The sequence below is a fragment of the Oryctolagus cuniculus genome, chromosome 11, assembly GCF_964237555.1.
Source record: "Oryctolagus cuniculus chromosome 11, mOryCun1.1, whole genome shotgun sequence".
NCBI classification, from domain to species: domain Eukaryota; kingdom Metazoa; phylum Chordata; class Mammalia; order Lagomorpha; family Leporidae; genus Oryctolagus; species Oryctolagus cuniculus.
In genome coordinates this window covers 3,540,088-3,608,334 of record NC_091442.1, presented here as the reverse complement: position 1 = coordinate 3,608,334, position 68,247 = coordinate 3,540,088, and the positions used below count along the sequence as shown (strand labels likewise).

Here is a 68,247-nt window from a genome sequence, read left to right as displayed (position 1 = left end):
ACTCCCACCTAAGCGACTCCACCATCTCCAGCGTAAGAGACGACACGCATCGTCCGCAGAACCAAACCCAGGAGTTGTGGTCTTCGCAGGGGACTTCGGGGGAGACACTGATTCTTCTCCAGAGGTGTTCCGTGCTTACGGCTGCTCTGGGACTCACAGGAGCTGCCTTCCCAGCCGAGCTTGGCCCCTGGGCATCTGTGTGACCTTGGACAAGCAGCCTCCCTTCCCTGGGCCACCTGATCTCCCAACACCTGTACAGGAACGTCGTTATTTCTAAGTCAGTTAGACCTGGACCTGCAGTCCGGGGTCGTGGGGCCGACGGTGCATACTGGGGAAGCGGTTTTCAGAGGTCCCAGTGCTGGACTCTGACCTCCACCCCGAAACACCAGGCACCGCGCCCATCCGGATCCCACGGCCCCTCCCCTTTCGTCCTTCAGTTCCAGGCAGGGCAGGGACTTGTGTCAGACAGACTGAAGTGCTTGATGTTGCTAATGGCGTCCCAAGGAAATGAAGTGTAAAACCGCACGACTTGGTCGGCTCCACAGAACGCCTCTATCGGAGGCTAGGAAGAACCCCCCCATGGAGGAAGCCTGATTTCCTTGGGAAGATGGAGAGGTGAGAACAGCCGGGAACTGGGACACTCCTGCTCCTCGGGGGGCCGACAGGTCTGTGAGGCAAGCCAGGGCAAAAGCCAAGGCGTGAAGTCTCTCTCTCTCACACACACACACGCACACACACACGCACACACACACACACAGACAATCGTTTTATCCTGGCTTTGGATCGGCGCAGTGCACGGGCCACAACGCGCTGGCCGTAGCGGCCACTTGAGGGGTGAACCAATGGAAAAAGGAAGACCTTTCTTTCTGTCTGTCTCTCTCTCTCACTGTCTAACTCTGCCTGTCAAAAAAATAATAAATAAAAAAAATTAAAAAAGAATAAAACCCAGGCTCCCTACTGCAGCTTCCAGGCCCCACAAGGTCAGGCCTTGGCTTCCAACCTCGCCCTGCACACTCTCCCTGACTGGCTCCTTCTTGCTCCGCGGTGGAACCTTGGCCTCCGAGGCGGCTGCCCCGTGCTCTCTGCCAGGCTGTCCCTTCGGGGCTCCGCTCGGGCCTTGCTCTCAGAAATACCCCAGGTTGAGCGGGCCGCTCTGGGAACCTTCTCCTGACGCTTGCCTCTCCGGGAGCGTGTTGTGTCTGTCTGTGTGGTTGTTTCTGATTCCTCCTCCAAGAAGGGGAATGGTGGGAAAGCAAGCATTGCGCTGATGTGGTTCACCATCATCTGTGTCCTGGGGCTCGGGAACTGTGCCTGGCACAGGCTGGGCGGCTCAGCAAAGCAGAGAGCGGGGCTCCCCCGGTAAGCACACTCAGGGAGGCGTTGGGAGAGAATCGACTTGCACACTTGTGGAGCGGGTTGGGCAGTCCTCTAAGGCTGTGTCTCAACTCTGGTGCTGGGCCTGAGGTCCACCGGCCAGGCTGTGGGGGTAAGGAGGGGCAGCAGGGAGAGCAGGAGCAAACAGACTGGCACCCGGGCTCCTGCTGCCTCTGACCGCCGAGCCCGGCCTCGCCTTGCCGACGCAGCAGGTGAGCGGGAGCAGGAACACTGGAAGAGGCCGGGGGAGGCTGCGGTGTGGCTGCAGCCAGCGAGGGGCCTCAGCAGATCCTTGGCAAGGGGCCTCAGCGCCAGACGTGCGGCTGCCTTCCTTGCCTTCCAGGCCTGCAAGTCTCCCTCGTGGCCCAGCTGTGAACAGGAATTCCAGGAACTGCAGCTGAGCTGGCCGGGGAGCGTGTTCCCTGTCAGTCAGAAGTACAGGGGTCTCTGTGGGGGTCGACCTCGGCTGCCTCTCAGCTGCTGCCCCAAGTGCACCCCGCACTCACGGGCTGTCCCCTGTGCCTGGAACACTGCCCCTCTGCATCCACCCCGCTCCAGCGTCCGGAGACAGCCCCCTTAGGGTCATTTCATTGCCAAGGTCGACACCCAGGCTCCTCTGAGCTCTGCTCTCAGATCCGCTCTTGGAAACATCCGCGATCCCACGTTTCTTATTGTCTTGCAGAGATAATCCGGTCATTTACCAGCAAAATATATGTTTCTTATTTCCTCACATGAAAAAAAGGCTTCACTATATTTTATTTATTTTTTCTGGATCTTGCATTTTTTCTGTTAATACTCTATCTCAGAGGGCTTTCCAAATAAAAACATACAGAACTGACTTTTTAAAAATTTATTTATTTGAAAGGCAGAGCTACAGAGAAAGAAGGAGAAAGAGATCTTCCGTTTATCAGTTCACTCCCCAAATGGCTGCAACAGCCAAGACCAGGCCAAGGCGAAGCCAGGAGCCTAGAACTCCATCCGGGTCTCCTACATGGGTGTTAGGGCCCCAGACACCCAGGCCATCTCCCACCGCCCCCCCCCCCCCAGGCACATCAACAGGAAGCCGGATGGGAAGTGGAGCAGCCAGGACTTGAAGGCGCCCATGTGGGATGCCGGCACTGCAGGCGGTGGTTTAACCCTCTGTGCCACAGCACCAGCCCCTGAACTGCCTTCCTTTCAATGGCCGCGTCAGGCCACGGTTTCCTTGGTTGCTTTTGTGGGGCGTTTAGATTGTTGCGGGTTTTTCACTAGGATACATAGCGTGGCAGAGAACAACCTCGCGCGTGCTCCATTGCGCGTCTGCCTGCTACGCCTGGCCGACTTGCAGTGCTGTGCAGGATTCAGCATGAACGCCGCCTCCATCCAGAAGCCCACCAGATCCAACCAAGCTAGGGGCTGCCCCTGCCTGGCCTCCGGGCATGCGGTACAGCCGTCCGCTATGACACCCCCCAACAACAGATGGGCTCGGCTTGGATTCGCCGTCTCCGTTTCTGAATCTCCTGCACCACTCACGACGCCTGACACACAGAACGAACTCAACAGATGCTTGTGGATTGAAGAAGGAGCAGCTTTGAACTTGGACTTGGAGGGGCCTAAATCTTGCCCTGCTCGAGGGTCCGCAGCCCTCCTCCCCTCCCACGCCTGCCGGTGTCCAGGCAGCCGTCCCTCACCTGCCCTACCCCAAGTCCTTTACAGCAAGTTCTAACGCTCAGCTCCCGCGTGGGGCCCCTCCAGGCACGAGTCTGCCCCCACTGCCCGGCGAAGGCCGCTTTCTCTGAGCTAGCCTCTCTCCCTCCTCTGCACTGCTGTCATCTTTAGAGTCACTTCTGCAGATTCTGTCAAGCCCCATTGCTCACTAATTGTTCCCCGTCTGTTGGTTTTGTGTCCTCAGCCACGCTGAGTTCTTTGAGAGCAGGGTCTTATATAACTCCGGCGTCTCCCACAACTCTGGCCCACAGGAGCCGCTCAGTGCCTCTGCACCGGTCGGTGGATTGGTTCCTTCATTGCTGGACACGGGTCCCAATCCTGACTGCTGGGCGCTGTCCCTGACGGCGGCCCTGGTGGGACACATCCCGCGCCGAGGGAGTGGGTTCCTCTCTTGCCCTGCTACCACTCCCTCCCCCATTGTGCCCTGTCTCACTACTCTCCAGTCCTCACGGGCCGGAAAGCCGCCTCTCCTTTGACGGCACAGCTCCTGAAACCGCCGGCTCCTCGGTGGGAACGGAGCACCAGAGAAAATCAAATGGGCTTCACCCAGACCCCACGTCCAGCCACTGCTGCAGAGATAATCCCACGCCAGTGCACTCCACCAGCCGTCACGGCCACCCCAAAGGCCAGAAGCAGCTTGTCCACCCCCTCGGGGACACAGAGTGAAGTCACATGTAATAGGGCCAAAGGGAACCTTTATCTGGGCTGAGAGCCGTACTCCAGGCGGACACGCGTGTGTATCGCAGGGAGCAGGAGGCACCTGCGTGTCACAGCCAATCCAACCCTGAGGCGCAGTGACCGCGAGAGTGCCAGCCGGGGACAGCCGGTCCCTGCAAAGAGGCCCGGAGCTGCCGACTGGAGCTGTCCTCAGCTCTCAAGACCGTCTCTCTAAGCCGGATACCCCTCGGGCCATCTGCGCTTGTGGATGGCACCCGACTGAAGGGAGCGCCCTAAAGACACCCACTCCCCCACCCGTCAGGGATGTGCAGACGTCATTCATCCAGAGTGGCGGGCACTGTGCTCTGAGCGTTCCCCATCCGGCGGAGCAGGCAGACGTGCACACACACCAGCCCCAGGCAGGTGGCGCCTCCTGCAAGCCCGGGGTGAACACAGCGTTTATGCACCAAGAACCAAAAGTGGCTTCTAGCCCACCCACCCCAGCCCCAGGCAGGGGGCTCACCAGCCACAGGGGGGACCACGAAGGTGAGCGACTCCTTTTCCAGAAGGGAGTGGAGACAGAGGGAGGTGTTCGAGGTAGAGGATATCGAAGATAAAAAGGGCCAGAAGCGGCAGGCGTGGAGTGTGCAGAGAACGTTCCGTGGGGTGCAGACTCGAAGTGGACGTGGCAAGACAGACCGTGGGAGGGCAGCTGGAGCGACCTCCTCTCGTGTGCAGAAGGCAGACAGAGCAGGGGTCTAACGGGGCAGGGCGGGGGTGCAGCTCGTGGACAGACTGGCCTTTCTAGAAAGGTGAAGGTCTAGGGGTTGTCCTGCACCAGGGCCTGCACTGGACTCCTGAGGACCAGCCAGCAGGGGGCTGTGATTTTCCAGGCGATAGACGATATTGGAGACAAAGGGGCCATTGCGCTGGATGGCGCACTGGCAGGTGGCAGGCAGGGCAAAGGCTCTGCTTGGCGGGGGCCAGCGACAGCAACGGGGATGGAAGCCAGCAGCTCACGTGGGACGCACAGGACGTCCAGGTAGCTCTGCGCGGTGGGACGTTGGAGATCCACGTGCAGGGGAGAGGTGAGAGGTGAGGGTGGAGTTTGCGGAGAAGGTCCCAGGGAAGGGGTACCTGAGACCGTGGGTGGATGGAAGGCAACAGGGTAGCAAGCACAGAATATTGGGAAGAGCAAGGCCTGGGGTCTGGGCCACAGAGCTGGAGGAGGGGCAGCATCGTGACGGGGGTCCTGGCCGCCAGAGGATCGGAGTGGCCTCAGCACCGCCCCGAGGTAGGGCTGCTGCACCTGAGCAGCCGGGAGACATGGCTTTCCTGGGTCCCAGCACACCGACGGCAGAGGAGGCGAGCTTGCAGACTGCTCGCTTTGGGCGGGCTGGACTCGGCCACAGGTATACCTCTTTGGGGTACAAGGCAAGTCACATGACCTGGGCCTGCCCGAGCTCTCGCTCATGGTCACGGCTGGCTTTACACGCCAGCGGTAGCGTGGGGTTCAGGGATGAGAATGCGACCCGAGAGAAGCTGCCGAGAGTCAACTTCTGCTGCAACCGTCGGAAAGAGAAGTGTCCTTGCTGTTGGAGCTGCTGTCCTGTGAGAGCCCAGGGAAGAGCTTGCGGACCTCAGTGTGTCGCCTCCTGGGGAGAGGTGGTCCGAGAGCGAAACCAGCACAGAGCCAGGAAGGGCGTGTTGCTATAGCTTACCCGCCTGCACCAACGCATTTGCTTTTAAGCCGAAGCCAGCTTCATTTGGGTTCTGGTACTTACAGTCAAGAGTCCTGACCCGTACCCGGCCATGTGGCTAATGAGAGACTGCGGCTACGAACGTGGTGCACTTGGACATCACACAAATTACCCTAAGCAGGTCACAGTTTACGGCCCTGGGGGAAAAGCAAAACAAAACTAGAAACGGATGAGCTGGCTGCGTCTCAATCCTTGCTGGCATGAAAACACAATAATTTCCTTTATATTTTCAAGGATTGAGTCATGCAGGTCAGCCCTGGCTTGGCACGAGGACTTACTGTTCCTGCCAAGGGAGACAGTTAAGATGGGAGAGCTGATTCATTAGAGTACACACGTGTCAACATTATCCTGGAAGAGAAATGTGGAACACAGCTACGCTGGCCAGCATGTGCCGGCACCGCGGCGGCCCCCCTTCCGGGCCCCGAACACCAAGAGCCCCCATGTCAGACACGGTGGGAGCCCCGACGCTCGCCGAGCGCGGGCTGTGGTCTGACAGAACCAGGTCCCTGGAGGGGAGACCCCTCCCCACACCCTGGACACAGCAGAGGCTACTTCTCGCTGGGTGGGTTGAGACCCAGGTGTGCAAGAGCCGGAACCGGGAAGATCCCAGGAAGGAGGGAACAGCAGGTGCCGAGGCAGCGTGAGGAACAGCAAGAAGGCGGCCGTGGCTGCGGGCGGGGGTGGCGGGGAGGGGGACACAGCCACGTCTGTCCAGGCCGCCCTGCTGAGTCCTGACCGCCTGTACACGACACGGTCAACCCATCTTCCCGTGTGTCCGCTCAGCTGCGCCGCCGTTCCACAAACACTACAGAGCTCAGAGCCCAGCAGGCAGCGGAAGGCACCTGCGCCAGGCAGAGAAGCCTGCGAGCCAAGCCCTGACAAGGAGCCTGGGGCGCTCCCGGGAGGGCTTTAGAGGTCGGCCTCTGCCCCAGCCAGCACTCCACTGTGGTGGCCGCATGGGACACCCCCTTGCTGGACACCCACACATGGACACCCATACACTGCACAGCTGCACACTGGACACCCACACACTGCACACCCACATGCTGGACACCCACACACGGACACCCACACACAGGACACCCACACACGGACACCCACACACAGGATACCCACACACTGCACACACACACAGGACACCCACACACTGCACACTCACACAGGACACCCACACACTGCACACACACACAGGACACCCACACACTGCACAGCTGCACACTAGACACCCACACACTGGACACACACACAGGACACCCGCACACTGCACACTCACACACAGGACACCCACACACTGCACACACACACAGGACACCCACACACTGCACACCCACACACAGGACACCCACACACGGGACACCCACACACTGCACACCCACACACAGGACACCCACACACTGCACACACACACAGGACACCCACACACTGCACACTCACACACAGGACACCCACACACGGACACCCACATGCTGGACACCCACACACCACACACCCGCACACTAGACACCCACACACCACACACCCGCACACGGGACACCTGCACACTGCACACCCGCACACTAGACACCCGCACACTGGACACCCACACACAGGACACCCGCACACAGCACACCAGCATGGCTGGAAACACAACAACTGGTGCTTCTGGGTTTATCAGATGTAGCCTTACACTAAACTCTAATATAGCCAAGTGGTAGCCGAGAAACACTGAACCTGGAGACTATTCCATCAATTAACTTAATTTTTCTGCCAACCAAGAGAAGATGGTCATTCGTTAGCATTAGCGGCGCCCCCGGTTCTGCATGGAGAGCACCTGCTTCCTGCCGAGGGCCGGAGGGAGCTGTTTCAGGGCCTCAGTCAGCGGGCAGTGACATGATCAGATTCTCACGGTGGAAAGGTCACCACGGCCGCAGGGCAGACGTGCGCGGAGGGGACCAGACGGGGGCTGTTAGGAGGCTGCTGGAGAGCACCCCTCCCCCCGCCGTGGAAAGGGGGACGTGGGCAGCAGTCCTGCAGCTGCAGGTTTACTGGGGGCGTGCGTTCTGTCCTGTTCCAATCCTCTTAGCGGTGTCTGGCAAGAGCGAGGCACAGCCCCGGCTGGTTGTTAGCAGTGCTCCCTGAAATTGAATTATCTGGTCTGCACAGCTAATGCAGTCGGACAAAACAAAAAGACTGTGTTCTCTGCCCGGAGTCTCGAGGTTTCTGGGGTCGGAAATACTGAAGGTTTTGAGGAACGGTTTGGGGAGACGGGGTCCAGAGCTCCTGTCTTCCCGGGTCTACCTGTCCTGGCCGACAGTGCAAACGAGGCATTTATCGGGCTTGGGGGCTTCTGCCACTCATCTCGGTGGGAGGGCGGCAAACACTAGAAAGGCCAACGTGGAAAGTAGTCCATCTACTGCTGCCTGAGCCCCACTTCCTGGGACTGCGGGGACTCCCAGGCCAGGGAACGGAAGCCTCCATTTGGACAGGGCTCAGTGCCACAGCCACGCCTTCCCAGGGGCGGCAGGTCCCGTGCGGGCTGTCCCACGGCGAGACAAGCTGTGCTCCGTCCTGTTACCCACGACTCAGGCCGTGCCCCCTGCCGCATTTACACATCCTCATCACGGGTCCTCGTCACGGGCCACAAGCCTCCTGCTGCCCACCCTTCTCTGCCCCTCCCACAGCGATCAAGACGACACTGCAACACCTGTCCCCCAGAAGTGACTTCTCGGATCCACTGGCTAAAAGCTAGAAAGTGGGTACAAAGCCTGGGAAACAGGACACGGAGGCTCTTTAGGCTTGGGAGCATTGCAGAATCGAATCCCAGGCCAGGAGTGAGTCACCGAGAAAGCTTTTAAAATGTAAAACCATCAACCTAGATTTCAGTTACAAGGAAACACGTACTTGGCCATGAGGGAATGCTTTTTTTAAAAAAGAAAAGAAAGACAGAAAAAAATTCAGGCTTAAGCCATTTGACAGGAAAATAAAACAGCCAAGGAACGTTCAGATTCAATGATTTACGCACTCCCAGTGTGGGCCAGGGCGCACGTGGACGTGACCGGCGCCAGCGTCCACGCGTTCTCTGGCGCCCCTCTTTTCGCTTAACGCTGTGCCCGCACAGCGCTGCCTTGGGGCTGCGCTGCCAATCAGCCCCGCTCCGGGCTGTGGCGCTAGGGCTGCTGGGGATTACGAGAATTTTCCTGACACGATGTACGTGTGCATGCGCTGTTCTGTCTGCTCGCAGAACCTTGATTGATTTTCTAAGAGTAAGAGCGAGGAAGAAGGTGGCCCTGCAGAGAAGATTCAAGGCTAAGCAGGGAAGGTGACCGCCATCCGCGGGACCCCAAGGCCAGGCGGTCCTTGGTGACGGTTCCCAAAGGGAGTGGGGGAGTGAGCGACCACCCCGGGGGTCTGCTCAGCCCCGGACAGGTCTCACTTGTCGTGTTTGATCCTGGAGAGGCAGGCGGGCCACAGATTGCGAGGATTATGAAAACCTAGCTTTCTTTTTCTCCTGTCCTGACAGACAAAGACTAACGGCTCGCGGTCGTGGGAGGGGGGTCAGAGGGGGGACAGCAGACCTCAGGCCCCCCATTCTCTCATGCAGACATCCGGACACTCTCCCGAGCCAGAAGAGATGGCTACACACACAGAGAGACGAATAAAGCAGGCCGGTGCGGGAAGGCGACGCGGCCCTGGCCTGGGAGTGAACATGGCCCCCCGGGTGTGGTGAGCCGGCCTCTCGCCAGGGCTCTCCACCAGCCTCAGCTCCTTAAAACCTTTTAAACTATCCTGTCTCATTTTATTTGAAAGGCAGAGAGATGGAGACAGACAGCTCTTGCATCTGTTGGTGCACTCCCCTCCCAAAGCCCAGGCTGGGCCAGGCTGAGGCCAGGAGGCCGGGGCCCCCTGGACGGGGGAGGTGGGCCCCAGCCCCAGCTCACCGGCTGACCGCTGCGCCTCGGCCTGGGGAACCACACATACTTCTCGCAGCGCTTGCGCCACGCCCGGGGCTCCCCGAATTGCCTGCTCTGCCTCCGGGGACGCTGTCCCCGTGCCCGGCAACCCCCAGCCCCGCAGCCGCGGCTGCTCGGGTGGCGGCGTCCTGCCAGGGCGCACGTGGCCGGCTCCCGCGCTCGGAGCTCGCCCTGCCCGGCTCGCCGGCGCGCTCAGCTCCCTCGTTCCCGCATTGTGCAGTCAGAAACCCTTTTCGCTCTGCTTCGAGAGCCTGCGGGGCGCTTTCCCCTGCCGAGGAAACGCACGTGGGTGGGGTCCGGGGCGCCCCCTGCGTGAGCCCAGGGAACGGACACGTGTGCGCCAGGCGCGGTCCACGCGGGGCACGAGGGCACCCGGCGCGGCGAGGCTCGGGTGTGGACCCCCCTGGCGACGCCAGCCCGCAGCCCCGGGAGCCCCGCGGGCCCCAGAACGCGGGACCCCGGGCCGAGGGCGCGGGGCGCGGGGCGCGGGGCCGGGGCCCGCTCAGCGCACACGGCGGTGTTCGGGGCGGTGGGTGACAGAGTTTTCGGGTGACTCTCCCCCTGGGGAGTCCACAGCCCCGCAGTGGCCCCTGCGGAGAGCGGCGGCTGGGGAGCGCGGGCGACCCCCGCGACCCCCGCCTGCCGCTGGCGGCGCCGCCCGGGCGACCTGGACGCCCGGAGCTCCCGCTTCACAATTTTTTCCTTTTTTTTTCCCCCCCTCTCCTGGTTGTTTTTCAGATACATCTTTTTTTTTTTTTTTTTTTTTCAGAGTTGAAAAAAAAAAGCCCTCCACAACAGAACAGCGCGAGCGCGAGCCGCCGCCCGCAGCGAGCGTGCTCGGCCTGCAGAGGCCGGCGCCTCCCGCCGCCCCCGCCCCCGCGCCCGCGCCGCGCCGCGCGGCTGTGCTCTGCTGGTGCCCAAGTTCGCCTGCCCAGGAACTTGGCACTCGCCATTGCGGGGCCACGGCCCTGGGCAGCGGCCTGCAGCTCGGGGGCCACGCGCCCCGGGCTGAGCGCTGCCCCCCGGGCCCGCTCCCAGTGCCTGAGCCCCGCGGGGGCCGGGAAAACGGGGTGCCCCGGCCATGCCCCGGGAGAGGGCGGAGCGCGCCCGCGCCCGCGCCCGCGCCCGCGCCCGGGTGTGGGCAGGGAGCTCCCGCGCCCGGAACGTTGCGAGCAAGGCTTGCGAGCGTCGCAGGGGGGCACTCGCGAGGGACGGACAGGAAGAGGGCCAGGGGGGACGCCAGAGCCCGGGACCACGGCACGGAAGCGGCCCGGGGCTGAGCTCGCAGTCAGATCCGGGGATGGAGGGAGCTGGAGGAGAGGAGTGAGGAGGCCGGGGAGGGTGGCCCTGCTGTCCTCCTGGAGGCCAGCGGCCTCCTCGCGGCGGGGGAGCAGGCCGCGCAGGAAGGAGAGGGGTCAGGAGGTCGCCGAGCCGCAGCAGGCTCAGCGCAGGCCGAGAAGGGAGCTGCAGGCGCTGTGTAGCCGAGGGCTGGGGTTGGCCAAGGAGGGCCGAGGCCGGGCCTCTGGCGGGGGCAGCGAGGCAGGGCCCGGCCCCGGGGCGCGGCCTAGACGCCGGAGCGCGCGGCCAGGGGCAGCCCGGGGGTCAAAGGCCGTTGGGGGTCTCGGGGTCTCAGGGAGTCGAGGGAGGCAGGGGGCTTCAGGTGCTGCCAGTCCCGAGCCGGATTGGCGAGTTATGCGCTTGTAGATCCAGGGTTGGATTGGGGTGGGGGTCTCAGGGACGGCGGCTGGCCAGGCGAGGATTGGGGGGATTCAAGTGCTTGGAGATCGAAGCCAGGTCTTGGGTAGGGGGAGTCAGACAATTGGCAAGCCTAGGCGGTTATCTGGGGAGGGGTCTTCGCGCCTCGTCGGCTGGAGGCCTGCGGCCTGGCCCAGGGAGGCCGCTGGCGCGAGGGCGGGCCGGCTGGGCCGGGCCTGGAGGCGGGCGGGGGGCCCTGAGCGGGGTCACACAGGGTGAGCCATGGCCACCAGGCGTTTAACCGACGCTTTCTTGTTGTTGCGGAATAATTCCATCCAAAACCGGCAGCTGTTAGCCGAGCAAGTGAGTAGTCACACCACCTCCAGCCCTCTGCATTCACGTAGCATTGCTGCGGTGAGTCTCCCGGGCACGCGCGCCGCGCGCCCCCGCGCCCCGCCCGCCCGCCTGTCTGTCTCTGTCTGTCTCTCTGTCTGTCAGCCGCGCCGACCAGTCGCGAGCGGCCCCGGCCCGGCCAGGGGGCGTCGCCTTCGCCGGGCCCCGCCCCCGCCGACGGCCGGGCCCCGCCCCCGCCCGACGGCCGGGCCTGCGGGAGGCCCGCGGGGCGTGGGGAGGGGCGCGGACGGGGCTCCCCCTCGGGAAGGCCGTGGGCGTGGGCGTGCGGCTGCGAGGAGACGGCCCTGCCCTCAAGGCCCGCGGTTCCTCGGCGCCGCCGGGCTTTGTGCGGGTCGCCCCCTCCCCAGGGCTCGCGGTGCGCGGCCGGAGGCCTCGCGTGTCTCCCCGCACGTCGGAAGGAGGCCCGCCGCGGCGCTGCGTCCGCACCTCCCGCGCGAGCCCGGGCCGAGGCGTGGAGGCCGCGTGAGGAACGCGCGCCGTGGGCTTCGGCGAGGCCCCGGAGCCCGCGGGTTCAGAGCCGAGGCGCGGTGTAGACGGTGCGCCCGGGCCGCGCCGCGAGTCAGATGCTTGTTGGAAGGGATTGCGTGGGCGCATATTTAAACTGCGTGTCTGCACAACCCAGTAGAGCGGGTCGGACTCCGCGCAGCCGCGTGCACGGCCGGGAACGCTGCATCGGGAGCACGGCCCGAGCTCGCGTGGGTTCCTGAAGACTTGGAGGGTGGGCCGCCCCGCCGCTGGGGGCGCGCCCCGTGCCCCTCAGTGTGTTGCAAGCCTTCCTAGATGATCAGAGCCGTCGGATCGCCGAGAATAACCCGGTTTCAAAAGACTGTCTGCCGCCCGCAGCGTCAGTGTGCCTGGTTTTTAGAAGTTAAGTTAGCGGGCGCATTTACGTGTTTTAATATTTTAATGGTGCGCGCCGAGGCACCGCATCCCCAGACCCCAGAGCGCCCGGGGAGCCTGCGGGCGGCTTCCTGCAGAAGCCCTTCTGCCTGTGCACCCGCTGCAGGAAGATGAAAAATCACCAAATCACCGCGAGAGGCCGGAGCACTGGGGCAGAGGGCAGGGCCTGGCCGCTCCGCTCTCCCGGAGCCGGCAGGTGCACGCGTCGCGGCTGTGGAACGTTGGCTGAGTGGCTCCCAGAAGGCCCCGCCGCACTCCCGAGGTTCATCCTGCGGCAGGTCACACAGAAGTCACACCTCGAGTGTGAATGTAGAGCGGCCGTTAGGTGGTAATGCAGCAGTCAGACCAACCGCAGTTGATTACACGTGTGGGTCTTCCTAGCGATGGCACTGAAGGGCTTGGTGGTGTAGTATCAAGAAATCTGTTTCCTATTTAAGTACTTAGCCCCCCTCCAATGAAAGAAGCAAATGAAGCAAGATACTAGTAATTCTTAAGCCTAGTGACAACTATCGCTAGGACATTATATCATTTTACGTACTTTTTCTGTGTGTTTGGAAAATTATAAAAATTTATATTTTGTCACAGTAAAGTAAAACAGCACAATTTGTAAACATCCATGCTAACTTAGGTAATTAACAAGGCAGTAACTAAACTTGAGAATTTAAATTAATTTTAAAACTCATAACTTGAAATTTTAAATTTCCAATTAGAAGAAAAAGCTGTAGAAAGTTGATTTTCGTGTATTTGCTAGACATAGCTAAAAAGAAATCACACCTAAAATAATTGGAAAATTTCTGAAATTTCACATCCTTATTTGAGGAAAACACTGCAAGAATTGGCTGAAAAGTGGCGTGTGTGTCCATCAAACATCTCGGCACAAAACAGCCCTACAGCCATTGCCATTCAAAAAATGAAGGCCCGTTTCTTTTTCTTGTTTGAGGAAAAAACTTGAAATTGGCTTTAGTGATGAGGGTTAGTGTGTCGCTCCGGCCAGTGTGTCAGAAGTAAACACATTCAAGGACAGCCAGCGGAAGTGCAGGCAGCCCCGGCCCGAGGGACCCAGCGGTCACTTGGCCCCACTTTGAGGAGCCCGCACACCTGCCCTCTCCCAGGGTCGGGGCCAAGAAGAGGAAGCGCCAGCAGCAGCAGCCACCGCACTGTCCCTGTGTCTGTCCCAGCGGTGTCCCCCTGGCGCGGCTGTGCTCCTGGTTCTGCCCCAGGACCTCCCACACAGGAAGCCGCTGCTGCCCTGCCCGGCTGCCCTGCCCCCAGCTCCGTGTGACCTCTTTCCTATGAATGAGGTTTAATTCTTTTTAAAGTTTAACAGCTAGAACTGGCCACAATGCTGCTTACTTGTTTGTGTTAATGTTAGCTTTGGTGGTGTTGGTGTTGTTGTTGTTTTCAAAGACGTGAGTTTGATGTTGGACTCGGCAAAGTGCAGGTCGTTGGGGGTTGGCCTCAGTTTTGGATGCCCCTTCCCTCTGTTGCTGCAGGAAAGACTTTGGGGTGCAAGCCTGGGACTGGGGGCCATTCCCACGCGGGCTGCCTGTAGGCGAGCTGCGGATCTCTTCGGTAATGTCTAGGGGCCCTGTCAGTTCAGCAGTGCTTTCTAAGTTCCTGACCAAAGCACAGGGCCTGGGCTTTGATTTGCAAATAGGAACCCAGAGGGGGGTCCCTCCCGAGGCTGAAGTGACTCCAGCAGCCAGGCCATCCCAGGGGGAGCGGAGGTGGGGTGATGGCGTCTTGAGGAATGAAGTTGAGTTGCTGCTCTGATCCAGATGCCCTGTGACGACTTTGCTTCCCTTGCTCCCGAGTGGAGCTGCGTGGTCGGTGTCTACCGCCCGGTCTACACTCTGCTTTAAAATACAGCGTCATCGCCACCTGGGAGCCACAGCTAACGGCTCTTGGATTAGTTTGAAGCCAGCACATCATTTTTAAATAAAAATGTGAACTTTGGGGGAAAAATAAACCGGGAGTTAGCTCTACTTTCTTTAGTCTGCACTGCAGTACTAGCTGAGATTCATTGAGAGCTTGCCCGTGTCTGGCATGGGGTGTGCCCCCGTGGGGTCCTGACAGGGCCAGGCCAGGAGCTGGTGGCTGTTTTCCTCGTGACACAGATAAGGAAGCCAGCTGGAGAGGAGTCAGGGGCTGCTCCAGGATCCCCCACCTAACGGCCAGGGCCTGTGCCTGGAGCTCCCCTCCGGGCCCGCACCAGTGCTGGGAGATGGACGGCCCTGTCGTTGACAGACATTCTGCCCCTGCAGCGGGCTTCAGTCCTTCCTTATCTCTCCTCGTGACATACGTAGTCTGCCTTACCTTGTGCCTTGAAGGGTCTGCGTTTTAGCCTAGGCTGAGTTGGTTGGAAAATTAGTCCTCTCTTTAGAATCCAAGTATGAAATCATTGTATATTTCTCTTTAGATCTATTTGCTTTTCTGCTTTTACAGATTCCGTTTGCGCAGTGAGGCTTGCTTGAGAAGAAGGGTACTTTGTTGGACAAAAATGAAGCAGACTTTTATTTTGGCAGTGAGGGGAATAAAGTAAATACCACTATAGCGAGGGCCTGAGTTTCCAGCTCATCCTGCACGGCCTCTCCAGACTTCCTGAGTAAACACAGATGGGTTTCCACTTACTTCTTCAGTCTTATGCAGAAAGTTCTGTGGACTGTGAGTCCCACGTGCTCCTTGGGGTTTTCAGTGTTTGCTTGGGTGCGTGCCGTGGGCAGGTCAGAAGCCTAGATTTAGACATGATAAAGATTTAGAGGGTGATGATGTGTAGCAACGTGTTTTCACTTGGCTGTGCTTTGGTCTTTCCTGATGATAATTCCAAATATTTTAATTCAAGTCTTGACTAAATTTCCTGGTCATTTGGTAGCAAGGGAATTTTGAAAATTTTATATTTTTAAGTAGCAAAGTTGGGAGGGGGGTTTCTTTGAAAAGATGACCTTTGAATTAATTCCTGATGTGGTGTGGTAGCGGCTGCCTGTCACGAGGAGTCCCTGAGCTGTGCGTGAAGTTAGGGAAGCGGGGTGAGGCAGGGGGCCTGCGCCTGGGTCTTCCCGTCCTCCCCAGGCGCGTCGCTGGGACTGCAGGCAGCATGCATTGACACGTTTTGAAGCCTTAGTTTTCTTTTATTTATTTTCTTTTATTTATTATTTTCTTATTTGTAAGAGCAGTTGTTTCAGGTCCTAGGATCTCTGATTCCGGTTTTTACCTCTTCTCAGCTGATAACCAGCCGTGCAAATCTAAAGAGCAGGGTGTGTGTGCCTGGAAGGCCTGGAAGACAGGACCCGCGCAGGCCGGGCTGCCGACCGCGGCTTGTCGTCACTTTGTTTAGACTCAGTGCCAAGGAGCGTGAGAAGAGGCAGACGAAGTTAGGGGTTTGCCTCGTGTCTTGTTTTACTAATTACAGATTTTAGTGCCCCATTGCTGGAAATGTTAACCTTTTGAAAAAGAAAAGCATGTTTTCTTTTAAAGTAGAAGGTGTTTAGATTTCCACTGGACACCATGGTCTCCATTCATCTCGCAGTGCTACGGTCACGGGCGTGTGTGAATGCAGCCGCTCGCTCCACGCGCGTGCTGGGAGTGAGGAGGGCCTCCCGCTCTCCCTCTCTGCCACGTTACCTGCTGGACTGTCCGGGGAGAGCGCTGTCTGATCGCGTCTGCTGCTGCTCTCCTTGTCTAACAACGCTTTGGCACTGATAGACTAGCTGCATTTTGCTCTATTAATTTTTAAATAAGTTATTTTTCTGTTTTCTAAATTTACTGCTAAACGTTAAAAAATCAACACGGTTGATTACTGAAATTCGCCACTAATTATTTCACTGATCAATACTGTAAAAAAAGGACTTAGTTGTTTAGATTATCTGTCATTAGTAAATGTTCAGAAGATTTGTGTGGATCTGAAAAAGAATCTTTGGTTTTTAAATCGGAACTTAACTCTCTGGTGCCCTTTCCCACTCTCCCATTAAAAAAAACAATCTCCCCTTACCTTTGTTCCGTGTGTGTGCTTGCTTTCACAGTAGCTTTATGAATAGCTGTGTGCTCTCCAGAGTGAGAATACATGCCAAGCACATGGTCGGGGTTTTTCCTCTATTTTACCACCTGTGTCTCTCTCCCGGAAAGAGTGGTTTCCCGGCTCTGCTGTTCTCCTGTTACCACAGATAGGATGAAGCCGTGTGTGCCGCGTTTAATGTGTAGCAGCCTTACATACTGTGGTCACTCAAATATTATCTGAATACAGCCATAGGCAGGATTTGTAGCTGGTTCGTTTTTAAATTTTGAGGCACTCGCAGGGCTTGTTTACGTGCTAAAATATGCATTTATTTGACATGGTAAAATTACATTTTAGCTTTGCTCTCTTATTTCATTTTCCTAAGGGACATTTAGAATGTGTTATTGTGTATGCTATTTGATATTTGTGAAACAAGTAATTAAGTATATTTTAGTGAAATATATAAACTGAAATATATAGTGAAATAGATTTAGTATATTTAAGTGTGTTTTGTTTCCAGTGTGTCTTAATTTTACTACTGTTTATGGGTTGTTTCCTATCTCATTTACCAAAACAATAACCACAGTAAATAAAAATAAGAACATATTGATGTAGTTTTTTTTAAAAAAGGAAGAATCAGAAAGGGACATTTTTAAATGCCTTGGTTAGTGCAACTTAATATCTAGTGAACTTAGAGTTATCTAAAATCTGTGTTTTCTCAACTGACCCTGTCTTGTCTGTCTGTCTGTCCCCATGCGTCTCTTTTGCTATCCCTGACTGGATGGGACTGGTGGACGACACACCCCTGCAGGAGCTGGATGAGGTATTGTGTTTTGAAGATTTTTATATGTTAGGTGATTTTAGTTTATAAAATGCTGTTTTTCCTGAAGCTGCTGGTCACATACCCATGAAATGCGAACAGAACTTAGTTTTAGTACTTGTTTTGGTTACGACATAATCGTGTTTAACAGTGGGATGCTGGCCTTGTTTAGTGGGTTTTCACACCGTGTGGACTGATGGTTTGGAAAGCGACGTGGGAGTGTTCTCTGCCTCACTGAGGAGCAGCGCAGGGCGACTGCTTTCTTGACGTAAACCAGGTGGAATAAGGCTGTGTCTGTACAGGGGCTGAAGCCCGGCGCTGTGGACGCAGCCGCTGGCGGCAGTGAGGCCCTCGTGCGCGCCCTGGCAGCCTGCTTCTGGGCTTCTCTGTCTGTGGACGTGGAGCTGCGTCACGGGTGGAGGGGACAGGAGCCTGTGCTGCTGTCAGCGTTTGTGTGCCTGGCTGCTTCAGCGATGCAGACGGAAGACTGGTTTTCCCGAGGGCAGGCCTTCAAAAGAGTGCTTAGGATGAGGTGTCTGTCTTTGCTTTTTTGGTGTAAAATTTCCCCAAATAGGGAGTATGTCCAGAAGATGAAATTAGGACCACCACGTTCAAAATGAGTGGTGTCCTGGCTAGTAGCCTGAGATCGCTCTATAAATCTTGCAAACCTGAACTAGTTGATAATAGATATTGGGAATTGATTAAATCTCAAATATAACAGCTCAGTCCCTGGCTGTAAAGACTGCACAGCGCAAGCTTCCGGACACGTGGGCCGTGGGGAGGCAGTGGGATTTCAAAAGGGCCATGCAAATAAAATTAAAAGTTATTTTAATTTTGGTACAAATTTTTTTTTGGAATCCATGCATATGAAAAGAAACTATGCATGGATTTCAGGTTTTTTTCTGCACCACAGTAAAATCTTTTGATTACATTTTCCCACAAACTTTTTGAAGTTCCCTCATGGATAATATAATTCCATTCTTTTTTTTAAGGCAAATAACTCACATTTGTGCTTTTTTGTGTGTTGAAAAATTCTGAAAAGATACACAAGAAACTTAACAGTGATCCCTGTGGAGAAGAGCGTGGAGTGGAGGGGACTTCTTCCCATCACAGGCCTTTTCTTGTACACACACACACAGGCACATGCACACACAGGCGCACACACGCAGGTACACACACAGACGCACAGGCACACACACGCACACACACAGGCACACACACGCACACACACAGGCGCACACACGCAGGTACACACACAGGCATGCACACAGGCACACACACGCACACACACAGGCACACGCACACACAGGCACACACACACAGGCACACACACACCCCTTTTGAAGAATGACATGTGTTTACTTTTGTCAGTAAGAAACAGCGTGTATTGAAGAGCAGACCCTTAGCTGCCAGCTCATGGAGTTGGGTGTGATGGCCACTCCTGGTTAGGGCTTCCTGACCCGTTCAGGAACCTCCCCGACAGCCCCGGCTGGGCCCTGAAGGGATGAGGTCACGTCTGCTCGCACACTTGGGCGGAGTTGCTGACCACTCTCCACGGCAGCGCTGGGGGCCTGGGGGCAGGAGGTCTTGGGACAGCCTGGAGGTTGGAGCAGATGCCGCTCCATACTTACTTATACCCACCTAAAGGAGACGGGGTCGGGGCAAAGAGCAAGCCGTTGAGGTCGCTCGGGTTGAACAAGGCTGGCGAGGTGTGTGAGGGTCTGAGTTACCAGGGGTCTGCCCGCCGGGCCCGCCTCCGGGCCTTCCCCGAGTCTCCAGGCAGCAGGTTCCAGGGCGGGACGCGCTGGCTGAGCTCGCTTATCTGACACCTCGCGCCCCTCCCCTCACGTCCTGTGGCCGGAGACCTGGGTGGGGCGCCCCTGTCCTGCACACGAGCCTCACTCGCCCCGGTCTCGCTTGTCTGGCACCATTGTGTTTTTCATGAAGTGCCTTCCAGAATTGTACCTGACGTGGACGCTGTTAACCTCATCCATCCGCCCGTCCACAGTGGGCTCATTCAGCTCATAATCCTGTGTTCATTACTGGGGAGAGCCAGGTGCTGGGCTAGGGGCTGCGGTGCAGGAGGCATGGGCGTCCAGGGCTTCACACTGCTATTGCTGGGAGCAGTGAAGGCCTCCCAGCCCCCGGAGGGGTTGTGTGGGAGCAGGCACCCCGACTGCCCCCGCGCTGGAGCCTCCCCGGCTGGTGGCTGCTTCTGCTCACCTCCAGGCTTCCTGCCCAGTCAGACCTGAGTACCCTGGAGATGCCACTCCCTGTCCGTCTCAGCAGGTGTCCCTGGGGGAAGCTGTCCACCATTCATTCCCTGTCTGGCCAGCGACCCCTCTGGGCCCTGCCCTGTGGTCTCTCTACTTCCCCTCCTGTGGCCAGGCAAGCTCCTAAGTTGTTTCTTTTCCATTCAGATAGGAACTGCTAAAACATTACAAGATGTCAGTGTCAGGTCCCTAGACACTGTCGGGAGAGCCAGGCTGGGCTGGGACACAGCCCACCGAGCACCGCCTGTCCGAGGGTGACACAGGGAGCAGCCTTCCTCTGTGCGCGGCTGTCGGTGCCGCGGGAGGTGGAGCTGCTGAGGTGCTCAGTGCAGGTTACAGGGCAGGGTCTGCGCCTGTGTTTCCTAGGGGTCTGCGTGGAGACAAAGGAAGAGCAGTAAACTAGCAGCACTTCCACCAGAGTAGTGTGCTTCTCATTTTTTTTATTTCTGTGTTTTTGTACAGTTGGAAAGTGCTTTTGAACATATAATCACCAGGAGAGGTAAACATTATTTTAAATTATCACGGGTTAAAACAATGTGGTGTTAACATCGCCAACTGCCTGGTACCCACACACTTAGTCACTCTTCCAAGAACCCCGCGATTCCTTAAGCCTGGTTGTTAGCACAGTCTTTGAGCCTTTTGTACCCGTGTGCTGTGTGTGGTCCGATCCATCCTACAGGTCCCCCTGTAAGTGGGCGTCGCCAGGCTGTAATGTCAGGTCCCTCCTGGAATCGCTGGTGTTCTCACTCCCTGTGCACTGCAGCTGCGTATAGCTGTTTGGGGGCATGTGGGGGTGGGGATGGTATGGGGAGGAGGTATGCCTAACTTTTCCAGTCTGCCCACAGGTTTGCTCTTTCCTTAGTTGTACAGAACACTAAATCAGAGTTTGTTGGTTATTTTTTTTTTTAAGATTTGTTTATTTATCTGAAAGTCAGAACTTCAGAGACACACATACACACACACACAGAGAGAGCGAGCAAGCGAGCGAGCTTCCATCTACTGATTTACTCCCCATATGGCCACAATGGCCAGTACTGGGCCAGACAGAAGCCAGGAACCAGGGCTTCATCTGGGTCTCCCACGTGGGTGGTAGGTTCCCAAGCACTTGGGCCGTCTTCCACTGCTTTTCCCAGACCATTAGCAAGGAGCAGAAGTGGAGCAGCCAGGACACAAACCAAGGCCCGTATGCATCACAGGGGTGACTCTACCTGCTACACCATAATGTCCCAAGACAGAGTTTTCTGAGTGGGGAGGCTGTGTGTTTGGCACGGTGAGCTTTATGAGCGTGTGTGTATATGTTGATTCCTTTCATAGATCAAGAACTTGTCCGTACTGTGTGGTGCTCTGTAAAGGACAAATGTCGATGCCTAAAGTGGATCAAGGGCAAAAGCGGACTTCAGTGAGACTGTGGACAAGGCCGTGGGCGTGCCTGCAGTCGCATCCATGGGCTTGTCTGCATCGTGTTAGGGAGGGCATCCAGGTAGTTCCTCTGGGGCAGAACTGGGGATCAGAGATAAGGAGCTTCAGAGCACAAATTTCTTTAACAAAAGTTGAAATTAGGTGAGAATGCGCAGAAAGATTCAGGAGCCTTCAGTTTATCTGCATGGGGCGGGGGGGGGGGGGGGGGGCAGCTCGGGAGCTGCTGCACACAGGGGCCCTCAGGACGCAGGGCAGCCGGTCACAGGCGCGCAAGCTCTGAGGTGGGGCAGGTGGTCGCGTGCACTGGCCTGTAGGTGCATGTTCCTATCTGTTCCCATTTCAGATTGTTGGTATTTATCTTCAGTTATGTTTTCCCAAAACTGTCTTCTTTTTCATAGTACATATTGTGATATACGCTGCAAATCCATGCTGTGATAGTACCATGATAACATCACAGATCCATGTGATAAAATCCACAGTACACACCACAACATTACAGTTCCATGCATGCCATGGTGCCATCATAAATCCATGGGAGAAAATTCATGGTACATGCTGTGATGCATGTTGTAAACCCATATGACAGTCGCATTACAGATTCACGCAGTAAAGGTCACAGTACACACCGTGATACACGCTGCCAGTGCGTGGGCACAGTTCATGGTGTGCACTGGTCACACCGCAGAGCCGTGCCCTGGAAGAGGGGACACGTTCCTTCTCAGAAGGGCAGCGGCTCTTCATCAGAGGAGCCAGCTATGGCTGCTACTCACCCTGTAGTCTCGGTCCCGAAGACAGCTGTCCCTCTTAGGTGAGATCCAGGTCTGGTGTGTGGGAAAGGTAGCAACAGCTGAGCAGGCTGGCCTCTCTCAATTAGCAAGCTTCCTTGGTACCCTTAAAGGGTACGTTTGTTCCAGTTTTGACTTACGTCACATTTTTTGGGACGACATCTATTGTGTGAAATCAAGTACTGTTTAAAAAGAGTTGCTTCCATTTCAACTGACTTTTCAAATGTGGTTTATCAAATAAAAGTATGCTAATGACAACACAGATAAATTTAGATAGGGAGATACCATCTCTGGTGAATCTTTCTTATGTGTATTTGTAAATAGTAAGAACAGTACAAGTTATTTTGCACATGAGTTTAGAAACATAAAATTGCTGTAGAGAAAACAAATCATTATTACTCAATAAAATAGGGTGTAATAATAAAATATGGCAGATTAGACAATAAACTGACAGTGAAATTTTTCCGACACACAAAGAGGTGCCTTAGCAGTGTTAGCGCTCGTTAGCGAAGCAGCTGGGGTTGTGAGTCCAAGCCTCTGCCCAGCACCTGTTGGTTGGACTTCCAGCTGGGTGGTGGGAGCGGGTAGCGGGTGAGGGGCATCCCCCTGCCTTAGCCTCCCCCACAAAGTTGTGTGCCTTCTGGTGACTGGGGTAGGGCTGTCGAGGAGCAGACTGTGTGGGTGGTGGCAGATACCCTCTGCCTGCTCTGTGGGGTGCAGGGTACTGGGGTAGGGCTGTCGAGGAGCAGACTGTGTGGGTGGGGGCAGATACCCTCTGCGTGCTCTGTGGGGTGCAGGGTGCATACACTGGCTCTCCCTGTGGTCCCTAAGGGAGACGGCTTTACTGTTGCTATGTGCTCCTATCAGGTCTCCTATGTTGTCGCTGGTGCCATTGGTGGGGAGTGAATCAAAGCCCTGTTTTGCTGCTGTTATTTTCATCTGATGGCTGCTTGTCCTGATTCATTTTCTTAGCAAATTGCAGTCCTGTCTCACGGGTCTGCCCCGGTGATCGGCAGCTCACCAGGGAAAGGGGCCTCCACAGTCAGCCCACCCAGGTTTTAATCTGATTGGTGATGGCTCCGTGGCTTTGGGCAAGCCACTTTACTCTTCTGAGTTTCAATTTCCGTATTTATAGATTGCAGTAATAGTCCCTAGCTCACCTAGTTTTTGTGAGGATTAAAATAATAAAAAGAATGTACAAGTCCTCTGGAAGCAGACGAAAGGTGGTGGGGTGCAGCATCGCCACTTGAGGGGCTTGGAGCCTCAGACCGTGCGCGGTCGGATGACACACCATTTGTGTGAGACCGGAAATGACACAGGCCTGCAGGGCCAGGAGGGCGCTTGACGCAGGTGGACTTAATCATGGCTCCCAGACGCCCTGGAGGCGGTGTGGGGCCTGTCCTGCCCCACGGCTGTCCTGGGAGTCGTGCTGCCTGAGCCCAGGGAGTGCCCCAAGCCCGGTGCAGGAGAACCACGCTGGGGGGTCGGTGAAGACACCGATTTGCTTTTAGGAATTTTGCTGTGATCTCTGTGGGATTTAGAGCTGTTACTTCAGTTCCTTGAATCTGGATCTTCCCTCCCGTGGTTTTTCCCTCCTTTCCTCTGTGGATTTTTTAATTTGTCTTGTTCCTTTATTATTAGAAAAGCAAGTGTTTACTGAACGAATGAGGGGAGAAATTTAAATAAATGCAGGGAAGGAGCAAGAAAAGCAAACAAAGTTCCGCACCCAACTCCGCTGCGTGACTCAGCAGCTGTAGAGGGCTTGTGCGGGCTGTTCTCCGCTGCGTGACTCAGCATCTGTGAGGGCTTGTGCGGGCTGTTCTCCGCTGCGTGACTCAGCATCTGTGAGGGCTTGTGCGGGCTGTTCTCCGCTGCGTGACTCAGCATCTGTAGAGGGCTTGTGCGGGCTGTTCTCCGCTGCGTGACTCAGCATCTGTAGAGGGCTTGTGCGGGCTGTTCTCCGCTGCGTGACTCAGCAGCTGTAGAGGGCTTGTGCGGGCTGTTCTCCGCTGCGTGACTCAGCAGCTGTAGAGGGCTTGTGCAGGCTGTTCTCCGCTGCGTGACTCAGCAGCTGTAGAGGGCTTGTGCGGGCTGTTCTCCGCTGCGTGACTCAGCATCTGTAGAGGGCTTGTGCGGGCTGTTCTCCGCTGCGTGACTCAGCAGCTGTAGAGGGCTTGTGCGGGCTGTTCTCCGGCTGCGTGACTCAGCATCTGTAGAGGGCTTGTGCGGGCTGTTCTCCGCTGCGTGACTCAGCATCTGTAGAGGGCTTGTGCGGGCTGTTCTCCGTGTTCTCTTGATCATTGTTTGGATCTTTTGAAACTGCCATTTAAAAATTCTCAGCTCGGGGGGGGGGGGGGGGGGGGAGCACCTTAAATCTTTTCAACCCGGGTTATTGCCTCCGGGCAGGAAAACAGCTTAACCATGCTGGACCCATGACTGCCTTCCCGTTCTTAAAAGCTGTCTGAGGCAGTGTATTGTACGGGTAGCATAAACACGCGCTGCGGATGCCCTGTCCGAGTCAGGGGATGTTGCCCGTGGGAAGTGCCAGTCAAGCTGCGTGGGGGTCTAAGGGTCGCCTTTACCAAACGGTGCATAATTTCACTGACCACTTTAGGTAGTTTGTCCACAGGTTTTAACTCCTGGTTAATGATATTGAGACTAAGATAACTGGACCAGCACTATTTCTAAAATACGCTAAGTGTGTGTTAATAAAGCTTACTGCTATTAAACATTTTGTATTGGTTCTGTTGATAGCCTGGTGCTTTTCTTTTTAACCTGTTTCTGATGACGTTAGCTGTGGAGACTAGTGCTAAGAGGTCTTTATTTGAAGGCTCGTTTGTTGACTTTTTATTACATGTCTATAGCCAGATCAAGTCAAATTCATGCTCACAAGTATGTCCAAGGAAATTAAGAACTGGCGCATGAAAAGCTAGGAAAGAGTCCCAGATCCTAGCAGTATCTGAGCAGGTTTCTAACCCAGGCAGGTGCATGAGCTCCTCCACTTCTGTGTCTTTTAGGGAGCAACGTTTAAAGCAACTAAGAACTTGTTGATCTACACTGGATTCAAGTATCTTCTTAAATGTCCCTTTGTGTCTCTGTAGCTTGCTGATGACCGTATGGCACTGGTGTCAGGCATTAGCTTAGATCCGGAAGCAGCCATTGGCGTGACAAAACGGTCCCCTCCTAAATGGGTGGACAGCGTGGATGAAGTAAGTTGAATGTTAGTTTCATGCTGTCTCATATATAAGTTATTGGATCGATGTACTTAATGATATCTGATATCTGACCACTAGGACAACGTTTTAAGGTGTCTCAATTGTGACAACATGTTTTAAGAACTCTAATGGTCAGGACAACATAGATAATCTCATAATGATGAAAACATTTTAAGATGTCTAGTAATCATGATAGCATTTTAAGATATCCGCTGTACAATTAATTTAGCTGCACTTGCTTGCATGCTTCTCCCTAGAAATGCTTTAGCTTTTGGGCTTTGTGCATTTTACGCACTGCAAGAAAAAGCCATGTGTGTGTGAATGATTTTTACTTCAGTTTTAACCATAGTAACTACCTGAATTATAGGACGACGTGGAGAAACTGCACAGCAAGGAAGAGTGGTTTTTGATTTTCTAGTAACTTGAGTTACAGGTTGCTTGCGCGTCAGTGAGTTAGTACGTTTGCCGAGACCACACTCTGGTCCGAGCGTGGCCGCTGGGCTCAGAGCGGACTGTTGTGCTGGCCACTGTTCCTCTAGATCCAGTATGATGTTGGCCGGATTAAGCAGAAGATGAAAGAATTAGCCAGCCTTCACGACAAGCACCTAAACAGGCCCACCCTGGACGACAGCAGCGCAGAGGAGCACGCCATTGAGATCACCGCACAGGAGATCACGCAGGTGAGGGCGCCGGGAGTCCGGGGTGGGGCGGGGCGGGGCCATACAGTGCTGCCATACGGTGCTGCCACGCTCACTGTGCCGGCTGCTCCGTCCCGGAGCTCCCGTCCCAACCTCAGGTTCTCAGAGGAGGCCTGAGGCCCGTCTTGGATACTTTTGTGGAACAATTAAGTAAAAATTAAATTCAGACATTACTGAGTTCAGTCATTTCATTTTAAAGTGTATGACTTCTATCATAGACTAGAAAAATTTATGCTAAAATATAGTTCTTGTGATTGAGAAGGAAGTTTAGTATCTTGGAAAATTTTTGTATAAAATGTTACATTTGACTAATGCTTAATAGGACTGGCGTTAACAATTTGTCTTTAAGTGTCCTGGGTGCTTAATGGTTGGAGAAAGGGGTGTGGCACTGCGGGAGGAGCCCTGGAAGGGTGGCCCGGTCACAGTGGGGTGGTTCTCCTTTACCCCCCCACCTCCGAGAGGGGGAGCAGAAATAGCACGGGGTCCTCCTGGCAGAGCGTATGCGCTTGCAGTGGGGGGTGGTGCTGTGTGTGCAGTGCAGGACACACAGATGCCTCACAAAGGGGGGTGGACTCGCTTCCGTCTGCGTCAATCAAACCCAGTTACGACGGAGCAGCTCCCTTCCCACTTCCAGCTCGGGAGTGGGGCAGGGTGGCAGAGGGGCTGCCTCTGCGGGCTTGCCCTGAGCCTGGGGCCTGTTCTCCAGCTTTTCCACAGATGCCAGCGCGCTGTGCAGGCCCTGCCCAGCCGGGCCCGCAGGGCCTGCTCCGAGCAGGAGGGGCGGCTGCTTCGGAATGTGGTGGCCTCCCTGGCGCAGGCCCTGCAGGAGCTGTCCACCAGCTTCCGGCACGCGCAGTCGGGCTACCTCAAACGTGAGTCTCAGTGGAAAGATAACTGCTTTTTTTTTCCTCTGCAACTGTTTCTCCATTTAGCCCTGTGCCTTTCCTCATTAGCTTCTTTAGAGATTCGGTTATTTCACTTGAAAGTCTTGAGTTACCGAGAGAGGGAAAGACAGAGAGACCTTCATCTGCTGGTGCACTCCCCAGATGGCTGCAACAGCTGGGACTGGGCAGGTTGGAGCCAGGAGCCAGGAGCTCCATCTGGGTCTAGCACGCGGCTGATGGGCCCAAGCACTTGGGCCATCCTCTGCTGCTTTCCCAGGCGCGTTAGCAGGGAGCTGGATCTGAAGCGGAGCGGCCAGAACTCCAGTTAGCGCTTACATGGGAAGCTGACTTTGCAGGTGGTGGCTTAACGCACCGCGCCACAAGTGGGGCCCCAAAGGGGCCTGGGGGTGTGGTTTGCAGCAGCCCCTCTTAGCTAGGAGCACGTTCACCCCAGGCCCGGAGTGAAGGCACAGCTCCCACACAGTGTGGCGGTGATTCATGTGTCAGCAAACAGCGTGAAGAAGTTGAACACGTGGTCCATTTAAAAACCTGTTGATTTCTAGATGTTGGGATTTGAGAGAGCTACTCATAAATGGGTAGAAACCAGCTATCACCTAAAGCCACATATTTGCCTAACGACCGAAGTATCTGAAAGTGCCTAAAACGCCTTCCCAGGAGCGGTTTTGAACGCATCTGCTGGCGCCACACCAACTCCCCCCCCCCCCCCCCCCCCGCCGCTACCTTTGCTTCTCAAACACTGCAGAGGCACGTGCCGGCTGTGTCCTCGTCCCAGTCACCCTCTGAACTGGGTCTGTCGTTGCCTTGGAATCAAAGTCCCCGCACATACTTGAAAGACAAACAAAACCGGTCCTGTCTTCCTCTGAGAGTTGGCATGTTTGTATTTTAATTTTACTACTTCTGAAATGTGATTAGGGCCATTTGGAATTCTTATTAGAGATGCGTCCAGAGAAATGCTGATATCTGTTTTGTAAGAAAACTTTTAGATTCAATATCCCCACCACACTTGGAGAGTCTCAGGTGTCGTCTCGTTGTTGTGCTGGCGTCACGTGCCGCGGGCCCCTTCGCGGTGACTGCAAGGCTTGCATGCTCTCGTCTGCTCTGTCCCTCGCTCTCTCCGCGCTGCCATTGGAGAGAGGCTTCTTTAAAGCGCTAAGACTGTCTCCACTTTGTTGAGTTTTACTGTAGATTTCACCTTCTTAATGGTGGAACAGTAACCAGGATGGTTTACGTATTCCAGTAAAGTGAATTCCTATCTATGATAGGCATGAAGAATCGAGAGGAAAGATCCCAGCATTTTTTTGATACATCAGTACCACTAATGGATGATGGAGAGGATAATACTCTTTACGACCGGGTACGTGAAGGGGCTGCACAGCTGGCTGCTGGTCCTTTGCACTCCGTCCTCTGCCCTTCCCTTCCCAGACCCCTGACTTGTGTGCAGTGCACACGGATCAACGCGGCTGACGTGTGTGTCCACCAGGCGGTCGCTGCAGCGGGCACAGGGACAGCCATCCCACTTCTCGGTTTCCGAAGGTCACAAGGAAGCCCCGTGATCGCTTTCCAGGACTGTCAGGAAAGCAGTCTGCTCCCCGCCTTGTGGGGAGAGCCCGGTAGGCCCGGGCCCGAGCCTCCGTGGCTGCAGCTCGGGCCTCTCCCTGCAGCGCTGCGGTTTAGGTCCTGCTGCTTGGGGGACTTGGATCTTTCCTGCTTGGGAAGGAAAGATGAGTGCTTTGTCTTGTTTCCATGCTTTCTGGAAATATATTTGGGGTTCCTTTTCTTTAAATTGTGTGTAGACTGGTACACCATTGCTCTCCCGGGGACAGAGGGAGCTGACCTGCGCACTCTGCGTGTGTTTTGCTAGGGTTTCACAGATGACCAGCTGGTGCTGGTGGAACAGAACACCCTGATGGTGGAGGAGAGGGAGCGAGAGATCCGCCAGATCGTGCAGTCCATTTCCGACCTCAATGAAATCTTCAGGGACCTGGGAGCCATGATTGTAGAGCAGGTGCGTGAGTTGACCTCTCACCGTGGGGTTTCTGCTGCCGTGTCTGCTCCTTCTCCAGATTTATTTTCTGATCCTGTGAGGAGAAAAATTAGAACCTATTTTCCTCGTGTGTGTGCATACACACAAATTTTATATATATATATATATATATATACACACACACACATACACACACGCTACTGTTGTTCCCTTTAAAAACATTAACGAGTCTCTCTCAGATAAAGAATAGAGCGAGGTTCTCACATTCTCCTCCACGCCCCAGCGTGCTCCTGTGAGCCCCTCACTGTGGAGGTCTGGTTGGTTCTGACCAAGCTCAGCAATAATTCTGATTTATAAGATTCTCCTCCCGATTTTAGCAGGTTATTGGGTAATGGCGATTGGAACCACTAGCTTTCCAGTAGAATTAAATTGTCGTTCACCGTGAAAATCTGATTAGGGCATTTATTATCTTGCCAGCAGGGATTTGGGTGCTGGGCTCTGTGAGGCCCACTGCAGGGGAGTGTGCCGGCTGTGGGAGAGCTAGTTACATTAATTACTCCATGCTCCCGGGGCTGCTGCTCTCTCTGCTGATCCAGCATGTTGCAGTAAGAGCCCTGCTCGTCCATACAGCCCAGTGTTCCTACTGGAGTCAAGAGATTAAACAACTAAAATTCTCCTGTAGGGCATGTTTTTCATTAGAGATGGTGGACTGGAACTCACTGTTCTCTGGTCTGACCCACGTGGACCTGTGTTCACGTTCGGAGACGTGAGCGCCCACTTTAGGCCTCCTGGTGACCGGGAGGGTTAAGTGGTGTTCTGAACAGCCAGGGGCACAGGGCCCAGCCCTCGCTGCGCCTGCGCCACCACGTTCCCACCGCGCCACGTGCTCTGTGAAGCCACAGTGAGCCTGAACAAGGCAGACCCCACAGTGACCAGGTCCACGGGAGGAGCCACGATGTGTCAGGATTTCCTTCTCGTGAGCTGGACGTCCCTGCCGTCGCGTGTCTCTGCTTGAGGACGGGTCCCAGGGCTCGCCGTGCGCACCTGCTGCCCCGCGGGGGCCGGGGGGGCCATGTCTGCAGTTTGCGTCTCTCATTTCTGAACTCCAGCTTCCCAGTCGCGGCTGTTGATTGCCTGTAACTGGCTTACTTGTTCCTCAGGGTACAGTGCTCGATAGAATTGACTATAATGTTGAGCAGTCCTGTATCAAAACTGAAGACGGCCTGAAGCAGCTGCACAAGGTAACGCCCCTGTGCCCGTGGGGAGACTGTCGGGGGCCGCTAGCGCCCTGGAGGCTACGTCGGGGCGCTCTCCTCGGGTCGCCGCCGGCTGTGGAGCTGCACGGGCACCATCGCCGCGGCTCAGGGTTCCAGGCACGCCGCGGCCTGGCCTGGAAGTTGTTGAGAATTCCAGAGCGTTTGGGGTTTCCTTCTTGTAGAAAATCCTTCGTCCCAGGAGGCTGACGGGCATTCGCTGGTCTGTGTGCGGAGACAGCTGCCGGGGCTGACGCAGGCTTCTCTTGTGACGACCGCTGGTGGACAGTCATTCTGGAGAGGAGACTCTGATTCTCTCTCTGATTACCACAGCAAACTGAGGTCACCCTGAGAAGAGGGAGGCTTGTTGAAGGGAGAGAGAGGTCTCTTGCGCTAATAAGGCACCTGTTTGGGGGATGTCTTTCAGGATATTTGTTAATATCTTTTTTATTATTTTTTAAATTTTTTTGACAGGCAGAGTTAGACAGTGAGAGAGACAGAGAGAAAGGTCTTTCTTCCGTTGGTTCACCCCCCAAATGGCTGCTACAGCCGGCGCTGCGCCAATCCGAAGCCAGGAGCCAGGTGCTTCTCCTGGTCTCCATGGGGTGCAGGGCCCAAGCACCTGGGCCATCCTCCACTGCACTCCCGGGCCACAGCAGAGAGCTGGACTGGAAGAGGAGCAACCGGGACAGAATCCGGCGCCCCGACCGGGACTAGAACCCGGTGTGCCAGCGCCGCCAGGCGGAGGATTAGCCTATTGGCCGCGGCGCCGGCTGTGAGAGGTTTTAGAGAGTATCATCTGGCGCTGACTTCCCAAGTGCTCCAGGCTGCCTGTTAGGAAATCAGGCGAGCTGCGTTTCATCGCGGCCATCGTGCGGCCGTCAGCACCCACCCGCTGGTGCCCTGGTCGTCGCTCGCCTCGGGAGCTGCCCCGGAGGCAGGACTCTGGGTGCTCTGACCAGCCCGCACCCTTCTCCAGGGTGACAGGGGCTCTTCCAGATGGACCAGGAGGCTCACAGAGGAGAGCAGGAGCAGTCGGGAGGCTGGGGACCTTGGACGCGAGACAAGAGGGAGACAGCAGCTCCCCGCCCTCAGGCCTCCGTGTCTGTCGGTGTGGCACTTCTACAGCAGGGGCGTGGTTGGTGGCACTCCCCACTTCAGCAGGGGCGTGGTCGGTGGCACTCCCCACTTCTGCAGCAGGTGCGTGGTTGGTGGCACTCCCCACTTCTGCAGCAGGGGCGTGGTCGGTGGCACTCCCCACTTCTGCAGCACGGCGTGGTTGGTGGCACTCCCTTGGAGAGCCCTGTGACCCTGGTCAGGGGAAGAAGTGTGAAGCAGGGTGGAGGTCGCGCTGGCTGATGCGTGTACTCGGAGCTCTGGGAGGACTTAGCTCCGGTGGAGTCTGCACATGACATTCACGGAGGGAGCCCCCTCGCCCGTGTTCAGTTCCGGGGATGGTTGCTTTCTTGTTTCTAGATTCGGGAGAGATCAGAAATGGGCCTCTCTGGTTCCATGAGTTCCGTGCCCCCCGCCCACGGGGTCGTTAGCGAGCTGCTCTCTTTCGTGGTGTCGGGTGTGCACCTGTTGAGGAACGGGGCTGGCAGGAAGCCCTGCATGAAGGAGCGGGTCGTAGCCGCGTGTGGGTGGTGGCAGAAGCAGGTCCCGACCCAGGCAAATCAGCACCAGCACCACGGCCCCCGCATGCTGGTGGCTGGGGCTCACCTCAGCTCCTGGGGTGCGGGGCGGGGGGACGCCGATCACACAGAGCTGAGACCCACAGTGAAGTGAGGAGACTGATTTGGACTTGGGGAGAATGACTGTCTTTCTCCGCCCCTCTTCCCATAGGCAGAGCAGTATCAAAAGAAGAATCGGAAGATGCTTGTGATTTTAATATTATTTGTCATCATCATCGTCCTCATTGTTGTCCTCGTCGGTGTGAAGTCTCGCTAAGTGGCGCTGGGTTCCCGTGGTGCCGCACACTCGGATCTCCCACGCGTGAGGGGACCGGCCATGCTGCCAGCCACCTGCAGGGGGGCAGCCTGCCTGTCCAGGGGACTCTCCCAGCCCTGCTCAGCCCAGGGCGTGAGCTTTGGTGTCTCCTTCACTGTCAGGAGCTTAGGACTTTGGATACTGTTGCAGAATAGAGGTTGAGTTCTGTGATCAGTTATAATATATATTTTTTTGGAAAGAGAAAAGGAGTTGGATGTTGGCCGGCCTTGCAGAGCTGTTCAGTATTACGTATATATGCTATTTTTTTTAGCAGTTGTGTCTGAGCAGCATCATGTTAAAATAATTTTTGGAAAAAATTTTTTTAAAGCCATGTGGTTTTTAAGAAATTTGGTACCAAAAATTTATGAGTAGAGGCAAAAATGCCTCTTCATCTTTCTGTATATTTTCCAGTTGACAACAAACTGAGAAGTCCTTTAAGAATTTATAATCCGTTCCCCATTAACTTAATTTAGCTTTTCCATCACTGTTAATGATCAGAGTAACAAAGTGTGAAAAATAGAAAGCCATCATTGATGTTAATTAACACATTTAGATGGGCCAGTTCAAACAGCGTCATAAGTTTAAATTAATTGTAAATAGAGTATGCCTCATTTTACATTTTTGCACTGTGTTTTCTACTGTAAACCAAAGGGGTTGCTAGGCAGAACCACCTACGTGCAGACGTTGGTGACGGGAGCCAAGCTCACTCGCGAGGAAGCTTGACGGTGGCGGAAAGTCAACCAGATTGAGCCAGCGCGGCCCCTGCTCGTCCCCAGCTGGCCTTGCTCAGCCCATTACTTACACACTAACCACATAATGACCTGTTCAAACCAAACTCCACTTAATGAACTGTGAATTTACACAGAGGCCATTTTAAATGGGTCACCCCATTTAGGATTAGTGGGTCTCAAATTATTAACCAAACATCACTCCATTTCAAAGTAAAATATCCCACCAGCGATTTGATTTATCGGCTCTTCCATCGCCACTTAGCAATGCCCGGGAAGCAGGCCTGTTCCCAAGGATGGTGAGAATCTTGGTAGGAAACCCCTCATTGTTAGGGGTGCGGATCAGGTCGCCCAGGTGAGACTGTTGTTTACCTGCCTATGATCAATATGGTGCTTGAAAACATTCCCGGGACTGTGGAATAACGGGGACTGTGACGGAAGTCACCCGTGTTCTTGGCCTTGTCTGAGGGGACACCAGACAGTTTTGATGGTCCTTGTGTCATTTTTGATGGCTCTTCTCGTAAAAAGTTTAGGAAGAGCATGACCTCATGAACCTGTCACATCTGATTTGGACCAGCCGCATACAATGCCTTCCGTGTTGGCGCTGGCGTGGTGTCCAGGAGTTGGGTCCAGAGAGAACATGGGCTGAACCCCAGGCCTTGCCTTGCCACCGCTCCCCAAGGGGCTTCTTCCTCCAGGCAGCCCCTGGTTTTCTTCCTGCTGATGCGGCCGTGGAATGGGAAGGACCTGGGTGGGGGGCCCTGGCCGTTCAGGAACCGGGCTGGCATCCCCGAGCAGACACGTGTTAGGGAAACGCACCGGGGTGCCGCCTCGAGTGTGGGGCGGTGACAGACCCCAGAGGACCGAGGTGTTCCCCAGGGTCAGCACGCCGGTCAGGCCGGCAGGCACGGCCACGGCCACATCCACGGCCACGGCCAAGCTGGATGACCTTTGGAGCTCTGGGAGACGCCGAGTCTTGGGGCCTTCCGGGAAAGTGGCCCTTTAGGAGAAGCTCGCCGTGGGTTCTGTTTATTTTCAGCAGATGGGGGTCTCCCCTCCCCAACCCACTTGTGCTGAGAAACTCACAGGGGTCCCGTGGGGTGGCAGAGGGGTCCCAGTCTGCCGGAAGCAGCGCGGGGCCAGCTGTGGGCCAGCGGGGCTGGCGAGCCAAGGTGGGAACAGCAGGCCCCCGAGCTGCCCAGTGCCCTGTTGGGGCCCTCAGGCCCCCGTTTGTGGCTGTTGAGCCTGTACTTGGGGGAAGGTCACGAGCAGCCGGGCAAGAGAACGCGCACCTGGTAGCTCAGGTCGTGGCTTCCCTCCGAGTGAGCCCGCGGCGGCCACCACGTCTGTGGCCACCGGGTCCCTGTTGGGCTGGGAGGTGACCGTCGCTCAGGCGGGTCTCCCCGGGCACGGCGCCCCCTGGACAGGCTCCTGAGGTGGCGCCAGTGGAGTGGCGCTGGGAGGAGAAACAGGAAGGTGCCCGCAGGTCCCCGGAGCGCCTGACCTCTCCCCGGATTGCGAGTGAAACTGCTGTCTCTTGTTTTGTGCGGTTGGGGTGGGGGTGCTGGCTGGGCCGTGCCTGGGAAGCAGTGTGCGTCTCTAATTTAACGGATTTACCGCTTTCTCTGCTAATTGAGAGAGCATTATTTATTTGTTTTGACACAAGTGCTTTCAGTGTTTTATTCCAGCTAATGGCTTCTTAAAGGTAATAAAACCCTTCCAACCTAATTGGTCAGATAAGATTTTTTTCCTTGTATGCTTAAATAAAGCAATTAGTGAAGCGCCTCTATCCAAAATGACTTTTTTTGTCCTTTTTAAAAAACTAATTTACTGTTACTGGAAACTTTTTGTACAATAAAGCAATCATGCAGATGAAAGAATGTCCCGCGATCCTAGTGTTAATTTAACCCTGGGTTCCTGTTTCGCGTGAGGGGCGGGCTCTGGGTGTCGAGGGCCGACCCGGCCTCTGCCAGGGTGCAGGGGGTATCCTCCTTGAGGCAGGCGTTTACTTCCTGGTGACAACAGAGGCTACACGTCCCTTCTCACTGCACACACAGGCTCGTGAGACTGAATGTTTCCTGTTACACCCAAAGCCTCAGACACGGTGTTGGCCAGTTACACAGCTGCGCTCCAGTACGCGGCCCGGGTCCCCCGTGGATGCCGGGTGGCCTGGACGCGGGAGAGGTGGCCCTCGGCTGGGATGCAGTTGCTCTGTTGGCAGGCCGGGTGCCCAGTCCTGGCTGGCTGGCCCTTCCTGGGGCCGTCACCTGCAGGCACTGATGACCACTGACCACGCTCACCACTGGAGATGACACTGGCCCAACTCAGCCCTCGGCCACTCTCAGAGACGGTGGACGCTTGCCATGGGGTTCAAGAACATCCCGACCGTGCTGGTCACAGGAAGCAGACATGCCATCCTGGTGCAGACTGCGAGGAGGTGGCCACGCGTGAGAATTCAGCACGCGTGTGAATGTGGAGGCCCTGCAGTAAGTCTGGTTGTTGGTGGCAACCTCTTGGGCCGTGTTCCCAACTGAGTCCGGTCTTGAGTTGGCCCTGTAAGGGTGTGCAGGGAGAATCTGGCACATCACCACTGGGCAGGGAAGCCACAGGGACTGCCGAGGCCCAGAGGTCTTGGCACAGCAGAGCCCTTGAGGTGCCCTGGCGTGCTCACCTTGCCGGTGGGAAAACAGGCCAGATGTGGGTTTACCCTTTCAAAGTCAACAGACATCTGTGGGAGTCTGATCATAGCCCTGAGCTTGAGATAGGCGTGTAGAGAGTTTGCCTTGTGGTGACACGGCGACACCGGGCCAGCCCCGCCTGGTGTGTGTGAATGTAAGAGGAGAGCACCCTTCCCCCAGCAGCCTCGGCGCTGGCCATCTGGATCCCTCCTGGTCAGACCATGTGGGGAGACGGGGCTGTGCTGATCTGGGGTTGAGGTTGTGTTTGCCCCAGGCGTTGGCTGGGCAGCCCCGGTGGGCACCGCAGGCGCTCAGTGCTGGGGTGCCCGTCTGCAGAGCAGCCCCTGGTCCTCCCCCGAGTTCCCTCTACCCTTGTTGCCCGGCGTTGTTCGGGTGCTTTGTGGAGCCCAGGGAGAAGTGCCCCCTGCGGAGTGACAGGTGTCGGGTGACCTCGGCTCCCGTGGGAGTGGCTCTGATGTAGGACTCGGGGTTGGAGAGTGGGCGCGTGTGCATCCTGTGCCACCTCAGACACGTCAGTGTGCCCGTGGCCACCCAAGGGGACGGTCCACAGTGCCAGATGGCAGACTTGTGTACAATTATCTGATCAATTGAGGCAAAAGAAAATAATGGTTTGTCCAATGGTCCAAATTAGCTCCCTGGACTGTCCTGGGTGCTGGGGACCATTGTGCGGCCGTCACTCGGGCTCTGTAATCTGGCCACAAAGGCCCATTTCAGCGAGGCGCCATTCAACACGGCACACGTTGAAACGGCGCTCCGTGAAAGCAGACCACTGGGCTTGGCATTTTCTGTTTTTCAACTCTAATTCTATAATTGCTCCAGCTAATCATCCAGATTCCACCATTAGCGCTCCCCGCCCCCCGCCGCTCTGTGATGGAGGCCCAGGGCCCCAGTTTGCACGCATCTCCGCCTGTCTCCCAGCGGCTGCCCGGGGGCGGGCGCAGGGGCCTGTTTGCTGGCGCTCCGACCTGGGGTGCGGGAACAGAGGGAGGGCGAGCCTCCCCCTCCACAGAGGGCCAGGCTGAGAGACCTGCCCGGGGTTTGCCAAGGTCCCAGGGCAGTCGCCAGGCGGGCCCAGGACGGGCTCGCCAGCATCTTCATGGCCAGACCAGCGTGGTGTCTGCTTATGCCATTTTAATTGTTCATTTCTTTCCATAAAATTAAATGACCTTCTTCGAGAAAGATTTAATGGTCAAGATGTGATTTGGTAAAAAGCTTCCTCAAGGATTTTTTTCTTATTATTATTACAAAGATGAGCGCGGGGCTGAGGCTGAGAGATTTGCAGCCGGTGCCGTGTCATTATCCCTCGCTGGGTTTTTTGTGTGATTGTGTGAAGAGATTGCCGCCGCCGATTCAGTACAGAAGATGATGATGCGTTTGTGGCACGACGTGGTGTGCGTCCGTGTGTCCAGAAAACGCTGGCTGAGATGGATAATGTCATTTTAAACTTGTAAATAATAAAAAAAAATAGTCTTGAGCAAAACTGGTTTTACAATTGCCTGAGAATGCAGCACTTCACTTCGACACTGTGCAATGGCTCGAAATTGATTTTTTTTAAATCCAATTAAAGCCTCAAGGTTGGTTATCCATTTAAAAGGTCGGGTGAGTTAAACAATGACAGTGCCTTCGGTTCATGCTAATGATTAGATTTACACAGAACTCCAGCCTGGAGGAGGCTTGAGTGTGGGTCTTTGCCCCACGGGGGGCTGCCACGTCCCCAGCCGTGGCACAGGCCCACGCGGGGCGGCCCCGGCCGGCTGCCCCCTGCCCCCTCTTCCCTCGGGTCTTCCTGCTCCTCCCTGGGCAGCACTGCTTGCAACGAAGCGCCTGCTGCCCCAAGGGTCCCCAGCGTACTGGGAGACGGCGAGCAGCCGCACTCTGCTCCCAGGCACGGGAGTGCGAGGTCAGCCGCCCGCTCGCACCGCACGTGGCCTGTGTATTCCTGGTCAGGAAGAAGGCTGCAGATGTCTTTTTATGGTTCTCATACGAAATGTTTAAGTATTCGTGGATTTGTGGAGACGTTAGGAAAACCACGAGCTTGACTGCAAGGCCTCTTGCTCTGTTTAGGTTGCAATGTCACTCGGGTTTTATGAATCGCAGAGCGGGGAGGCGATCTGATTTCAAATCCAGCATTTTAACCTGCGCTGAAATGCAAGGAAGACGGGGGCTCTTCATGTTTTCCATCCCTAACTATGAACCAGCCCGAAACGTGGAAGCTTCCAGATTCAGTGAAAATAAAAAATACTGAATTTCCTTCTCGTTTTCTTTTAAAACAAATCCAGTGGTTTCTGCCTCGTTTTTCCCTGCCCTGCTCAGCAACAGCATCCCCGGTCCTGTTTACTTTCTAAAAGATCTGCATTCGAGTATCAGGGCCGCATAGCGAGCACAGGGACGCTTCTGGGAAAAAAATTAAAAGTGTGACTCAGGCTTTTGAAGACTGACTCATCGACCAGGCACTGGAGAGAAACATGCTGTTTAAAGGGTCCCACAGGGAAGACGCCTCAAGAGGAGATTTCTCGGCCCAGAGCACCACGTGCCCGCGACGCGTGCGTTTGGGCTGTTTGCGGGGAACAGGTGCGGGCTGCTCTGGCCTCCACGCCGCCGACTCCCACTCCCCAGGCCCCCGGTGTGCCCTTGAGAACGTCCACAGCTGCAGGTGTTGCTGGTACTGAGAGGGAACTAAAACGCAGTCCCGAGACGAGGAGTCGTTGGGGGGCAGTTACTGCCACAGAAGCCGTGCCACCGGACACCTGCCGGAGCCCCTCGTGGGCTGGAGTGCGGAGCCCAACGTCGCTGCTGTTAATAAATGCGCCGGCGACTCCACCTTGATTAGCGCCTTCTCCCCACCCCCACCCCCAAAGCAGGGAGGGAGAACTCGGCGTCTGCACAGGTGACACGCGTGCTTTCCAAACAAGGCCGCCAAAAAAGGATCACACGCACTCCGTAGCCTTTGCGTAAGACCCATGAATATATGGAACCTGATTTGTGTCCCCAAAAGTGACAGGAGAGATAAACCAAAAGCTCATGAGAAGTGGTTCCCGAGGGGAGGGACCGGGGGAGACCAGGGGCCTGGCTGAGGCTGGCTTTGTACAGCTGTGACTTTGGGCCGATAGAAATGTCTTACGTGTGTGAAGACGCGGACCCCTACCCTGAGCTAAATGCGGTTCCCATCGATATCCCCCGCCCCACTTTGGATACGTGGGGGAGGGGGGATACACACTTGAACAGTCGGGTGATCTCAGAGGCAGAGGCTGTGGCTGAGAGCGGCCAGCACAGGAGGGTCCACAGGACGGTGATGGGAGCCACGTCCCCGGTGGGGAGGGGCTGACCTGGAGACGGAAGGCGGGCAGCTGAGCGTGAACCCTGCACGGTGGGGCTTCCCTGGCAGGACTCGGGAAGCAGCTCCTACTCCTGTCCTGCGGGGGCCAGCATGCCCGGCGCGTGGGGCTGGGGTCCTCACCAGCCACCCCCCACGGGTGGCCACCGTTTCTCGGAGAAATGGCTGCTTCCAGATTTAAGGCCAAGAAGGAGCAGAGTGAGCCTGCGGACCCTCTTATTCCAGAGAGGACAAGCGTCCTCGGAAGACCCCCGAACCAGTCTGAGGAGGCTCCCCCTGGCCTGATGGGGGCCCGTGGGGTGGTGGCCTGAGCCAGGCACACGGGGCAGCCGTGGGAGTCTCGCGCGCCCATGTCTGGTCCACCCTCATGGTGCTCTCTGGATAAGTCGCATCTTGCACTGGGCCCCACGAGTTCTGTGGCCAGTTCTGGGGACCGGGGGTGGGGAGGGTCGGCGCCTGAAGTCCCCCTCCCCCCAGGTAGCGAGGCGGCACAAAGTGACCACCTGGCACCCATGCTAGGTTCAGGCAGAGTCATCATTGCACACTGAAGACATTGGGGAAGGGGTTATCGGGAGCCTCAGAAGCTTTGTGGAAAGTGGAATTAAAAGACAAGTTAATTTTATGCAAATTTGAAACCATGCATACCAGGGGCCTTCAAAAAGCTCATGAAAAATGTATGCGATGAAGGAAAACACAGGCAGAGGTTTCCACTGCTTTTACACCAACATAATCAACTCGTACTTTGGATTCCATTTTCCCACAAGCGTTTTGAAGTCTCCTTGCACGTGGTCTCAAGTGTCCCTCCTCGGATCATAAAGTGGAATCCGTTTCTAATTCTACTCATCATCAAAGGAAGACGCACGCGTTTCCCACGAGGGGTCTGGCCGGCCCCACTTAACCCCTGGAGCCCACTGTAGCCGGTGGGGTGGGGCACGGAGCCGCAGTGGGGAACACGCCACACGTGTGCACCGCCAGGCCTCCCTGGGACGGGTCGGTGTCACCGGAGACACGGCCGGGACTGTTCTCGATTGCGGGGGAGCAGAGAGGCTGACAGCCCCGGGAAACGCCTGATCCTTGTTTGGACTGTGGCTGTAGTGCCACGAGGGACATATGGGGACAAATAAGGAAATTTCGGTGCCTTCTGTATTTTAGGCAGTGGCCTGGTCAGGATATTGAAACTGGACTAGCGAAGAGCTACAACTCAGATATTTGGGGATAAGTGTGTGCGACTTCATTTAAATGATGCAAAAAATGTGCACACATGTAGGTGTGTATATCAGTATCTTAAGGTGCTTCAAAATGTGGAAAAACAGAATTAAAAGATAAGTTTATTTTGGTGCAAAAAAAATCTTGAATTCCATGCATAGGAAGGGGTCTTCAAAAACAATACCCATGGGTTTCAAAATATTTTGCACCAAAGTGAACTCACTTTTTTTTTAAAGATGTATTTATTTATTTATTTGAAAGTCAGAGTTACACAGAGAGAGAAGGAGAGGCAGAGAGAGAGAGAGAGAGAGAGAGAGAGAGGAGCCAGGAGCTTCTTCCGGGTCTCCCACGTGGGTGCAGGGACCCAAGGACTTGGGCCACCTTCTACTGCTTTCCCAGGCCACAGCAGAGAGCTGGATCGGAAGTAGAGCAGCTGGGACTTGAACCGGAGCCCTTATGGGATGCCGGCACTGCAGGCAGCGGCTTCCCCTGCTACACCGCAGCGCCGGCCCCTGAATTCACCTTTTAATCTCATTTCTCCACAGAGGTTTTGAAGTGCCGTCTCAGGAGTCTGGGTGCCGGGTGTACACCTGTCCATTATGCCAGCACCTCAACTTCCGCTCAAGTTAATGCGTTTCTCAAGGTTTCCGGAGACGTGTGCTTTTTGTGGCAATGAGTTCTCTGTTTCCTTGGGGGAACCTTCGGTACCCGTGGGTGGCGTGTCGGGGGCCACGGAGTCAGCGTGTCCCCGAGGCACTCCCTGGTGTCCAGGAACCCAGGACATGGTGAGGGAAGGCTGGAGGTCCAGCGCTCAGGGCGGCCCAGCCAGTGTCCCAGCCTTGGTCTCAGCTGCCGGCCAGCTGTTTCTGGATGGAACTGGGCTGGCCTCTTCGTCCTCTGGGCTCGGGAGCAGGGATCATTGCCAGCAGGCACGCCCCCACCTCCACCATGGGTTGGTCCCGACGGCTGCCGTGCAGGTGCCCAAACGCACCCCAAGCTCTGCCCCCCGTGTCCAGTCATCTGAGCTCAGGGCATCGACCCAGCAGGCCACGTCCTGCAAATGCCAGGCCTCTGCGGACAGTTCCCTGGCGGGGTGGGGTCAGGAGTCAGACTGCCCCTGTGACCCCATCCCTCAAGGCCCGTCCTCATCTGGGGGAGCCTTGCCGACTCCGTCTGCTCCCAGGGACGTTATTTTATGGGAGCGGCTGGTTCGCACCCTGTCCCCCCTCCCACACAGACATGCACACAGGTGCTTATTAATAAATGAGCAATGCTAATAAGCCTGTGGGCTCTTGCCTCAGAGAATTCTGGATACTGGCATAAGTGACCGAGGCAGCATGGTCAGTTTTAAGCTTTTTATTCAGTGAGAGAAATGCACAGGGGGCGAGGGCCCTGTCTGAAAGAGACACGGACATCTGGGTTCACACCGAGCACCGGGAGCCACGGGGGGAGCGTGGGGCCGGTGGCCCGAAGGGCAGGGCAGCAAGCGGGTCCAGGGCAGAATGAAAATGGGCCGGGCCCACTGTGTCCCAGGCCTTTAATCCACTTCCAAAGGGGCGTGGCTAATTAGCCTGATTGGCAGGTGGACACAGGTGTGGTCAGGTAGGCATGCGGTCACACGGGGCGTGGTGAAGGCGTGGTCTTCCAGCTCACAAACCTGATCGATTTTATCCTACAACACTTGGACAGGGAATGAAAAGATGCATTTATTTCTGGTGTGAAAAAAATGCAAAATCCATGCATAATTTTGACATAATATACATTTTCTATGACTTCTTGAAGAATCCACGTGGATGAGTGGCTTCCAAAGTTTCTCACACCCAAATAAATTCAGAATTTTGTTTCCCCACAAACCGAAGTGCCCTCATCCTCTCTCCCCCTCCCCTCCCCTCCCTCCCCCTCCCCCTCCCTCTCCCTCTCTCTCTCTCACACACACACAGCACGTGCCCTGACAACACCTGGAGTCCCTTACTCAGAACTTAGCCTGGATAAGCGTCGAATGACGGAGAGGAGGGGTGGATGTCCAATGGAAGCACCAGGGAGCACGGGGCCTTGTGTTTGCATCAGGTAGAATGGGGTCGGGGACCCTGTGGGTGTCCCAGCGGAGTCCAAGCTGGAGTGGATGCACATTTAACTGCAAATGCACCAGTAGACACCTGGGGCTGTCTGACCTGACAAGGCTCCAGACACGTGTCCTAGACGGTCAGCTGCACCCCGAAACTTCCTCGCTCGTCCCGTGTCCTCCAGAAATTCCTCACCCCTTCCTCAAGTCGTCTTGGGTTTCATCGAAGAACCGGCCATTTATTTTAAACGTTCATTTGTAAAGAAAATGAAATAGAGGTGAACCTCTCGTGCACAGTGAAATACATGCTAAGCCCTGGATGGAGACCGTCACAAACACGGTCTGGCGCGGGTTACCATCTGTCCTGTCACCGTGCGCGCCGCCAGGAAGCCGGCAGGCCCGGCAGTGGAACAGTTCCCCTGGGCGTTGTTGACTTTGGATTTCTTCGGTGCAGGGGTGGATGAAGCCCAGACTCACGGAGGTTGGCTTCCGACTGGCACGTGCTCCTGCTCTGCTGGGTGCACTGAACCCCTGGCCACCCTTCCCGGGCCTTTGGGGTTCATTACTCAGCCTGTTCTTCAAGTCTCCAAGCGACCTCGCGGCCGACAGCTTCCAACTCCCCACACACAACACTGCAGGATCCGGCTCCCCCACGCCTAGTGTGCCGCTGCCCATCTGTCTCTGTCCTCCCAGCCCTCTGCGCTAACCACACTGGTTTCGGGGGCCCCGGCCACTGCTGTGCGGGGCACTCTCCCCCGGGAGCCGGGCCGTGCCTGGTCCTCATCGGGAGGGTGCCCGCCGCCTCCACCCTCTGCCTCGTGTTTGCACACAGGGAGAAGTGAGGGATCTGCATAGGCGCTCTCAGTACCCTTCACGGATGTGTGAAAACATTCAGCGGCAAAAATCTTTCCAAGAAAATAAGAGCCAATTAGCACGGACTTTTATGTCGGAAATTCCCTCCGCTCATTCCATTCAACAGCTGTTTTGCGGCTCCCGGAGGGTGCGGGCGCTGGGGAGGGAGAACAGGCGGCCGCATGCCCTGCCTTCGGGGTGCTGGGGCAGCCGGCAGAGCTGGCCAGGGGCAGCGAGCAGGTGGGCTGAGAGTGCCCAGGGCCACGGCAGAGTCCTGGCTGGGCCGCCCGGTGCCCTGAGGTTGTTGGTGCAGATCCTGCTCAAAGCCACACAAGTGGCATACAGAACCGGCCGGGGCTGGCCGGGCCTTGGACAATCAGGTGCGGGCAGCATGGGGTAAGATTCGTGTTTTGAAGCAGAAGCCCTCTATGGGAGCCCCATCAGGAGTGAGGACCGGGCGGGGGTGGGGGGTCACCTCCTTCCTCCACCCCTCCCCCAGACCCCTTCCTTCCCATGGGGGCTCGGGGGCTGCCAGGGGTGCCATCCCCCTCCCTCACTCCCTCTCCCTAAATGGGATTTGGGGGCCGTGGGGCGGCTCGCCGAGGCTGTGGACCGGTGACCCTCCGTGGACAGGAGCCCTCCCCAACCCCAAGGCAGTGCCTCTGTCCCCCCCCCCCCCCCCCAGGCCCAGGACCCTCGACCCCGAGGCCTCTGCGGACCGGGCCGCCGGCCCCAGCCCAGGCAGGGAAGCGCCCCACCGCCCCGAGCCTGCCTCCCCGGCCTGGGGCCCCCGGGCCCGCGCGGCGCGGCCCAGGCTCCCGGCCAGCGCTCGGGCCGTCCCGGAAGGGCCTCCGGCCTCGGGGCCGGCCCGGCCGGCGCCCCCTCGCGCCCCGGGCGGGCCGCGCACTCTCGCGAGCGGCCCGCGGCGGCGGGGGAGGCGGGGCCCGCGGGCGCCGGGCGGGCCGGGGCGGCGCCGAGCCCGGGCCCGGCGGGCGGCGGGGCGAGCGGCGGGCCGGGCGGGCCGGCCGGGCGGCGGGAAGATGGCGAACGTGGGGCTGCAGTTCCAGGCGAGCGCCGGGGACGCGGACCCGCAGAGCCGGCCCCTGCTGCTGCTCGGGCAGCTGCACCACCTGCACCGCGTGCCCTGGAGCCACATCCGCGGGAAGCTGCAGCCCCGGGTCACCGAGGAGGTGAGCGGGCCGCGCCGCCATGCGCCGGCCGCGGAGGCCCAGGCCGGGGGCGCGCAGGCCCCGCCGCGCCGCCCGCTCGCCCGGGCCCGGCCTGCCCCGGCCTCCGCGCCCGCCGTGGGAGCTGCGCCCGGCGGGCCCTGGCTCCCAGAAACGCCTGGGCCGCTGCCCACCTGCCTCGCGGTGGAGGCCCCGGCCCGTCCCCGCCCCGGGGGAAGGCGGCCCAGTCCCGTGCAGTCGGGGCTGAGTGTGTGAACCACAGGCGGCCGCACCGGCCAGTGAGCCCCGACGGCCTCCACCCCGCACGCGGGCGGAAGGGGCCTGCAGGGACGCCCTCGGGCAGGGCCCTTCCGTCCGTGCCCGCCAAACTTGACGCCCGTGCCTCTCTCCCTCCCGCCCCTCCAGCTGTGGCAGGCCGCCCTGGGCACCCTCAACCCCAACCCCACGGACAGCTGTCCCCTGTACCTGAACTATGCCACGGTGGCCGCCCTGCCCTCCAGGGTGAGCAGACACAACAGCCCCTCGGCCGCCCACTTCATCACCCGGCTGGTGCGCACCTGCCTGCCGCCCGGCGCCCATCGGTGCATCCTGGTGAGTGCCGCTGGCAGCAGCCGCGCCCAGCCCAGCACACTGGGCCCCGCACCCCGGGGGGACCCAGAGACGGGCGCACACCTCCCACACCACCACCTCTGCCCTGCACACACGGAAGCAGAGCCAGGGGCCCGGTGGCTGCCCCCACCTCACCCTGGTGGCAAACGGTGCCCCGAGCCAGCCCAGTTGACATCTGTCCTGGCGCTCCCTGCCTCTCTGTGGCTCCAGGGAGACCCAAGGGGCTGGCCCGGACTCCCACGCCCCCACACCCCTGCGGCCCCTCAGCCCCTGTCTCTCCCTGTGCAGATGGTCTGTGAACAGCCCGACGTGTTCGCCTCGGCCTGCGCCCTGGCCCGCGTCTTCCCGCTGTTCACTCGCCGCTCGGGGGCGTCTCGGCGCACGGAGAAGAAGACGGTCGTGGTGGAGTTTCTCCTGGTGGGACAGGACAACGGGCCGGTGGAGGTGTCCACGCTGCAAGTGGGTGTCTGGCCGCGCAGACCCCGGCCCTGGGCTGCACCTGCGCAGGGAGCCCCAGGGCGGCCTGGGCAGCTCCGTGTGGAGGTTCCGCGGGAGCCTGGCTTTGTCTGAGACTCTGGGCTGTGGGGCCTGTGCTGGGTGAGCACCTGGCCAGTGACAAGCCCGGTCAGTCGTGTTTCCATGGTGACGACCGCCCTGCCCTGTGGTGCACTTTGACATGAGCAGCCCCCACCCTGAGGTTCCCCCGTGGGCCTGACCCAGGGCTCCTCTGCCCACAGGGGCAGCCTGCACCACGGCCACACCCACCCTGCCCTCCACCCACGGAGCCCCTGCCCCTTGTTCTTCCCTTCTGTCGCCCCCCAGGGTGCCTGGTCCTCACTTTGTGTCTTACTGCTTTGCCTTCTTAAGGCCATGCCCCCTCTCCCCCCAGCACCCAGCCAGCAAACCCTAGCTTGGGCCCCCTTCCTGAAGCCGTGTGTATGGCCTCTGCTGGCCGTAGGCCCTCGGCCATCACAAGCTCTCGGATCTGGCCCAGTGCCTGGCACGCAGTTCGCACCATGAACATGGACGGTACAGATGGACGGGAGTTAGGAGGAGGAAACAGCCTCGTCCTTTGCCCTCTCACCCTGCTTCTGCCTGGGGTCTTGGAGGTGATGCCCACTGCCCTTGGGACCAGTCCCAGACAGGATGAGCACCCGCTGACGGGGGGCCGGGACCCTCAAGTCCCAGCCGTGGGGGTTGAAGAACCTGGGCAGGTGCGGGCAGACTCTCATTGGCTGGGGGGCAGTGTCAACCCTGCACGACATGCCTCGGGTGAGCGGGGGAGGGCGGATGTCGTGCCGAAGCCCACACGGGCTTTGCTGTCAGTATTGTGCTGTGGCAGGCAGAACTCGCCACTTCCGAGCCTGGCCACGGACGTTGGGGCCCAGGGGCAGGGGTGTCCCAGGTTCAGCTGGGGCAAGGCCCTTCCCGGGCACCCGGGGAGCAGCCCGATTCGGCACATGTGCAGCCTGTCTGCACGTCTGTGCCCTCTAGGCTTGCCGGGTCTGAAGCCCCGCGAGGCCCAGGGTCCTTCCTGTTCTCGGCCCCTCCCCCTTCCGGTGCTGGGGTGGGTCTGCAAAAGCAAGCGGAACCTGGGGGGACGGCTGGCTCCCCGGACAGAGGGCACGGGGGCTGCCTCGCCTGTGCCCAGAGCTCCGTGCCCTGGAGTTTCACGGAGATGGGGCGAGGAGCAGGACAGGAGGCTCGGAACGGAAACTGGGCCTCAGTCTGTGAGGTCAGGGCCCTGGCCGAGGGTGCCTGTACATCTAGAGGTGCATTGGCCGAGGCTGTGCAAGGCCAGCGTGCTGGGTCACGGCCATGGGGAGGGGCAGGCGGCGTGGGCCTTGCCTTCCTTCCCACTGCCCCTGCCGCCCCGTCAGCAGCCCCACGGGCTCCCAGAGCCAGCCAGTGCCCTGATGCCTCCGGGCTCCTAGGAGGTGGACAAGAAGGGGACGCGCTCCACCCAGCCCCAGGGCCCTCGTGACAGCCTTTCGCTTTCTCCCAGTGCTTAGCCAGCGCCACGGAGGGTGTGCGGCTGGCGGCCCGCATCGTGGACACGCCCTGCAGTGAGATGAACACGGACACCTTCCTCGAGGTGGGTGAGCCCCGGCGCGGGGGCAGGGACCAGACTGGGGTGAGTGAGCTGGGCCCCCAGGCGAAGCAGAGGAGCCCGGGGAGCGCCGCTGTCCACCCAGGCCTCCAGGCCTCCGCAGGGCTGCAGCCTGAGCTGCTGGACGCGGGGGCCTTGCAGGGGGAGCCCTCCCTCCTGGGTTCCCAGGAGAGTCCAGGGGTGGCCGCCTTCCAGGGTGGACTCCTCCCGCCGTGCAGGTAGCCGGGCCTCACTTGACCAAAGCCACCCTCACCTGCGCTCGTCTTGTTTTTTTCCACGAACTTGTCCAGGAGATCAACAAGGTTGGGAAGGAACTGGGGATCGCCCCCACCATCATCCGGGACGAGGAGCTCAAGACGAGGGGCTTTGGAGGTAGGAGGGGGCTGTGCGTCGTTGCGGGTCTTGGCTCGGGGCGTGGGCACTTGTCTGGCACCGGTTGACTCTCCCGGACTCCATCTTGCCGTGTCCTGAGAGGCTGCAGCCCGTGTCCAGCCCCAGGCCAGAGCCTGGGAAGCAGAGCTGTCGGGGGGTGGGGGGGGCGCAGCCGTCCAGGTTCGGATTTGGATTCTGGAAGCCGTGGGATCCAAGTGCTTCCCCTGCCTGCGCCTCTGCAGCCCCCACACAGCCCTGCTCCCGGCCAGCCCACAGGGCCTCTCTGGTCCTCGAATACACACGTCCCTGTCCACGCCAGGGCTTCGGCACGGACGGCCTCACCAACCGAATGTTCTTACAGCCCCCACCCCCACCCCAGTGCCCCAGATGCACATCCCCTGGCCTGGGAACCCGAGGGCTCAGCAGATCCATGGTTGCAAGACAGATTTCCCCAGGAGAGAGGGGCGGAGGGGCAGCACATCCGCATCAGCTCCGTGGGCGGGGCTGGCTGGCAGTGTGCTGTGTGATGGACGCGGCAGTAACTCCCCAGGGCCGCTGGATGCCCCGGGGCACGAGAGTGAGAGAGCGGGCACACGGGAGAGAAGCAGATGCCTTTTTCTTGGAATGCAGTCTCAGGACTGGACACTGGGCGCCGTGTCCTTTGGTTGGAGCTGAGATGCCCGACCCTGCCCGCCCTGAGAAGTGCCCCCTGGCTGTGCCCACTGCGGGCCTGGGTGGGGGAAAGCCCCACGGAAGAGGTGCTGTTGGCAGTGGGTGTTGTGGGCTGAGGAGGAGTTGGGGCAGCCGCGGGCTCCCACCCGTGGCTGGGGGACCCACAGGCAGGCCAGGGCTTCCTTGAGAAGATGCCACCCTTGAGCTGGAGAGGCGGGGGCGCGGGGAAGGCGGGAGGGAGCTCGGCCCGTGCTCAGCCGCTATGCAGGGAGGGCTCCGGGAAGAGGGTCCGCATGGGCGGAGCGGTCTTGGAGCATCTCCCAAGAATCCTCTCATCCTGTAGTCTGCTCTTCCGGAGGTGATACGGTGGGGGCGTCTCTCTCTCTCACGCTCTCTCGCTCTCACTCTCTCGCTCTCTCGGCCGGCTGGGCAGTTCTCCTAGAGAAATACCAGCCCGTGTGAGGACCCAGCGTTTCCAGGACCGTCCCGGAGTCCACGCAGCCCCGCCCGCCCCTCACCAAGCTGCCCTGTGCTTCTTGCAGGCATCTATGGCGTCGGCAAAGCTGCCGTCCATCCCCCGGCCTTGGCTGTCCTCAGCCACACCCCCGACGGAGCCACACAGACCATCGCGTGGGTGGGCAAGGGCATCGTGTATGACACCGGAGGCCTCAGCATCAAAGGAAAGGTGAGCGTGGGTCGGGGGTGGGCCGGCCCCAGTCCCATCGCGGGCGACAGCAGGGTCCGGGGGAAGCCGGTGCAGCCAGCTCCCCATCCGAGGAGGAGACGCCCTGTGCAGGGCAGCTGGGTTTTGTGCCCCCTTGCAATCAGGAGCGCAGGAACCCAGCACCCCGTTGGTCCTGTGGAGCCCAGAGGGCAAGACTCGGGACTCGGGATGCTGTACCCGGGAGTCCCCCGGGCGTCCAAGGAGAGAGTGCTGACGGGGTCTTCCCCAGACACCCCCACCCTGGAAACCAGCAACTTCTTGGAAGCACGGAATGTCCCAGAAGGAAGCTGGTCACAGGGCTTTTGTGTCCAGCCTGCGCCCCACACGGCGTCCACGGGCTCGCTCCTTGCACCCTAGGGCAGGGCCGCCACGCACAGCCCGGGGCCGGATGCTCAGGGCCCCTGGGAAGTCTGGGAAGAAGCAGCAGAAGCACATGCCCCAGGAGACCCGGAAGACGAGAGTCTAGAAGGAGAGGACGCTTCGACGAAAGGGCAAAGCCAAGCTCATCCAGAACAGGCCGGAAGGCTGGCGGCCCACGCGGCACGCGGCCCGGCACGTGTGAGAGCGCGAGCGAGCTCTCGGCGTTGGGGCCGGGAAGAGCTCTCGTACAGCACCGGGTTTCTACCCTTGTGTAGACGCACAAGATTGGCACCGCTGGTCCCCCTGGGCCCGTGGCACCGCCCCGCGCAGCTCCCCCCGGGCATCCTGGAGCCTGTGTCGGGCGGAGGGTGTGCGGCGGGCTGGGCGCCCCGGTGCTCACGCGCGCATCACCACGGGCTTAATTCCCGGGAGACGACCCTTCCTCGGTCCCTCCTCCTCCAAACAGCACAGCGATTCTCAGGACTGAGCAGGAAGTGAACCCGGTAAAAGTTAAGGTTTAAGGAAGAAGAAAATCAACACTGTCTTTAAACTCCGTGTGTATCACGCCAGCGAAAAGACTAAAAACAAAAAATAACGATTGCAGTAGCAATAAAGCAGAGAGCCATGGATTAACCCTTGAAATAGTATGAATGCATTCTTAATAGAAGAAGGTTTTGCCGAGCTGGTTCCCCGTGGAAGCGGGAGTGGCCCTCGCGTTCCTGTGCTGGGTCTGAGCTGCTCGCATGTTCAATGTTTACGCGCAAGAGAGAAGCCACGTTTGTCACCCCGTCTACACTCGCAGTCGATCCGAGACGCCACGCTTTAACAAACCTGAGCCACACTCTGAGCCTGAAGCAACAGACACGCAGGTACTCAGGACCAGTGCCATGGGAGCATCGACGGAGACTCCCGAGAATCCACATGAGACCAGAAGTGCAGTCTGACCACGTGCTCAACTCCCCGGATTTGTCCTGATGCCTCTCGCACGCCCAGCGCCGCAGACTGGCGGGCGGCAGGGGCTGCAGCCCCGCGCTCACCCCTGCTCACTGCATTCGAGGTTTCGAGTGGAGTCCACTGTTTGACCTCAGGGACGCGTGACCTCCCGGCCACCGGGGACCCCGACCGCCCCTGCCTGCCACAGGGCTCTTGTATCCATGTGGCTGTGCAGCTGGGATTGAGGTCCGCGTGGGAGAGCCGCGCTGCGAGGGGGAGCAGTGGCGATGGGTGCCCGCGAGGCCCCCGCTTAGTGTGATGGAGACACGGCTGGACCACAGCGGTGGTTTCTACCCCGACCCACAGCAGGTTTTGCGGGAAGGATGATTTGTCACTGATACTGCTCAGAGACCTCAGCGCGTGTGATAATAACAAGCAAATGAGTTTCAGTCTGTTCACCATTGCTTTCAGCGACCCCACCTTTCCGCTGGACCCCCGCTCTGCCTGGAGGCAGCCAGGGTCTGGCTGGTAGGGCGGTGGGGTCTGCTCTCCTCGGGTCGGACCTTGTTCTGCACGGCGGCTTGATGGAGGCCGGGGCGGGCCTGAGGCCTTCCCGGATCGCCTTTGGCTCGTGGCATTGGTGCTGGTGACCTAGGAGCCGTGCTGTGTCGCCTGTGCCTCGGAGAACACAGCCCCAGAGCGGCCATGGTCTGGGGTGGTGGGGAGAGCTGGCAGCATGGGGAGTGTCTCCCTGGTTCCAGGCCCCCTCTGAAGACGGGGTCCTGCTGGCCGCATCCCCGGGAGGCACAGAGTGGCCGGCGTCTCGGCACCAGCAAGATGACAGTTTTCCATTTTCAACTAGCGCACCTGCCTGTGTGCCGGGAAGGATTCCGAGTCGGCTTGGCATGAGCCGGCAGGCCTTTTTGCCAGCTCTCACTGTGTATCAGGCATCGGACTGGGCTCCGAGGCTCCCGCGGTTGGCAGGAGGAGCCCCGTGCTCACCTGAGCGCCCTCGGTCTCACCCACGGGTCCCGCCGTGAAGCTGTTACTCAGCAAGCCTTCTCCCAGTGGCCGCAAACTGCTGCTTCTCAGAAAGCCAGCCGGAAGGCCCGGCGCGCCGCCGCCCCGGAGGAGCCATCCCGGCTCCGTCTCCAGAGCTTGCAAAGGGAAACTGGGGGCGGCGGGACCACCAGGTCTCAGACCCGGGACCTGGGGCCCCTGCACTCCGGGGAGTGGTACTGACCCCAAAGGCCTTCCCTGCCCGGGGATGGCACCCATTTGCTCTTACCATACTGGAGAAATGCAAAACTTGCTTTATTCACTTGAAAATAAAACATAAGCCCGTGACACGTCAACATGGATAGTTTTACGAAAGTGGCTACTCTGGAGAGAAAGGACCAGCAGCACTCAGTGTAGGGGCGTCGTTGCACACGTCGGCGTCTGGGTGCCGAACACGGCTGGGACGTGTCTGCCTTTGCATTGGACCTGTTTCCAGTTGTCTCAGCCTCGCGCGGTGTCTGCGGTGGGGCCAGGAAGACGTCTCGGCGGGGAGAAGTGTTTCAGTGCCTTTTCCGGAGCTGCGGGCGTTCTTTACTGTCACCCCAAAACGCAGCGCACAGCGGTTTCTGAAGTGTTGGTTGAAGCCCTTTCCGTGAACTGTCGTGCCCCGGGATGGTGGGATCCGCAGGCCCACGCTGGGCTTCGAGCGTGTGGTTTCCTGTCATCGCGTGCCAAGGGTGGCTCGTGGAAGCTCCACGTGGGACACGTTTCCTCGTACAAAGAATCGCCGGCATCGGCATCACCGTGCCCCTCATCAGCCGCGTGGTTGGTTGTGAGAAAGCCGTGCAGCCGCTGGATCCGAGTTTTCCGGAACTCTGGCATAGCCCTGAAAGCTCGCGTGCCACCGTTGGTGATGCCGTCACCACAGGTGTTTTCTGGAAGTGCAGCATCACTTTGTTCCCTTTCTGGGAAAATGCCTGCACGCCAAGTCTCAGGCCCCGCCGTGGCTCTGTCCATGGTTCTCCAGGCGCAAGTGGTGCCTTGAGCATGGTGCGCTCAAGGCTGGGATGGTTAGAACCGAACCGAACCGAACCGAAGCTGACCTAACCTTACCATATCTAACCATACCGCCTCCCAAGGACATTCTCCAGTGAACTTGGCCTTGCCTTACTTTCCTGGCGGGCGTGGAGAAGAACCTGGAGCACCTGGTGCCGAGGCGCCTGCGCGGCTACACACCACAGCCTGTGCACTGTTGGCACCGAGCGTCCGCTCCACAGAAAAGACAAACACCGGAAGTCCCGCGAGAATCGTTTCCGTTATGAGAATTAGGATGGCGGCTGGGGTTGCTGAAACCCCAGGCCTCGGCGAGTTGCATCTGCCCGGGTTTGTTCCAGCCACGGCGGGAATGAGGCACTGGGGCCAGGCGGCCCGGTGTCCCCCGCGCGGCTGTCTCATCTTGCGGGTGGTGATGTTTCCCGGCAGTGTGGGTAGAGAGGAGTCTCTCCTCGCTGGCACGAGGGGGACGCTTCCACTTGGCTCTATTATAAAAACAGCTCGGTTTAGATCTGAACACTTCCGCTGAGCCTCAAGGCCCCGTGTAAGATGGTAAGGGTCCCAAATCCCTCGGCATACTGCAGGCCCGGACGGACACTGAGGTCCGAGGGCCTGCTGTTCATTGCAGCTAAGAGCTGGCCAGAGAGTAGCACTGACCCGCATGGCCGGACCACGGCCTCGGTGTGCCCACGTCTGGCAGCCCCAGTCTTTGGTGGTGGAGCTGGCAGTGGCGTGGCCCATGAGTATCCCCTGGGTGGAGGCGGGGAGAGGCCGCATCGACCTTGGCAGTGGTGCAGGGTGGCCACGAGCAGAGAGCCGGGGCCAGGTGGAGAAGAGGCAGAGACCAACAGCTGGCGGGGCTGCAGCCTGGCCACGTCACAGTGAAGGCAGACTCCACGTCGGTGTCGCCGGCGAAGGCAGAAGGACCCCGAGGGAGGGGGCCAGTGCCTGTGGGGGCGACAGAGACGGAAGCAGAGCGGAGCTCTTGGGAGGCGGAGCAGGACGGGGACCTGGAGGAGGTGGCCGTGTGCGGTGGGGGCCAGAGGCCTGTTTCGGATGTGTCGGGGGTGCAGCTGCCCCAGCACTTGGAGAGAGTGACGAGGAAGCCCGTGCCGCAGGCGGGACCAGGCCTGGAATGGAGCCTGGGGGAGGTGCTCCTCACCACGTGGCCTGCACCCTGGATGCCTGCGGGCTGGAGGGCAGAGAGTTCCGGAGCCAGGAGCTGCTGCTCCAAGGGCAGGGTTAGAGGAGACAGGAGCGCTGGGCGGGGGGAGGGGGCAGGGTTAGAGGAGACAGGAGCGCTCGGCAGGGGGAGGGGCAGGGGGCTGCTGAAGGTGGTGGCAGGGGCCGGACTGAGTGGTGGTCTGCAGTGGGTGGGAACCAGGGAGACAGTGAGAGAGGCAGGGAGCTGGGGCCGCAGAGAAGGGGCAGGGGGGCAAGCGGGGCAGGTGGCCTGCGGTAGGCTCTGGGCGGGCCCGGGGAGCCCCGTGGTGGGTGGGCTCCGTGTCTGCGTGGCTCACGGCCCTCTTGTTCCCTCCATGCTGCTTGCAGACCACCATGCCGGGGATGAAGCGAGACTGCGGGGGCGCTGCCGCCATCCTGGGGGCCTTCAGAGCCGCCATCAAGCAGGTGCGTGAGGCTCCAGCACTGCCGGTGCCACTGCCTGCTCGCTGGGCCCCTCCCCGGCTCTCCCCGCCCCCTCCCTGCAGGCCCCAGCTGAGCCCTCCTGAGCCTGCTCGGCGGGTGTCCCTCTCTGCTTGGCCTTTCAAAGAATGAAGAGGGCACACTGACCGTCCCAAGCTGGGGTCTCCCGCCTCGGGGGAGCTCTCTCGGGCCAGCTTTTGAGAGGCAGAGTTCTTTGTGTCACTGAACAGAGGCCACCGTCCCCCACGGCCACTGCCTGTGAGGCCTGGCTCCCTCGTGGCACGCTTGACCTTAGAAAACAAAAAGGTCGTGGCAGATCCTTTGTGGTTCAGATGGGCGTGGTCCCTGCCACGGATCAGGAGCTCTGTCTGCCGTGGCTTCCTGGTTTACCCCGTGTACCCGACTGCTGGGGGCGGGGGTGGGTGCTCACTGGAGGTGGAGGGGAGGAGGCGACCTGGGCGGGATTTGGGGTATGGCACCACATTTGGAGTGCACCTGCCTGGCATTGCCTGAGACTCTGTGGGGCTCATGAGCCATGGCTTCCCCGAGCCCTGGGGGTGACTGTCGTGTGCATGTGGGGGTGTGTGTGTACACGCGTTCTTGCCCCCTCGCCGGCTGGGGACTCTCACGAGGGGACACGCCCAGCGTTCAACATGGCACTCGCGTGGCTTGGCACCCCAGGCTGGGCCGTGGGTAGGCAGCTCCCGGTCCCAGCCCCTCCCTCCAGGGCCCCACTGGCTCAGCCAAGCCCCACTTCCCTGGCAGGTGAGCAGGTAAAGGGTGCCCGGGGACCTGGCTGCGGGCCCCCAGGGCGGGTGGTCCTGCAGGGAAGCAGTGCATCAGAGTGGGTGAGCAGGTTTGGAAGAGCCACGCGGCCTGCTGTCCGTGACTTGTCCATCCCGCCCTGGTCGGCACTCCCGCCGGGGGTCTGTGCTGGCGCGGAGGACGGGCTGGCCAGGAGACGCCCCAGCAGGTGGGCTGCGGTGAGACTGGCGGCAGTGGGTGGTCTCGGGCCCTCTCTCCACTCGGGCTGCAACAGTTATTCCGAGGGTCCCGAGGAGCAAGATCCCCGCTACAGAGCCCGAGGTACTCCCGTTAGCCCTTGTCCGCCTTAGCCCTGACACCTCTGGTCGCCGCCGAGAGGGACTGTGTCTCGCTGGGGGAGGGAAACAAGGAAGGCCGGAGTGGGCCGTGTCCACGGCGGGAGGAGAGCGGGTGCCCAGGTCAGCGACGAGGGAGACCAGGCACGCACCATGCGGCGGATCCGCAGGAGGGCTTGTCTCAGGCAGCAGTGGCCTGTGGGCAGCGGGCGGGGCGGGTGGCTACTTGTGACCTCCGAGCTGAGCTGCCCTTGGCGCTGCCTGCCTCCTGCCGGCTTTGGGGACCTCCAGCCGCTAACTGCAGCCTGTGTCCTCGTCTCCCCCAGGGTTTCAGAGACAACCTCCACGCCGTCTTCTGCTTGGCCGAGAACTCAGTGGGGCCCGCAGCCACGAGGCCGGATGACATCCACCTGCTGTACTCTGGAAAGTAAGGCTGCCCCCGTGCTGGCCTGTGCCGCCCCCGCCCCCGCCCCCGGGGAAGCGGAGGTGCAGAGAGCAGCAGGCCAGCCCTGAACCCGCACGCCCTGTGCTCCTGCCCCCAGCGCCCGCCTTGCCGTGGGGTGCAGGGCCGTCCCTGCCTCGCGGGGTAAGGGAGCTACTGGAACGGGGACCCCAAGTGTGGCTGCTCTGGCCTGAGAGGCCTTGCTCCCAGTGTGCCTGGGAGTCGCAGCCCTGAGCTGGGGGTCTCTCTCGCCCCTCAGGACTGTGGAAATCAACAACACGGACGCCGAGGGCCGGCTGGTGCTGGCCGACGGCGTGTCCTACGCCTGCAAGGACCTGGGCGCTGACATCATCCTGGACATGGCCACGCTGACTGGGGCGCAGGTGGGTGCCGCCGCCAGGGAGCCTGCGCTCCTCCTGACCCCAGGCGGGGCGGGGCCGCTGTGGACGCGGGTGGACACGGAGGCTGGCGGAGCTCAGCGTGGGCGCGGGACAGAGCCAGAAGCCCAGCTCACGGCTCTGCTTTCCTTCTGCTCCCGGCTCACGCTCCCCTTCCCAGGGCATCGCCACAGGCAAGTACCACGCGGCAGTGCTCACCAACAGCGCCGAGTGGGAGGCCGCCTGCGTGAAAGCCGGCAGGAAGTGTGGGGACCTGGTGCACCCGCTGGTCTACTGCCCCGAGCTGCACTTCAGCGAGTTCACCTCGGCCGTGGCCGACATGAAGAACTCGGTGGCGGTAGGTGTGGCACCTCGGGCCAGTGTCCCTTCCCCACCCCTGGGTGTGACCCGGGGACCCCTTGGGGCCTGTTGGTATCCCCTCCCCCTGCACCAGGGCCTCCCGCGGTGGGGGGCCGTGGCCAGGCTGTGGGGTCCCCATGGGGTGAGCCCCTGCCTCCTGCGGGGAATGGGGGTCCCAGTGCCTCCTCCTGGCTTCCCCAGGACCGAGACAACAGCCCCAGTTCCTGCGCTGGTCTCTTCATCGCTTCGCACATCGGCTTCGACTGGCCTGGGGTCTGGGTCCACCTGGACATTGCTGCACCCGTGCACGCTGTGAGTGTCCCCTCCCCCCGCTGGCCGGGGCTGCTCGCGCCCCGCCCCCCCCCCCCCCCCACACACACCGTGCAGAGACCCTCTCCGCTCTGCAGAAACACCCGGCCAGCTGAGGCCCCCAGAACAGCCCATCAGCAGCAGGAGGCCCAGGAGTCCTGGTCTCGTGCTCCCCTCTCCCACCAGGACACTGCGGGCTGTGCCCAGTGCCTGGCCCCCAGGTGTGGCCCAGAGGTGACAGGCAGCAATGGGGAAGGCCCGGGGCTCTGGCTCAGCCTCCAGGGACTGCGCAGGGGTGGGACGGGGCTGCCGGGAGGCCCCTTCCATGCAGGGGGGCGCCTGGCAGCCCGGGTTTGTGCCCGCAGGGTGAGCGCGCTACGGGCTTCGGCGTGGCGCTCCTACTGGCTCTGTTCGGCCGAGCCTCCGAGGACCCCCTGCTGAACCTGGTGTCCCCACTGGGCTGCGAGGAGGACGCGCAGGAGGACGACATGGGCAGGGACTCCAAGAGGCGCAGGCTCGTGTGAGGCCGGCCTCACTCCGCACTCACCAGCCTGAAGCCGTGGGAAGACAAGCCGCCCTTCAGCTGGGCTTTGGTTGGTTTGGTTTGTAACCGTGGTGGTGGTGGAACCGGCGCGCCCGGGCATCTCCGACGACAGCTCGGGGTTTGGTGGGGCCCGGGGCTTGTTTCCGTGTGAGTCCCGCGCACGCCTGCCTGTCAGCTTTGCGCACCGGGCCGCCCCAGCACTGCCCTGGCAGGTGCCCCGTCCTGCCCGTGGCTCCGCTCCGGCTCCTTGGAGAGGTGGAGCTGTCTGGCTGCAGGGGCCTCGCCCTGGCCCTTGGGAGCTCACTCGCAGGTGAATTAAATCCAGCCACACCACACCCCTGCCTCCTCTCGTTCTTTCTGCGGGGCCTCTCCTGGAAACGGGCCCTGATCTCCACCCTGGGGTCTGTGGCCCAAACTGCGTCCGCCTTTGAGATCCGGCTGGCCGACCCGGGAGGCCTTGGGGTGAGGATAGAGGGGCCTCAAGGCCCGGCCCATTTCTAGGGACACCGAGCCAAGACTCCAGGCGGGGGCTCTCCCACAGCCCTGCGGCCGGCAGGGAAGAGCTCACCCCAGGGTGTGTGGACGGCCGAAGCTGCCCCGGGCACCGTCCCAGACAGTGTCGGGAGGGTTGGGAACCATTCTGGTTTCCCGGGAGCTTCGCCCTTCCCCGAGTCCTGGGCCCCAGGTAGAGCAGGCGAGACCCCTCCTCCTCACCCCCAGAGCTGGGGGCCAGGTTCCCCCTGCTCGGGTGACAGAGTCCTTGCCACTCACCCACTTCTGTGCTCCACCCGAGTGGCTATCGGGGCCCAGAGAGAGAGATCAGGGTGGTGGCCTGGCCAGGAAGGAGGCGGGGGTCTGCAGGACTCATATCCCTGGCTGAGCCCCGAGCCCACGGACCAACTGCCTCACCCCAGTGCCCTGGACTGCCAGTCCCTCCATAGCCCGGAATTCAAGGAGACTTTCTGGGGCTGATGCCCAGCAAGTATTAACTGCCTGCTGTGTGCATGGTCCCAGGCGGGCCTGGAAAGGCAGCACGGGCTCCCAGGCCCCAGCCCCGTCCCAGAAGGCTGTGGCTCCGCACAATGACGAGGTGGTGAGCAGGGCACAGCAGGGCTCCCGAGCACGGGGGAGGCGGGGCCACAGCTGGATGGGCAACAGCCCACACGGGTCATTAGCCCACTTAATGGCCTCGCGAAAGGGGCTGTTCCTACCAGCTGCCCTCTGAGACCCCCAGAGGAGGCCGAGGAGGGCTGGCGCTGTCCACGCCCCTGCCAGGGGCTGCACCCTCGCGGACGCAGAGCCCAGGAGCAGGGGTGGACTGAGTCTCCCTTGGAGGGCACAGAAGGAGCTCAGGGCAGGGTCCCCGCTGGGGAGCAGCCGCAGGCTCAGGGCTGGCTCTGTGTGCCCAGTGTCGGGTCCGCGGGGCTGAGCCAGAGGACGTTAGGACGCGATGGCTGCTATCCCCAGTCCCAGTGACAGGGCGACAGGGTCACGGGGCAGTCACAGTGGGGGCAGGTGGGCACTCTCTGGTCCCCTTGGGGGTGGGGGCATGGGAAGATGAGTTTGGCAGAGAGCCAAGAGGGCTCCGGCCCCAGCCCACCCCGCTCATGGGCCAGGAAGACGGGCTGCAGAGCCCGACACCTGCTGGGTCATGGAGCGGAAGGCGCTAAGGAAATGCTTCCGGACGCACCTAGACACCCGCGGCACCAGCGGCCGCCCACAGCCGCCCTGTCCGGAATGCCAGGGCCCACCCAGGCTGGAGGCAGATCAAGGCCAGACCTGGAGCAGAGCTGCACCGCCGCCTGCCAGGGCCACCAGCTACGAGGCTGGAAGGGTCCCTGGGGAAGGGGCAGGGCCGTGGGGACAGAGTCCTGCTTCCACACTAGGGCTGCCGCGTCTCCGGGGCTTGGGGAGCAGGTGGGAGGGGAGGGGGGGTCTGGCACTGGCCTCCTTGTTAGCAGCCCCCGAGCTGGACTGTCGCTAGGGCTGCCGCATCTCTGGGCTGAGGGAGCAGGGACCAGGGTCCGCCAGGGCTGCTCTGAGGAGCAGGGGTGAGTCTGGCCTGAACGCTTGGAGGAGTCCAGTACAGGAGGCGGTGGTTCTCAGGGCTGGGCCAGCCTCTCTCACCCGCCCCTGGCTGGCCTTGTCACAGCACCCGCCTCGTGGCTGCAGGTTGAACACTGCCTTCCACCCCCTGGTGGCCCCAGTAGGACCTGAGACCCCCCGAGCACCCACCCTGCCTTGCTCAGGGCCCCTCCCCCCAGCCTCTGCCTCCTGAGGGCTCCCTGAAAGCCGCGGTGTGTGGGCCGCCCCCACGCCCCGCCAAGCACCCACTGGGTTTGCTGCCGCCTGCTCTGCCAGAGCCTCGCTCAGACTGTGTCCCGGGGAATAGTCCCCAGTGTTTTTGTTTACTTGTTTGTTCCTTAACAAAAGGTCGTTTTGGTTTGAGATTCAGCAAGACACACGCGGCCTTCGGCTTTCTCTCCGTCCTACATTAGCTGTTCCCGTCTGCTCTGAGCCCGTGCCTCAAGTGAGCCTCCAACAAGAGGGTGCATTTAAAAGGCCCTGGGAGAGCACCAGCCCTGCGCACGTGCGCCCTGCGGCCCACCCTCCCCCACCCCAGCCCAGGCTGGCCTCCACTCCTGGGGGACGCTGCCCCAGCCACGGGCCCTCCACATGGCCGGTGGGCAGGACTTGAGACAGGAAGGGAGCTGCCTTCCTGCCCTCCCTGAGCCCCAACTCCTGCCTCGCGGCACAAGGCCAAGTTGAGCTGGTACCACAGGGTGGGGGTGGAGGCAGGAGGGTGCGGGATGTGGCCGGAAGCCAGCACTGGCTGGGGCCGGTCTCACTCGGGTCCCTCTGCCCATCCCCCCAGCGCTGCTTGCTCCATGCAAACTCACTGGGCCCTGAGCACTCCAAGCGGGACAGACACAGCTCCCGCCTGCTCCCGTGCGAACTGTCCGCCCAGGCGGGCACGGCCCGGTGCCATTTCCTCCCCAAGCTACAGAGAAACAGCCCGAGACAGGGGTGTGGACAGAGGGCCACGCAAGCGCCCGGGACAGGGGTGTGGACGGAGACGGCCGTGCGAGGGCCCGAGACAGGGGTGTGGACAGAGAGGGCCGCGCGAGGGCCCGAGACAGGGGTGTGGACAGAGAGGGCCACGCGAGCACCCGGGACAGGGGTGTGGACAGAGAGGGCCGCGTGAGGGCCCGCCGCGGGCCCCACCTCACCCCTGGGGCCGTTTTCCCTCTCCCACTCACCCGTTCATTCGCACAGACGCTTGGGGATGAGGCTGAGACCAGACAGCCCCTCCCGCGCAGCATTCCCAGGCCGGCTGGGGAGACCCTGAAAGCTGTCATCCACTGTGAACCACAGGCCCCAGAGCAAGGGGAGGCCCTGCCCTGCCCAGCTTGGGGAGGGGACGCGGCCCATGAACAGAAGAGATCTACGCTGAAGATGCGAGGAGGTGCGGGTTACCCGGTGTGGGAAATGGGAGAGACCAACTCAGGCAGAGAGGACCACACGTGCAAAGGCCCTGGGGTGGGTGGGCTAGGCCTCCGTGCAGGAAAGGGGAGTTGTAGATGTGGGGTGAGACAAGCTGGGAGCTGGGCAGGGGTCCTCAGGCCTCAGAGGGGCTTGAGAGCCCATCTCAGAGCAGCAAGAGCTGCTGGCAGGCGAACTGAGACAGCGAGCAGGGGACAGAGTCCACACCGTTAGAGCAGCCCCGTGGTCGAGGCCGCAGTTTGCGGGATGTCTGTCTGCCCTCTCCTAGGAGCGAGCTTGCTTCCTCCCTCCCTCCCTCCTTCCTCCTTCCTTCCTTCCCCCTTCCCTTCCCTTCCCTCCTTTCCCCTCCCCTCCCCTCCCCACCCCTTCCCTCCCCTCCCCTTCCCTTCCCTTCCCTCCTTTCCCCTCCCCTCCCCTTCCCACCCCTTCCCTCCCCTCCCCTACTTTCCCTCCCCTTCCCTCCCCTCCTCTCCCCTCCCCTCCCCTCCCCTCCCCTTCCTTTATTTACTTGAGAGGCAGAGTTACAGACGGGGTGGGGAAGGGGGAGGTGTTCTAGCTGTTGGTTCACTCCCCAGATGACCACAACGGCCAGAGCTGGGCCAATCCGGAGCCAGGAGCCAAGAGCTTCTTCTGGGTCTCGCACGTGGGTGCAGGGGCCCAAGCATTTGGGGCATCATCCACTGCTTTTCCAGGCCACAGCAGAGTGCTGGATCGGAAGTGGAGCAGCCGGGACTAGAACCAGCGCCCATGGGATGCCGGCCCTGCAGGCGGGGGCTCAGCCCACAAGGCCACGGCGCCGGCCCCCTTGGGGGCTCCTTTCAACAGCAGTTGGATAAATTCAAGATCCGCGAACGCCCGAGTCCTGGGAGGCAGCCCCTGAGAAAAGCGCGCAGGCCTCAGATGTCCAGGCGTCCGACCCCAGACCTGGCGAGTGCAGCAAATCAGCAGACAGAAAAACCTGAGCGGCATCTCCAGTCACCCCGGCAACCGTGCAGACGGAACATTCCAGAAACAGATCACAGCCCGTGACCTCAAAGAAATGAGCAGCCCTCACCTAACTGAACATTATACAGCGAATATTCGTGGACCACCAGTGGCATACTGGAAATCAACTGCAACTTACCTGGAAAATCCACAAAGATTTGGAAATTAAACAACAAAGAGGAAGTGCCAAATAACCTGACATTCTATCTTTTTTTTTATAAAGGTTTATTTATTTACTTGAAAGGCGGAGTTACAAAGGCGGGAGAGAGAGAGAGAGAAAGAGAAGAGAGAGAGAAAGAGAGAGAGAGAGAGAGGGAGAGAGAGAGATCCTCCACTCCCCAAATGGCCAAAACGACCAGGGCTGAGCCAGGCCGAAGCCGGGAGCCAGGAGCTTCCTCTGCGCCTCCCATGTGCAGAGTGGACAGTGAGAGAGAGAGACAGAGAGAAAGGTCTTCCTTTGCCGTTGGTTCACCCTCCAGTGGCCGCCGCGGCCGGGGCACCGCGCTGATCCGAAGCCAGGAGCCAGGTGCTTCTCCTGGTCTCCCATGGGGTGCAGGGCCCAAGCACTTGGGCCATCCTCCACTGCACTCCCGGGCCACAGCAGAGAGCTGGCCTGGAAGAGGAGCAACCGGGACAGGATCCGGCGCCCCGACCGGGACTAGAACCTGGTGTGCCGGCGCCTCAAGGTGGAGGATTAGCCTAGTGAGCCGCGGCGCCGGCCAAAGATTCTGTCTTAAGAACCTAAGAAACAAGAGCAAGCTAATACCAAAGGAAGTGGTAGGAAGGAAATAATATAGGGCAGAAATTAGCATAGCTGGACCAGAAAAGTGAAAAATAAGGTTCACTCAAAAGTTGATTTTTGGAAACAAAAATCAATACCCAGGCTAAACTGAAAGAGAAAAGGAGGGCAGTATGGATGCTACAGATTCTAACAGGCTAATAAGGGGCCAGTGCCGTAGTGCAGTGGGCAAAGCCTCCACCTGCAGCGCCGGCATCCCACATGGGCGCCGGTTCCAGTCCTGGCTGCTCCACTTCTGATCCAGCTCTCTGCTGTGGCCTGGGACAGCAGTAGAAGATGCCCAAGTCCTTGGGCTCCTGCACCTGCATGGGAGACCCAGAAGAAGCTCCTGGCTTCCGATTGGCACAGCTCCAGCCGTTGTGGCCATCTGGGGAGTGAACCGGCGGATGGGAGACCTCTCTCTGCCTCTGCCTTTCTGTAACTCTGCCTTTCAAATAAATAAATAAATCTTTATTTAAAAAAAAAGGATAATAAGGTGATACCACGAACAACTCCGGGACCATAAACTAATGACTTATATGAAATGGATCAATTCACTGAAAGACACAAAGTACCAGAATTCCCTAAAATGAAAGTGATAATCTGAATATGCCTAGCTGTACTGAATACATTGAATTCTTAGTTTAAAATCTTCCAACAGACCAAACCCCAGACCCAGCTGATTTCACAAGCGGATTTTACCAAGCATTTAACGACATCACATCACGTCTACGCTTCCCCAGGAAATAGAAGACTGAATGGTTTCTCACTTGCTTTACGGAGCCAGTATTATTACCCTGGTATCAAAACCAAAGACAAAAGGAAACTAAAGATCGATATACTCCATGAATATGTATGAAAAATCTCCCACAAAATAGTAATAAAACAAACCCAGCAAAACATAAAAAGGCAATACATTATGGCCAGATGGAGTTTATCCTAGGAACGCAAGGCTGGCTCAACATTTAAAAACAGAGTAATGTCATTCACTGTATTAGCATAATAATAAGAAAACTCATATGATCTATTCAATAAATGAGGGGAAAGCACTTGGCAACGTTCCATGTCCATTTATGATAGGAACTCTCACAAACTCTGAACAGATGCGTGCGCCCCGCCCCGAGAAACAGCCGGCGCTGACATCATGCTGAACGGGGAAGGGCTCCGAGCTTCCGGGATGGGAGCCGGGCAAGGCTGCCCCTCTCCACTTCCATCCAGCGTCCTGCTGGGAGCCGGAGCCAGTGCACTAAAGCCTGCAACAGACAGAAAGGGAGTGCCAAGGTGGAAATCCAACTGTGTTTGCTGGCAGAGGGCGTGATTATCTCCCTAGAAGAATCTAAAGCTCGTTGTAGTCTACAAAGACGTGCCTAGAATATTGATGACTTAATAAGGTTAGGGATACAGGGAAATATGCAAGAGTCAGGTGTGGTTCTCTATATTAACAATAAACATTTGAAATCTAAATTTTAGAAACTAGTGTCGGGGCCAGCACTGTGGCATAAAGGGTAAAGCTGCCAGTTCGAGTCCTGGCAGCTCCACTTCCGATCCAGCTCCCTGCTATGGCCTGGGAAAGCAGTAGAGGATGGCCCAAGTCCTTGGGCCCCTGCACTCACGTGGGAGACCCAGAAGAAGCTCCTGGCTCCGGCCATTACGGCCACCTGAGGAGTGAATCATCGGATGGAAGACCTCTCTCTCTCTCTCTCTCTCTCTCTCTCTGCCTCAGTCTCTGTGTAACTCTGCCTTTCGAATAAATAAATAAATAAATAAAAAATAAGAAGAGGAAAGAAATCAGTGTGACACCTGTGCTCATAGCAGAATTATTTGCAGTAACCAAAAGGCAAAAAGTAACCCGAGTGCCCTGGGTGGCTGCATGGGTCAATAAGACGTGGTGCCCCGTGGGCACTCGGAGACGCAGGTTCAGCTCTCGAAGAGGCGGGAGTCCTGGCACCTGCTGCTCACATGGCCCTGGCAGAATAACCAGGTGAGACAGGTCGGTCGTGACGGAACAGACATCGCCGTGACTCCGCGGATGACGTCTGCACGGCGTTCACAGGAAAGCGCACTGTGGACGCACTGCGTGGACCTCAGAGGCTCTGCCGCAAACCACACTCATCTTTCAGCCCCATTTGCACCAGGTTTTTGAAGTCCTGCGGTCCAGTAGTTCCCTCAGGAGACACATTCACAGAGACGAGAATAGAGCGGAGCATGGTCCCTCTGTTCGTGGGGCACGGGTGGTGGGGGTTGGCAGTGACAGCCGCTGAGCCGTGAGGGTGTGAATGTGACTCCACAGGACCCTTGAAATGGCAAAGATGGTAAATTTTCCATGTGTATTTGCCATGATGTTTTTTGAAAAAAAAAATTAAAAGTCAGGTCCAGATGGAAACTCTAGAGCCGAAATGTACAATATTTCAAACAAGACAGCCATGATGTTAGGTAGGAAGTCAGCTATGAGCTTACGTGTGTGACATAAAGGCCTAAAGAGAAGACGTCTGTGTCCAGCATCTGCATCTGCATCTCAAAGTCACCCTGACAGTGTTTCAGGGGCAGCCCGGCCTTCGCATCCTGCCCTGCCCCCTCCTACCTGATAACCTGCCAGGTGGGGGCCCCGCCCCTTCTGCCTGACAGTCTCCCGGTGCAGCCCAGTGTCTGCATTTCAAACACCCTGCTCTGATCCCCATTCTCCAGGGGGGCCTGCTCACCCTTCCTCTGAACCCAGGATGGCGCCAGCTAGGCTTCCTCCTGTCTGATACCTTCAGGGGAAAACTCAGATAGGAGCTTCTTAATATTTACAGCCATAAAGTCCTTTGTTTCGGGAGGAGGTGTGTGAAGACAAACACCCATCTCCTTAAAACCCCCGGCCTCAACCGGACTGCGCGCTCAGCCCTCTGCCTCTCTGCTGAGCCGCCCGCCTGCCCTGGTCAGGTGTACTCTCTCTACTCAACCATGTAACCTCGCTCCTCACCCCACCCACCCCCCCCAGTCCAAGCAACTGGGCACCCTCTCAGGCTCTGTCTGGAGAGGTGCCCATCCATCCTTACGGATGTCCCTTCCCTAATAAACCTTGCTATTTTACCTCCCACTACTCTCTGTCTCACGCCTGAATTCTTTTTTTTTTTTTCTTTTTTTTGACAGGCAGAGTGGACAGTGAGAGAGAGAGACAGAGAGAAAGGTCTTCCTTTGCCGCTGGTTCACCCTCCAATGGCCGCCGCTGCAGCCGGCGCACCGCGCTGATCCTGGCAGGAGCCAGGAGCCAGGTGCTTTTCCTGGTCTCCCATGGGGTGCAGGGCCCAAGCACCTGGGCCATCCTCCACTGCACTCCCTGGCCACAGCAGAGAGCTGGCCTGGAAGAGGGGCAACCGGGACAGAATCCGGCGCCCCAACCGGGACTAGAACCCGGTGTGCCGGCGCCGCAAGGTGGAGGATTAGCCTATTGAGCCACGGCGCCGGCACGCCTGAATTCTTTCTTGCGCGAAGACAAGAACCCTGCAGTTTCTCCGGTAACGATTGCATGGGCTTGACAGGGTGGGGGAGGGAACAAAAGAAGTCCCTGTGGCTCTGCTTCCGGTCCAGCTACACCCGAGGCACCTGGGAGGCAGCAGGTGAGGACTGAGCACTTGGGTCCCTGCTACCCTTCTGAGAGACCCAGATGGAACTCCTGACTCCAGGCTTGGTCTGGCCCCGTCCTGGCTGTTGTAGACATTTGGGGAGTGAACCAGCAGACGGAAGACCTCTCTCTCTCTCTCTCTCTCTCTCTCTCTCTTTCTCTTTCTCGCTAATAGATTTTATTTGAGAGGTAGAGTTACAAAAATGATCTTCCAACCATAGTTCACTCTCCAAATGGCCACAACAGCCGGAGCTGTGCTGATCTGAAGCCAGGAGCCAGGTGCTTCTTCTGGGTCTCCCATGTGGGTGCAGGGGCACAAACACCCGGGCCGTCCTCCACTGCCTTCCTGGGCCATAAACAGAGTTGGATCAGAAGAGGAGCAGCCGAGACTCGAACCAGCACTCACATGGGATGCCGGCGCCACAGGCAGAGGCTTTGCCTTCTACGCCTCAGTGCCAGCCCCTCCCTACCTGCAAATAAATACATACTTAGGAGACCCTGAAGGCTGGTGGCGAGAGAGGAACGAAACACACCACCATTCCTCCCTCAGACCCCTGACGGAGGACACCATCCGGCCAGGAAGAGGAGCAGAGAGTGGGGTGACCCTGTCCCTGCTGCAGGGGGCGGCCCTACCTCTGGGAGAATCCCTCGGTCGTCCCGACTTAGAATCGGGTATAGAGGGCTGACGGGGTCTGAGCGGCCATTTTGCTGCAAAGATGGAGCCGGTAAGTAAGTGCCAGACCCAAGCTGCGTAACACCACTGCGCCACTGTCTTCACCGCCAGCCCAGAGCCAGCCGAGAACGAGCCCTCATGGATCTGCAGCGCCGGGCTGCTGGGAGCAAGCCCGGGAGCCGCAGGCCTGGGAACCACACGCCGGGAGCCGCGCGTGCTTGCTCTGTGCCGTCCGTCTGGGGAAGCTCCCGTGGCTCTGGGGGCGCGTGGCCAGCGGCAACAGCTCATTCACAGCCCCAGGGCCAGTTCTGAGGAAGCCTTTCCCGTAGCGCTTTTCTTTCTTTCCTTTTTTTTTTTTTTTTTTTTTTTTTTTGGACAGGCAGAGTGGACAGTGAGAGAGAGAGACAGAGAGAAAGGTCTTCCTTTTTTGCCGTTGGTTCACCCCCCAAATGGCCGCCGTGGCCGGCGCACTGCGCCGATCCGAAGCCAGGAGCCAGGTGCTTCTCCTGGTCTCCCATGGGGTGCAGGGCCCAAGCACCTGGGCCATCCTCCACTGCACTCCCGGGCCACAGCAGAGAGCTGTCCTGGAAGAGGAGCAAGCGGGACAGAATCCGGCGCCCCGACTGGGACTAGAACCCGGTGTGCCAGCATCGCAGGCGGAGGATTAGCCAAGTGAGCTGCGGCGCCGGCCCCCTTAGCTCTAACAACAGGGGCTGGGAGCAGAGCACAGGGCCATGGTTGCCCTCCACGCCCTGCAGGAGCTGTGGGCAGTTCCCTCTGCTCCCTGCAACCCTGGCCCGGCCACTGCTGGTGCTATAGCCTCGGGGGTAGCTCGCGCTCACCGGGGAGTCTAGAGGGGCTGCCCACGCCCCTGCCAGTCCCAATCCCTGGAATAACTGAGATTCACCTGTGAGACGGGGGTAAAGGCGCCCCTGTAGCCGGCAGCTCCGGGAGTGTGACCATAGCACCGTGTTCCTCAGCGCACACCTTGCAGTCCCCAGGGGAGAACCCACCTGCATTTTCTTCTACAGACCCACAACTGCCGACACACAACCTTCAGCGGCACCTGTATGCAGCCTGCGGGCCTGGGGCAAGGCCCCCTAGCGTCTCCCAGGGCTGGGACTTGGGCTTTTGGTGCCACAAGCCCCAGGATCACTCACACCTGCCTACAGCACAAAGGGGCAGCCCCCGCTATGTGCCACAGCACCAGAAACATGGCCATAGCCATCAAAAACCACGGGGTGAGTGACACTCAACTCTGGAGACTAAAGACACGAACTCTGGGGCCAGCACTGTGCCGTAACAGGTAAAGCCGATGCCTGCAGTGCCAGAATCCCATATGGGTGCTGGTTCGAGTCCCGGCTGCCTCACTTCCGATCCAGCTCTCTGCTATGGCCTGGGAAAGCAGTAGAAGATGGCCCAAGTCCTTGGGCCCCTGCACCTGCATGGGAGACCTGGAAGAAACTCCTGGCTCCTGGCTTTGGATTGGCACAGCTCCAGCCATTGCAGCAATCTGGGAAGTGAACAGGCAGATGGAGGACCTCTCTCTCTCTCTCTCTCTCTCTCTCTCTCTCTCCCTGCCACTCTGTAACTGCCTTTCAAATCAATAAATGAATACATCTTAAAAAAAGACACACACACCTTTGGAAGCTCACATCCGCTTCAAAGCCCTACCACAACCTCCACAAGATGCTGCGGACCAGACCCCTGCGGCTCTGTAGACGCTGCTGTCACTGGTGGCTGCTGAAGACGTCACTCAGAGGCTCACCTAGAAACAGCCGAGTCAACAATCCAGGGACACCCCACACTCCATCTGAACAGAAGTCTCCCAGCAAAGCCAATTCCATTAAAAAAAAAAAAAAAAAAAAAAAAAAAAAAAAAAAAAAAAAGGAACCGTACACCAGATGCAGAGACAGCGTGGAAGGGACACAGGAAACACGGAGAAGCAAGGAAGCGAGACAGCTCCAGGAGAGCACAGTGCTTCTCCAGAAATGGATGCTGATCCCAAGGAACCTGCGAAATCCCTGGAAACGCATTCAGCGTGATGATCTTAAGGAAACGCAGCGCAATGCAAGAGGACGCAGAGAGTCTGAACAGGGGGGAGCACCATGGACGGTGTGAGTGAGCAGTCAGTGCAGAGGTGGAAATCACCCAAAGAACCAAGCCAATGTTGGAGCTGAAGACTTCAATCCATAAAATAAAAAATGTACGTGAGAGCTTCAAAAGCAATTAGACCGAG

The 68,247-nt window shown here is 58.6% G+C and overlaps 2 protein-coding genes and 1 long non-coding RNA gene across 8 annotated transcripts; 2 read left to right on the top strand and 1 right to left on the bottom strand.

Moving 5' to 3' along the window:
* The first annotated feature begins 10,710 nt into the window (after positions 1 to 10,710).
* STX16 (syntaxin 16) lies at positions 10,711 to 34,397 on the top strand. 6 transcript variants are annotated; one of them, XM_070051391.1, is made up of 10 exons: positions 10,711 to 11,557; positions 17,260 to 17,271; positions 24,847 to 24,954; positions 25,500 to 25,640; positions 26,365 to 26,530; positions 27,826 to 27,917; positions 28,425 to 28,568; positions 29,708 to 29,788; positions 30,780 to 31,000; positions 31,646 to 31,834. In XM_070051391.1, the coding sequence occupies exons 1-10, from the start codon at positions 11,426 to 11,428 to the stop codon at positions 31,683 to 31,685; spliced, it is 1,137 nt and encodes a 378-aa protein (XP_069907492.1). In that variant the 5' UTR covers positions 10,711 to 11,425; the 3' UTR covers positions 31,686 to 31,834. The 6 variants fall into 6 exon arrangements, with proteins under 6 accessions (XP_069907492.1, XP_017193306.1, XP_069907493.1 ...); XM_017337817.3 differs by lacking the exon at positions 30,780 to 31,000 and having other exon boundaries at positions 31,646 to 34,397; XM_070051392.1 differs by lacking the exon at positions 17,260 to 17,271.
* A 6,700-nt stretch (positions 34,398 to 41,097) lies between these two features.
* On the bottom strand, positions 41,098 to 42,571 carry LOC138844181 (uncharacterized). Its single transcript, XR_011379724.1, has 2 exons — positions 41,729 to 42,571; positions 41,098 to 41,436 (listed from the first exon to the last, which is right to left on the bottom strand). It is a non-coding gene; the product is annotated as an uncharacterized lncRNA (long non-coding RNA).
* Positions 42,572 to 43,592: 1,021 nt separating this feature from the next.
* NPEPL1 (aminopeptidase like 1) lies at positions 43,593 to 56,800 on the top strand. Its single transcript, XM_051835076.2, has 12 exons — positions 43,593 to 43,860; positions 44,263 to 44,448; positions 44,755 to 44,925; positions 46,472 to 46,561; positions 46,867 to 46,948; positions 48,163 to 48,305; positions 53,241 to 53,318; positions 54,760 to 54,860; positions 55,135 to 55,258; positions 55,434 to 55,610; positions 55,814 to 55,924; positions 56,287 to 56,800. Exons 1-12 carry the CDS (start codon positions 43,711 to 43,713, stop codon positions 56,443 to 56,445), a joined length of 1,572 nt encoding a protein of 523 aa, XP_051691036.1. The 5' UTR covers positions 43,593 to 43,710; the 3' UTR covers positions 56,446 to 56,800.
* The last annotated feature ends 11,447 nt before the right edge of the window (positions 56,801 to 68,247 follow it).

What these genes read in the sequence shown, in the direction of transcription:
- STX16 (XM_070051391.1), top strand. Translation starts at nt 11,426, where the DNA reads ATGGCCACCAGGCGTTTAACCGACGCTTTCTTGTTGTTGCGGAATAAT. An exon ending in GGGTGGACAGCGTGGATGAA is followed by an intron (nt 24,955 to 25,499) that starts GTAAGTTGAATG and finishes CTGTTCCTCTAG; the next exon opens with ATCCAGTATGATGTTGGCCG. An exon ending in GCAGTCGGGCTACCTCAAAC is followed by an intron (nt 26,531 to 27,825) that starts GTGAGTCTCAGT and finishes TATCTATGATAG; the next exon opens with GCATGAAGAATCGAGAGGAA.
- NPEPL1 (XM_051835076.2), top strand. Translation starts at nt 43,711, where the DNA reads ATGGCGAACGTGGGGCTGCAGTTCCAGGCGAGCGCCGGGGACGCGGAC. An exon ending in ACACGGACACCTTCCTCGAG is followed by an intron (nt 46,562 to 46,866) that starts GTGGGTGAGCCC and finishes GAACTTGTCCAG; the next exon opens with GAGATCAACAAGGTTGGGAA. An exon ending in TTGCTGCACCCGTGCACGCT is followed by an intron (nt 55,925 to 56,286) that starts GTGAGTGTCCCC and finishes TTGTGCCCGCAG; the next exon opens with GGTGAGCGCGCTACGGGCTT.